Source organism: Prinia subflava, chromosome 4 (assembly GCF_021018805.1).
Source record: "Prinia subflava isolate CZ2003 ecotype Zambia chromosome 4, Cam_Psub_1.2, whole genome shotgun sequence".
Lineage (NCBI taxonomy): Eukaryota > Metazoa > Chordata > Aves > Passeriformes > Cisticolidae > Prinia > Prinia subflava.
In genome coordinates, this window is record NC_086250.1 from 10,485,516 (window position 1) to 10,536,831 (window position 51,316).

Here is a 51,316-nt window from a genome sequence, read left to right on the forward strand (position 1 = left end):
GAAAAGGCTCAGCTTCGAGATAAATTCCAATGGTGATTTTCTATTGTTAACACTCTAAGCCTGGAAAATCATCAAATGCCAGTGGCAATCAAGGACTGTGCAAAAGAAAGTCTTTTGGAGAAGGCAAAGAATCTCGAGCCATGAGGAAGGCCTCATGTTTTCCCTGCTTAATAAAGTAGTTAGTGGTATATTTCCTTTCTCAAAAGAACATTTGTGGATTATAGCAAACAACAGATCCATATGGCAAAAGTGTGAAACACCTACACATTTTCAAGTGACCTAGAGAATACACATGCATCGTTTTTAGTGGGATTGTCTTACAAACAGCTAGAGAGAGAACACATCAGCTGTGTGAAGAATGCATGAAGTACATAGCATAAGGCACAATGGGGCATGCAGAGGGCGTGTTTATTGTAACTTCTGCCTGAGGAGGTTAAAGGATGCAGAGACCTCAGCAGCTTCCAGGATCACTCAACATTCTTGTACTTTGTGAAGAGGTTGTACAGAACCCTGAGGGTAGACTTCAGGTCCAAGTTGACAACATCTGTGGGAGAAAAGGAGATGAGACATCCTTAATTTGCATTTTGTTTCCCCTCCTTTGTCCTGACAGGAACAGAAGACCCCACATCTGAGCTGATGGAATTGTGAATAAAAAACAAAAATTCACAGAGTTCTGATCTCCCCAAGCTTTTTAAGTGTCCTGCATGATGTGCTTCAAAGCAGCTTTACAATCATACAACCACAGCTAACTTCTCTCTGGGAAACAGAAGGTAATTCCCTTCCTCAGCTTAAACTGCCTACAGAGAAAGCTGCTTCTGTCAGAGACCCAGGATAAAGGCCTTGGGAAATGTTCCTGCTGACTTCCCTGGCCACAGAAGCAGTGAACAAGCAGTCACACACATCCCGAGGTACTGAACCACATCCACAGCTCTGCAGTGATACAGTCCATGAATTAACAAAGCCTGAATCCTCAGCAGTCTCAAAGCTTTTTATTATTTAATAACCCTCCTTTACCACGCTAGGCCAGGGAACAGGTCTGGAACAGCTCTCAAGAAAAAGCTTTCCTGTTAACACCTCTCCACCTCTACTACAACAAAATGCCAAGAATGCAGGGATTCTGGGGGGAGGCACAGCACAGAGCAGGCTGGAGTGGCAGAAAAAGTTTGGATATAACATGTAACAAATGAGTAGGAAGAAGCAAAAAAAAGACAGTGAGCAATATATACAGAAGCAGAAGTGAGGAAGAACAGATAATTACAACATCATCAAAACTCCTGGGAAGACATCAAACTGTTCACAGACCAAGTACAATTAATATTATATCCAAGGGAAATCTTCTCTGTCTGCTTTGAAGAATCACTGCCAGGACCTCTCCACCCTTCTTTCCCACCCCACACTTCATCTGGTACATTCAGTAATCTCTCAAACATTCTTTCTATCCTTTTTTCTTATATTATTTTACATACTTCATTTATGATTTTCAGTTCCTATTTGCAAAATAATCTTCTCCTGCCCCAAAGAAAGATCCTAATTGCTGTGAAGTCATGCACCCTGAAAAAAGAAATCTCCTATCTGGATAACTGCAATATGAAATTTCTAATTTTTCCAGGTATCATAGAATGTTGATACCCAAATTAAAACAAGCCAACCCAAATTAAAACACAAGCTTAGCATTGAATGTTTTCTGATTTTTTTTCTTTTATCCATCTTCCAGTGGTGGAAATTCCATCTCCATTCCTCCACAATGCAGACCAATAACCACTGTTGCAAAAGTCACACTGTCATTCCAGTTTGCCATTTTCCCAACTTTCAGACCTAGTTCTGTCTTTGCTGCAATAAAGAGTTCAAAGGGTGCAATGCATCCTCCCTGTGTGGGTGACTGCAATGTTCCTTACTGATCAGTGCCTAACAGGTATTTCCAAGAATAAGCATATTTTCAGCCTCCTTTTTCTTACAATAAGATAAAACATGTGCAGCCATAACATTACCAACAAGAACTAATAAAATGTTAACTGAAAGTGGCCATACACTCTAAAAGTACTTTAAAATATTCCATTAATTTAAAATTTTCACAGTCCATAACAACCTCATTAGAGGATGCTAAATTAATTCACAACAACGTAGTTCTGCTGCAATAACTCAGCACAAGGTTCTGCTGCTGGCCCAATCCACTGAATTTGGCTGGAAGAACAGAGAAGAGGAGATGACCTGTATGGTCTTATTTTTGTTTACACCTGTACACAGACACATGACAAGATTTAACAAGATCTATTGCTTGCAAGCATTGCAGAAAGCATGGGATATAGGGATAATAATGATGTTCTGCTCTAGACAACATTTTTCCTTAAATCCTACAATGAATTAAACTGGTTGGACACCCAGGCCCACCAGGCTTTGAGATCCTGTGGGCAGTTTTGAGAACCTCACATCAGAAAAGACATGGAGGGGCTGGAGCGTGTCCAGGGAAGGGAACGGAGCTGGGGAAGGGGCTGGAGCACCAGGAGGGGCTGAGGGAGCTGTGGGGGCTCAGCCTGGAGAAAAGGAGGCTCAGGGGGGACCTTGTGGCTCTGCACAGCTCCTGACAGGAGGGGACAGCTGGGGGGTCGGGCTCTGTTCCCAGGGAACAGGGACAGGATGAAAGGGAACGGCCTCAAGTTGTACCAGGGCAGGTTTTCCCAGCTGGGTATAGAGAAAAACTCTTCAGCAAAAGGGCTGTCAAGCAAAACAGGCTGCCCAGGGAAGAGGTGCAGTCCCCATCCCTGGAGGAATTTAGAATGTGCAGATGTGGCACTTGGGGATGTGGCTTAGTGGTGAACACAGTGGTCAATGGCTGAACTCAATGATCTCAGAGGTCTTTTCCGAGAGGTCTTTTAATCCTATGATTCAAATCCAAGAGGTATTTATTACCCAATTCATTCTAAAGGGCCTGGATTCACCTGAGAGGTCTCCCAGCCTATTGATGAGCAAACAATGGATCAGAGTATGGCATTAATGGAGCATAACTACACACAGATTTTTGTTGCAGAGCTTCAGATTCTCTGCCAAAATGAATGATTGTTCTGTGGAACACATACTGCAATACATGCCTGGCAAGATCTAAATGACACTACGGTGACAAGCCATCCCCAGGATGTCACTGTCCTCTCCAAGGGAGCAGTTTTTCAAGTTTCAGGCACATCAACCACACCAGCACACTCACTCCAACAGCTGGGAAATGCTGCTGGCAGTGGCCACACACAGAGAGGAGGAAGGCAAACACACCAGACATGGTACATCCTGCAGCAGCAAAAAGCAAAAAAAGGATGAGCTAATTTGGCTCTCCAGCTTATGTTAATAATTAAATTATTCATCAGTAGAACACTTAAAAGCATATTTTGGTGCTTACTGAATCTACACAAGCAAGATCTGCTATGGTCTTTTACCACTCATGATAGTGTTAGGATGTCAGAAAGCTTTATGGGAAGGTAGCCTCTTCTCGTTTTCATCATTTTCAGCATTCTTCAGGAGCAGTCCTCATCCCCCAGTTTACAACAGTGTTGACAGCACACACATGTCATTTAATACTGTCTTCTGCCTTGTTCCCCCCTCTATAACCACCTCCACTGTTTGTTAATCTATTTACTATCACCACTTTGTCTCATTTTAAGTAAGACCAAATGCTTCAGGGGAGGGTCCTCATTTTCCTTTGTTCTGCAGAAGCTTGTAACACATACATAGTCTGTAATACGAGGAATAAAAGCTGCTCATTTAGCAGTCATAAAGTTTTAATTCCTCTTTTTATCCCTAGTGGAAGGAACAATGCAGACCTCATCAATAATTAATGGTAAAGTTCAGAGACTTAAAGGGAGAACTTGGGGTTTACACATTTTAGTTCTGACTTCCACATCCATATAAATAAAAAGATCTTTTGCTACTCTTTCTCCTAAAACCAAAAAAATCCCTAAAGCCTTCCAGTCCTCTGTCACTGAAATCCAGTCTGGATCACAGGAGTCCAGACTAGCACCAGCTGTAAGAATTACAAGAATTAGACCATGAAAAGCTTTCTGCTTGGATTGTTACTGAAAACACCAGCTGAATTTATAATGTAGCACTGAACAGCTCTTGAATGACTCACTAAAGCTGCACTTGGACACCTCAGTGAATCTGCTCCAGACAAGAAGCATGGGCAGGATAAGCTCCAGGCACAGACAATGAATCCTTTGGAAAACTCTCAAGGGGCCCATTCACAGCTCCACTCTGTGGTACTACTGCTACTTTGAATGGAGTTCCACTCGAAATACACCTGCTCTGATGACTTTATACACAGTTTAAAGCCACTGTGGCACATCCATACCTTCAGGGCGAGCTTTTGGCTTCTTCAGGCCTCCGTCTTGCATCAGCTCAAAAGCAAAAGAAACATTGTGCACCTGAAAGAGGTAAAGGGTTTGGAATCTCAGAGTTATACAGGCACCAAAAATCTTTAATCAAAATTTTTAGATGCTTTATTCTCTCTGTGCTTGATAATTCTATTTAAATCAGTATTAAACATTTACACGTTTAAGCATAGCAGAACCATGAAGTGCTTGGTGACAGAAGTTCCTGGCCAGGCTCTGCACAGAACCTGCAAAACAAGCTAAGCCCACCTGCACATAAAGAGCTTCTGAACAAGCCCCCACAGATCACACAAGGAGCACAAATTCAGAAGAAAGAAAATGGACAGAAAGGGAAAGCGAAAGAAAGCAGGTGTCTTCATCTAATTTCTCCATTGAGGAACAAAAATTGCAATTTAAAGAGGTCTGCATAGCAGATTTCTTATCCATGCTTACTGAAATTTAGGCAAGGTAATCAGCATTATGAATTCCATGCAGTTTTATTACTGCACATGGCAGTTCTGGAAATACATTGCTTATTACTCAGGATTTTAATTATCTCCTTTACCTGCTGCAGTTCCTCCTCATTCATTGTGACAAAACCAATCACTTTCAACATGGTATTTTTTTTCACCCCAAAACACAGAGCCTACCTCTCTGTTCTCAATTTACAAATCCCCATTCCTCAAAGCTGAGTCTCCACCCAAAACCACTCCATGACTTCAGGAATACTGGGTAATCTTTATGAGTTTCAACCATTAATAATAAAATTGCAACCGAACAGATGCTGGCTGCAACTCAGCACCCTGCATTTCCACGAGGGCAAAAACTGAAGATAATGGGATAAAGAAGCAAGAGAAAGCTATAAAGGATGTGTGAGATGCAATAGAGAACCATCCCTCGCAGAGATGTAGCTTTGCTGAGGGGCTGAGAGCAACAATCCACATACAAGCTGTCAGGAAAACTCCATTTTAAACAGCACTCCCAAAGCATTCCATCTTTTAACTTTAGCCAGTGTTCACACTCCTGACCTAGCCCCTCTCCTGCTGCAGCTCAGCCAGCACAAACCCTGTCCTCTGCAGAATAAAAAGCAGGGGACACATGCAGGACTGCAGCAGGACCAGGCTCAGGGTGTGCTGATAAACTGAGGCCAAACACACACAGATGCATGGGCAGGTCTGGGAACAGCTGCAGACAGAGGCAAACTTCTGGTTGTGACATTAAAACACAGCCTCAACACTTTTCTCATTGCGAACACAAGGAGGGGTGCAGGGCAGTGGAGCAAGTGTGGGGCTGAGAGCAAGAGACCTACACACCAGAACACTTCAGGCAGTGCCACAATCTGAAAAATTACTCTGGTTATGCAGAGTACTCTGCAGTACAGAGCTGTGTTTATTCATCCAGGATATTCATGAGCTTTATATGTTATCTGATGCCAGGAACAGAACACCTCTCTTCCTTAACTGTGGCGAATTTACCCATTCATTTCACCATTTTTAGTGCTTTTAACCATCAAAGGCCACAGCCCCTTAGCTAGATCTCCTAAGAGAATATAGCAGGTTCTGTTTCACCTGGCACAAAGAGAAAGGATAAAACAATTGGAAAAAAACACATGATAACAATGCAGAACAAACATTGCCTGGAGTTTCTACCCACCTTTTGATCAAAACTTTCAGGTGTTAAGTAGAAGTTGTGAAGTGGAACAAAATAGTCCTCAAGGAGACCCATGAGCAAAACCAAGTAAACACCATCTGCAAACTAAAGAGAAATGTGAGGAGAAAGCATCTGCTTGTAAATCAGCATTCATAAACAAGAACAAAGGATGCTTGGCCCAAATAATGTATTTTGATTATTTTTTTTCTTTGCTTGCATAGAAGTGTGAGATGGTTCAGGAGTCTGTTCTTGCTTTCCTCATGTTCATTTAATTTGCTTGAGGAATCCTGCCAGCTTCACAGCAGTAGTTAAAAAAAAACCCCAAACTTCCTGAGAAACCTGTTTGCACATTATCTACCCCCAGTCCTACTGCTGCAGTATTGGTCATTTCAACCACAACCCCTCCTAAGCTGTGTATTAGACATGAGAATCTTTGCACTTAATCAAAACTCAAAATTAAGTCTCCCCTGTCACATGTAGGAAGTTGAGTTTCACAAAAGAATTTTTCCCCTGAGTCCAACTAGATTGTTTGTGGTTTTAGCAAACACTAAATAAAATCACACATATTTTCAGCCACTCTTTTCAGTGTTCCTTCCAGACCAGATGGCCACTGACTGGCTAAGGGGGATAATGCTATGCAGTCCTAAGACTTCCCACTTGTGATCCTGATATAGCACACGTGACATCCTCTATAAATAAATTCTTGGGTATCTCTAAGGCATGAAGCCACCATTTCTTGTGACAGATCAGATCCAGACACCCAATTATTTCAGCAAAGCTATAAAATAGCAATGAATAAATGACTGGTATTATACCAAGCCAGGCTCAAATGAATTACCCACGCTCCTGGTATGATTCTCTGGATGCTGTGCTTATCTTTTTGCCAAGACAATAAGATTACAGCTCAGTAAACTCTGCAAACAAGACCTGATTGTGCTTGACCAAGCCTACATCTGAAAATTCTACATTTACACAGATTACATCCAAGGAGACAAAGCCTCCTACCTGGGTTTCCAACTCCGTTACTTCCAAATTCAGTTTGTTCAAGTGTTTGTTCACAAAGGTGATCAGAGACTATTAAAAAAAAACCAACAGCAGAAACAGTGATGTCAGACACTACACTCCATGCTGATGTGAAAGGGTTAACATAACCTTTAAAGACATTTTTAAAAACCCAACATGCCTGTTTGCTGCCTGCTTTTGCACACATAAGCACATAGAAGTGCCAGTTTTGCTGCACCAGAGGCCAGCACTCAGCAGATGGTGCTCTTACATGCAGCCTTCCAGCACATCAAGCAAACTTTGGTGTCCTGGGAAAACGCTGTGATGACATTGGTGTCTGAAGATGAAGTGAGCAGTAGGTGTATTTACTGTCCCCACTAATTTTTTCAAGTTCTTGAAGGTGTCAGCAGCACAGGGTTGTGCACACAGCTCTGTTCCTGGAGGGATGTGTGCAGTCAGCACACAGATTACAGCCAGGATGTAGCCCAGCTCTGGGATTTCTATTCCAGATGCAAATCCTGCCATTAAAAACCAGACCTTGGATTAAAGCACAGAGATCTGTCAGCTCACTTACACCACTTCCAGAAGGGACACAGAGCAGAGTGTCAGCACTTTCATTGTGTGGAAAGAGTTAAGTTAGCTCTTTACTCACTTAAAAACACTTTTCTAGAAGACATTTCAGGCTGGAAAGATAAAAGTCTTCCTGAGACTTCAAAGCATTGTTTTAAAAGCACACATCCTTTATTTCACACAAAGGGAAGGGACAATTTACAACACTGATCTTCACATACTGCTCTCCTAATAAGCAGCTTAACAGCCAAGCTGGAACTATCTGATGGAACTACATGGAGCCTCTTCTATGTTCCCCAAAGCAGCAAGAGCTGGAGGAGAGAGATAAACAGCTGCATTACCCCTCTGCTCTGACACAAAACCATGTCAAAAATACGTGTTGTGCAATGATGCTCAGCCTTAGAGGACAAACCAAGGGACCACAGGAATAAGTGCTGAGCACCAGGACAAAAGCAGCTCTTTTGTAAAAGCTTTATATTCAGCAACTTCTTTATGGGTGAATCACATTTTGGGGTGCTGTGGAAAGCATCACCTGGCTTTGAAACAGTGATCCTTGGGCATAAACACCCTTTTCACTACTTCAGATTCCCCTTCTGTTATTTGCTGGATGTTTCTGAATATGTTTCCAAAAGCAGAGGATAAAATGCAACGTGGAAAATAAAGCTAGAGTTTTCCTTTTTACCTTTTTGACTACACTGAGCTTGTCGGGTGCGTGATCGAAAAGTGTGTCAAAGGCATCGCGCTCTGGTTTGGGGGGAAAAGTTAAAATCAGAACACTTCCAACAGCACAAGTGTGGGGCAGGTTTCCTGCCCAAAGCTTAAAGGTTTTTCTCCTTGGAAAGTCACATAACAGAGACCCAAGCTAAAAGTCAGCACCCTGTTTGGGTGTCTGGTTACATGCCCGAGCAAACTGGGAATTTTGGAGGCAACTGAATGTAAACACATTCACTAATTTCCCTTTTCTGCCACTCAAAATTGGTACACAAAATATGTGGGTGAAAGAAAAATCAAAATGAAACACAAATTCTGACTATACCCCAATCCTAGCTTAAATAGCTATGGTTTCACCCACATTCAGCATCAAATTCAGACATTAATTTGGTTAATTTAAAATTGCTGGTACTACCCCTGACATCAGTAAAGCTTAGAAAGGAGCTCAAGTGAGTTCTGATTCAGCAGTGTATGAAGAGCAAAGCCTACAGACAGTATAAAGATTTAAATTGTTTCTACCTTCAAAGCACTGTCTATCAATAGCTACTCCAATCTGTTTTCAACATAGTTTTAAACAGCTTTTCCATGATCAAATACTTTTTATTTATAGAGCACATTTTAATAGTTTTCTACTGTCAAATAAACAAACATATTCATTATCTAAATTCCTTTGGTATCTGAAGATACATTATTTAGCCCCTATAGCTCCCTGAAATTACTTATTTTCTAGTGCCTTATTAATATTTAAAGAAAATACATTGCAAGAGGAGAAATGATAGTTTTGACATATTATAATGGGCAAATAAAGAAAATAAATTACTTTTTTTCATCTTTTACAGGAGCATACATCTTTAAAATGAGAAATGACTTAATGTCACAAAAAAAAATAAATGTGAAAAGGGAAATCTCTTGACAGCAACATGAAAAGAAATGGGTGTTGTTTAGAAGATGAGACAAACAGTTAGTAAGGCCTAAACTTCAAAGTCCAGCAAATACAGAGGAGATAAGATTCTCCTTGCAAAGGAATTAGATCTGGTTCTACCCATTACCTTCCACATCTGCAAGGAGTAACTAAACCTGCCCCCACAACACATTCCAACCTTGTGGAATTGCTCAACCCATTGTCTTGATCTGCTGAAAGGAAAAATTAGCAAATTTCTGTGCCTGACACAAATCAAACAAAACCAAAAAAAATCAGAGTCAACTTTCTTACTTACCAAATCTTCCCATCATCATCCTGCAAGTCAGAGAATTCAAAAACATTAAGTTAGTTCATGAACAAGCAGTTTGGGAAGACAAGAGAAGGGCCCTAAAAGGGGTTTTCCTTCAATATACAGAGGAACAACAACTTGTGCAAACTCAGGGGGCTGAGCACATCACAGACCAGAGCTGCAGGAATGCCTCCAGCAGAGCACCAGAGATGTCAGAGAAATCCATTTGAATTTAATGGAAATGCTTCATTACATTCTACACACAATTATGACTTCTCATCCGTACCTTTTCTGATGAAGGGTGAATGACTAAATGTGCTTGAGTGTGCATTTCCACAAATACAATCTAAACCACACAGCTTACAGGAAGCAAAGCCACCTATCTCAGTTTAACCTGTAAATAAAGCTGCCCCATATGAAATACATCATAGCCAGTGACATCACCAGACACATGCAGATGTTTATCAGCTGAGAATCAGGCCCTGATTAGCACAGAGGGATTTGAAAGTATTCAGTGAATGCTGCATTCTGCTGTTCACTGCATTTTCCATAGGTGTACTTGTACCTGGATATGCAACACGTTAAGCAGTAACCTCTTAATGATGTAATTACTGTGTAATATTAATTAGCTCTATAAAATACATGCATAAACACACATGCAAATCTGCAAATGTCTTTCTTGCTAAAAAAATGTCCAAGGCCCATGTGCAGATCACATCTTGCAAACCACATCTGGAGGAGAGCACAAGCTCACTGCACTGTTCAAGGGCACAGGAGAGAGGGGAGGAATTTTGGCCCACAAAACTGAGCCAGAGCTCTGATCCTCCAAAAGCCACTGTGAGATCTTTAACGTCCACACAGAGACACTATGATCTCATTTCTGAGCACTTCCATCTGAAAGATCTTCCCCACTAAGCACCACGTGGTGCTTCATTTATCTTCAAAGCCACGGGAAGCTGAGCCAGCTCTGCAGGGAGCCAAAACCCTGAGATAAACTGAGGGGGGCTCATGTAAGCCCCTCTTAGAAAAGCTGCCCTCAGGCCACGTGAAGGAAAACCTCAGCTTTCAGCTGAAGCCAAAATGCCTGTCTAACCTTCTCCTTATAAAAAGGACTGTAAAAACGTAACACAAAGTAAGCTGGTACAAAACTGGAGAGGAAAGAGGTTTGTTTATTTATTTCTACTGGGCTCTTTTCTCCTTACTGCTTTAATTGTATCACTTCAGTTTAGAGAGTTAATGTCGAAGAATTGCCTTTTGTCAAACTAATTCTTCCCCAAAATATCTACATTAGTCCTTCACTTAATAGGCAAAGCAGATATATATAGAGCTACATCCCGTAGGCAAGGGGGAAAAAGGGCTCACAAAGTCACTTTCAGTCAAAAGCTTCTAAGACACAACAATTTCCAGAGGACACTTCTCCCTTGCAGCACATTTTCAAAGACCAGGTCATTTCCATGTAGTTCAAAAAGCACCACATGAAGGGATTTCATTAATTTAGCAAGGATGGGAGAAAGATTAAGCTTCTCTCTCATCCTTAGAAATGGTCCCACTCCCTGCACCGAAGCGTTTTGTGCTTACTCTGTTGTGGTGGTCAGCTCCTCTGAAACATGAGTGGTCTGAAGGAGGCCTTCACGTTTCTGGAAAGGAAGATGGAATTAGAAGGAAGGAGCAGCTCATCAGGGGCTCATTCAGCCTCTTTGAGAGCTCCAGAGGACAGAACTGGATGAATTCACCAAGTTTGACAGTGGCAGAGGTGAAACTAGCCGATACAGGAGGATTCATCCCAGAACAGTGGCATTGCCCAGGCTGACAGCCAAAGGATGTTTGGGAAATGTATATTTGTACCTATATTTGCAGCTAACTGCCTCACTAACAATCCTCCTCCTCAGACCACAGTTGACATCGTGCCTGGAACACAATTCAGAGTTTGTCACCCACATCTTAGATCCCTGCAGGGCAGGGTCATGTCACGATGACAACCAGCAGTTTGCCACATCTGGCAGTCTGACTCTTCTGGGGTAGAAATTCCATGGATGAGTGTTCCCAGGCTGGGCTCCAAGGGCTGGCACAGCTCTCCCAGAGCAGGCATGGCACTGGGGCCACTGCCACACCCCTGACAGGGACACATCCTCCAAGGAAACACAGGAGCACGGACAGTTCAGCTAATGATTTCACAGTGAACAGTACTTCCCTGACACCAGGTTGTCTCTCCTTGGCATGGTTTTCTGCATGAATAAGGAGTATCTACCCAAGAGAAATAGCAGGTGGTGAGACAGTTTCAAAATACCTCAGAGGGTGGAAGTGCTTTCATCTGAGTGAAAAACTTGCTTAGCATCTCCATGGGTTCCTTTCAAAACTGTGCCTGAATGGAGGAATTTCTACCCTCTCTTCTTTGTGCTCAAAAAGCTGACAGAAAGAGCTCAAATCTCAGCAGCCATCTAGGAACCAGCTCTGTCAGAATGACTTAGGGGAGGGCTAATAAAGCTTTCCAGCAGCTCAGGTAACCAGGGAAACAACCCCCTGGGCACAGGCTCTGTACACCTTTACCATCTCTATCCAAATGAACCTCAAGCAAGAACTTCTTAGGGAGAACAGCTTTGAGGAGAAACACATCCTTCCCCAGAAGCAGTCTGAGAAATGAGAATTGAAATCTAAAAACCAGCAGGAGGAACTGCTGCCCCTCCACTCCCTGCTGAAGAAATGAAGGCAGGCAGAGCTGCTGGAGGGGAGGGAGCCTGGCTGGAGCCTGGGAGCTGTTCCAGCTCCATGCTTGACAGGCCCTGGGCTTTGTGCTGCCAGGCTGGCCAGGTCTTCCCAGCCCTCACTTCCCTATCACACTCCTATCTCACCCTGCTCCCCTGAGGGAGCCCTGGGAACAGTGCCAGGAGGTTTGGGGGAAAAGCCAGCATGACAGCATGGGTGGAAAAATGAGGAGGCATCTCACAGACCAGTATTTTCCTGCACACAAAACAATGCTGTCATTATTCCATCCCATCACGTCTCTGCTTTATTAACACAGGGCTCAGAACCTTCCAGGTACTCTGAACCCCAGGCAGAATGTTGTAACCTGTGAGCAAAAGCTCAATAAGTGATGAGTAATGCCTCCAAGTGCCTGACAAGAAAAAGGAATGGATTCCAACAGTGGGTCCCCAGCCCGAGGCAAAGCAAGCTCTGCTCCCCCTCCCAGGCAGCTGAGCAGGCTGCTCTCACAGCAGACCTAGGCCTCCTACCTTGAAATCCAAAAGCAAATATCATTCCTTGACAAAAATGTTGATTCCTTCCACCACTGGCACCAGACACATTTATTCTTTGTCTTGCCTTGACTCTGACCTTTCTGTCTGCAACTCAAGACTAAAAGGGAATTACTGTAAAAACACCCCAGATCTCCCAGCAGCCACAAGGTGGGACATGCTGCAATTTTAAGAAAGAGGCTGAGGAAAGCTAAGCATAAAAGATGACAATTCCTGAGCCTTGCAAAAATAACCAACACAGTCCTTAAGGACAACTTTCACACTTAATTCTGAGAGCTTTCTTGTTTTCCTGAATTAGGGTATTCCTTCACCATGCATGCTTACATTTCGAATGGCAGGCAGCAGAGTCAGCTGGAAAATCTCAGTATTTTCATTTCTCACTGGAAGCACCACCAAAACCAACAAATTTTCTCTCCTCCCTGCCCTCACTGAGGAGGGCTGGAATGACAGGCACGTGTTGAGTGACACCAGCATTAAAGCATGTATCAGCCCCAGCTCTGAGCTCAGCACTTAGAGCAGCTGCTCACAGGATTTTAACTAGAAGGTTCACCCAAACCCTTGCTCTGCCAGGACTCCTCTTGAATAACTTGGGCATACATTGCCACGGTTACCCAATTTCCTATTTCACACAAAGAGAGCATCAAGAAAACTAATTCTGGAGGTTGATTTCAAAAAGGCTTCCAAGTTACTTCCAAGCAGCTCTTTCAGGAACTTGGCTCTTGAGAGGGGCTACGTCATGGAGGCCATTATGAAATAATAAAAACAAACGTGTTTTTCTGCTGGGTTGGTCTTGTAGTTGTTCCACGTAATATGGGAAGACAGATAGCTAAAAGCTCTTCCTGCCAAGGAAGGTAAAGCAGAAAGTCATCTCCAAAATGCTTGTGGATTTCTGAGCAAATTAACAGAGCAGGACCAAAAAAGGATAGTGCACTGTTTGACAGACCCAGATTGAGCTACAGATATTTCTCTGACTCTAAATCAATGATTTTTAATTTTTAAAAAAGTGCAGCACCTTAAAGTCTAAGTCTGTCACCTGAAGATGCTAAAGGAAGAGAAGAATTAAATGGAAGGGCAGAATCACCATGGAACTGTGGAGATCTGGATAAATACCTTCCATATAGCAGTGCTGTCATAATATTATCTCACTTTATGGATCAGGACCGTGAAAGTAAAAGAAAAAAGAGCTCACAGACCTTACACAAGCTCATAAGGTGTTCTGCATTGCTCTGGGATGGGCTGTGGAAATGCACACATCTTGGCTGAGCAGTAACTTGCTAAAGCACTTTATTTTCATGTGTAAGCACAGTCCTCAGGGATCTGCACAGTGTTAGGACAGCTCAACAAGTGGATAAAGGCAATCAAAGTCACCCATGAAAATGAGATTATGCTAGCTTTGAAAAGTTCAGTGTGGGTCTGTTCCTGCACCATACTCCCACAACACCTGGCATGGTTTTCTTGCTGCAGGGTCAGTTCTGAGAGACTGCACAGAATCCACTTAAATTTTTTATTTACCCCCTCAAATGTATATCCAAGCAAAAAGAGGCATTTAAATGAAAACCTCTCAGTTAACACCTTTGGTTAACTATGATCCAGTTTGACAGAACCCTGTTCATTACTGGGATATGTAACAAGAGATCACTTAAAAATGTTAATAGTGACAATAATCTTCTTAATGGTAGTTTTCTTATCTGGATTGAGAACAATATTCACCATTCTGTTTGTCATTAGTATAACAAAGGCTAAACAAAGTCCATTTAAAGAGATCTGTGTTACTGAACCAGCATGTATCTTTAGACTAGATTATGGATGCTGAACTACAAAAATTCAGTTTACCAAACTATAAGGCAAAAGTTCTTTTTCCAGAACAAACATGCTCTGTTTCATACTACCCCTCACTTTCCATTTAAATAAACAAAGCTGAAGAGTTGCAAGCTTTTCCTAGCAGTGGATTAGGGGCTGAGAGAAGCCTCCTCTTGCACAGAGCCAGCTGGGGCCATGCCAGGACTCCAGGCTCTAGATGCAAGAAAAAGAGCCTCCAGGATTTGACTCAACTCCCATTATACCTGACACCTTCAGGGGACCTGACTCCTTTGGGGACACAGGTGTTGCTCTCTCTCCTGCCCAGTTTCTTGCAGCCTTTATGTCCTCCTGTCCTAGTCTCAAGATCCAAGAACTCTGGTGAACCAGATGGTGTCTCCTCTATATCCCTCCAACAGGAAAGGAAGTGAAAATCTTCTCCACAGCCTTCCCTCTGCTGTAGAGGTGCATGGTTCTGAAATTTGAACTAAGAACAAGGAAAGGGAGGCTTTACCTCTCCACCTAATATTTTTTTTTCCTGCCTTAGCAGTTACAGAAGACAGTTCACTGTACTGGGCAAAAGGAGGTTTTTAGCATCAGGGTGTGAGAGAGCTGCTGACCAGCTTATATTTACATATTCCTCCTTATCTTTCCAAGACAGACAAAAGAAATTTAAAAATAAATCAGTCTCCTATTTACATTCATATTACTTCATAACTCACTGTTCTTAAATTCTGACTTTAGTTCTGTAAGAACTAAAGCAGCTCAGAATCACCTCCTGTAGATAATACACACATTTCTTGTGAACCAGGGAGCATCCATCAATTTCTCATTTACATCACACCCTGCACATCTAGAGCATCCAGGGCAGGCAACCTGGAAAACACCATTACTTAAACATAAAGCAAAATGAAACTCATCCAATCAACCATCTTGTAGGGGGATCCAGGTTTGCAAAACAGGGTGTGGGATTGCTTTATCTTCTTGATTCTTGAAAGGAAACTCACAGCTGGAAAGTAAATGGCACTTGCAGAGTGCCAGCAAACAAGCAGGCACAGCAGGAGCAGAGTGCCAGCTGGAACACATCAGCCTGGGGTTCAGCAGCTGGGAGAAAACTGGGTTTCCATGGGAAGCTTTCATTGGGATAGAAGGCAAGGAAAAAGAAGTACAGATGCTTGAAAGTAGAGTCTTTGTCAAGGGAAAGGAAATGGCTGACACCGAGCAGAGAAAGGAATAACCAGAGCAGTATCTAGGGCAGGGGGAAAGCAGTGAGGGCTCCTTAGGTCAGATCTCTTCCCCATATCTAAGGAAAGCTAACAAAAACACAAGACTGTGAAAGAAATTATGAAAATCCACCAGGCCTGCCAAGGAAAACAACAATGTCTAAGTCTGCACATGAAGTCACTGGGGAAAAACAACCATGCTAACAGGCACTCCAGACTAGGCAGATTTTATGTGCTGAAACTCCTTCCTGTCCTGTTGAGGTTTCAATGGCCTCTCTGCAAAAAATGCATGGCAAAAAAAAAAAACAACCAAAAACCTGTACTGGAGACAGAAATTACAGAAATTACAAGCTCCTTATACAAAATCCCATTGCATACTTTGAGCTTGCTATTACAACAGCAAGGGGTGGCTCCAAACCTACTAAAGATCTGCTGTTCCTGGGGTCTCATTTAAGCACCTGCAATCCAAAATTGCATTCCTGGGTCTGGGACTCGCCAAGCAGCTGGGACACACATTTTGTGAAGGGCAGGAGGTGGGAGGCAGTGGGTGGGAGCAGGGCAGCTCTGCAGAAGCCCCTCCAGGGTTGGTACTCACCCTCACAACCACCACCTGCACGGACACGTGCTCTGGCAGCCGGATGGGAGCTCGGAAATGCATGGCCAGAGCCACCAGAAGGTGCAGGATGGAAATCAAGTTCTTGCCGTGGATGGCTGCAGGGAACAAGGGAACAAGCGAGTGAAAGGATGCTGAGGTGTTATTTTAAATGAACAGCTCTGGGGGAATGAGGCAGTGAAAAATGCTTTTGGTCAAGAGAGTCTTTTTAGCCTTCTTCCTCTCTTTCCTGAATTACAGGCCTACAATGTAACTTCACAGGTAGCAAAGCCTAGATTCAGCCCTTCCTTTAAGCCTAACCTACAAGTCCAAACCCTCTCTGATCACAGACAGGCAGACCCAACCATTTGCTTCTCACTGCATTGGAGGATATTGGGGAATAGACTCTTATCAGACTTCCTAAGTGATAACACACACACACTGAGACAGAAAACATCATAAGAGTCCTTACAGTCAACATTCCACTTGATTGTCCAGCCATGGGGTCGGAGTAAATCATGGACAGCTTCCAAGACTGTCTGCAGCTTCTGCTTCTGACCAATTTCAGATTGCGTCACCTCTGCCACATTCAGTTTACGGTCAGCCAGCTTCTCTGCATTTGAAAAACAAGCAAAATCAATAAATAAAAAGCATAGACAAAACCAGATTAAACTGTGTGGAGGTAACAAGCACAGACCACTGTCTACTAGATGAGTCCACTAGAACTTTTCTAAGAGAATTATTTTCCTTGGAAGGAAAAATAGCTGGAAGTAAAGCTTTCACCAAAGTTTGTCAGTTCCAATAAAAATGTGACAAAAGTGGGAAAGTTTGGCTGAACATGCTCAGCAATCGAGTGTCAAAATATGTAACAACTTTCAGTAGACATCAAGCTAGCAGCAATATTAATTATATCTCCCAATTTCTTTCACTGCAGAAAAGCATTTGGCACAACACACCCTTCACTGCACAAGGAATCTGTACAAGTGTAAAGGACACTTTAAAGTTAGTTTAGGATAATAAATGGGAAATATTTTGTGTGAACATTTACTTCAGCTTGATAAGCTTTATTTCAGGTTAGCTGTAGGGATGAATTTGAGCCAAAGCACATTTTCCATCCTCAGATCCTCAAGATTCATATAACCCAGGATTAGCTCAGTGGAACTAATTTAGAAAGTAAGTTGGTACAATCTTGTCATGCTGTTGACATTGTTCACATCACAGTCGATTACTTCCAAAATGAAATAATGCAGGAAAATGTGTAAAATTCCATTAGCAATATTTCAGTTCTATTTATGTAATATAATTATTTGTAGCCAAAGTTGTAGACAACTCATTCTTCTCTTCCTCTGTGTTATGGCCCTTGCAAAAAGACAAGAGCTAAGATCTCTAAAAAAAGCAAAAGCAGGGAGCTGAGGAAGGTGGGGGAGAGTCCTCCAGCCACCAGAGCAATGGGAACAGCTGATCTCTGTTCTGTCTCCATACTCATGAACATTGTGGCCAAACTCACTGTGCTGATCTGTCCAGGGGCTCAGGACAGGTTGGCCACATTCCAATTATATAGTATTGCACTCTTTAAAACATAAAACATGCTTCACCAAGCTGCTTTCACAAAATGAAATTCTAAAGAATCTGAAGATTCTTCCAGAAATGTTTCAGAGTTGTCAAAAATTCCTCTTATTCCAATAATGTATATATTTCTGCTTTCAAGTTCAAGAGTATGCTTCTTCTGGATATTTTATCTAGCTGAAGATATAGATATATATAGATAGATATATAGATATATAGATACAGATATATTTTTAACTGGCAGCAGTACAAAAGTATTCTAGTAACCCAAAGAGAAAAGACTTGCAGGTTATCAACTCACAAATACTTTGAACATCTTGACTGTTTCTAGCAATCTCAAGAAGAGAATTTTTATCCATATTATTTTATCAAGATTATCAAAACAAGCAAATTAATTTTTCAGTCACATGTTAGGGCTCCTGCCTATTTTCAGCCAGCAAACCAATTTATGTCCTTTCACACCAACACCCTGTGTACCAGGCCATTTGGATTGCACAGCTTCTGCTTGGCACCATAAACACAAACATCTTCACTCCTTCTCTACCCTACATTTCACTGTCTGGACTACAGCTAGTCCATGAAACAGATACCCAGGAATCATCTGGATTTCCTCCCCTCCCAGCAGACAGCCTGAGGAGAACAGATGGAGAAGCTGAGGCAGCTTTCAGTGAAATCACCCATCTCCCTGAGATGCTGAGTTACTGCACAGTCTGCAGCTTTGGAAAAGGTTAATTTGGGGCCCTCCCAGTCCTTGGGGTCACCTCCTCCTTTGTGGACTCACCCAGCAGCTTTTGCAGCACCTGCCCATCGTAAAGGTCCTCTTCAAGCTGCTTGACAATGATTCTCTCCTCCACCAGCACATCATTAATCCAGTCAATTAGAACCTGCAGGCACAGAAAAAGGAGGCAACTGTCTAAAACCAGCTGAAATATGTTCCTTTCATTCAAGGCAGTATTCAGGACCACAAAATAGGTGAACTGCAAGCATATTTATGTATTTCCAATTTGCAGAGATAAGACCTGAATTTAAAAAAAATTAAAAATAGAATAAAAGCATCTCATTGTCCCCTATTGTTTTTAATTCAGGAATTGACAACACGACAAGGCATTTTATCCTCAGCTATTGCAGAATACAGAAGTCCAGAATTAAGATCTTGGTTAAATGGATCTGATAACAGTTTTACAATTTTAACAGTTCCCATATGCTGACTGCCATAACTACAAAAATCATTCAGTCACCTGTAAAACACAAATGAGCATAAAGAATCTTTAAAAAGAAAAGGAGCTAAGTTTCCTAGGTGCCAAAGACAACTATTTCAAATTAGTTACAGGAAAAAAGGCTTTGAAGTTTGTTTGAAGGTGGTAGCATTCTCCTCCAATTTATTATTTGGAAATTTAAATTATTTTCACAAAAATAACACAGATCTGTGGGAAGAGACACAATGTTAATTCCTGCTACTTCCTTGGTTCTATAAGAGAAGAATATTGCCAATCACAGACATGACAATTTCATTGACTAGAGCCACCTAAAAACAATAAGCTTCATTTAAAGGTCCTGTAATCCTTAATTTGCGTCATATGGAGTTGCAGATTTTTTAAATTCACTTTCTGATTAGACCCCATATTTCTGCCTCTTCTTGGCAGTTCTGATGGCTAAGAAAGTTCTGGGGTTTTAATATACAAGAGATCATGAAACAAAAGCAAATAAACAAAATACATGCAGGTTTCCAGTGGAAAACACCCACCTTGGGAATCCTAGGGAATTTAAGCACTTGAATATGTTGCTCATGAGGACATTTAAGCTTTTCCACCTGGCTACTGATGTTCATTGAACCTAAAAACCTCAGATAAATTTGGCTAGGCTTAGTGACTGTGGAAAAGTTTACAGTCCAAACATGAAATGCTTCATGCACCTCTAATCCATATCTTTAGTACTTCCAAAGCAGGCTGAGAATACACAGGGCTGAAAGTCAGCTCTAAAAATAGGGACAGGATGTAAGTGGAAGGTTTTAGCTGAGTGATGTGGCAAGTGCTCAATCCATGGAAGCAAGGATCAGCATCAGTGCTCACCTATGTAAATCACCTTTGCCCTCTAAGCTGCCCAGAGGGATTAAAACCTCAACAACAAAAATGACTCTTCCAAAGACCTGCCTTTGAAAAGAAAGGTTTTCTGATAAGTTATTCACTATACAATATCAGCAACTCGTGCCAGAAGTGGTCTTCTCTCACACAGGTACAGGAAGAGGGGAGATGCTTGAGGACACATGGATACACCAGGATGAGCTCTGAAGCAGCAGCAGCATCACCCCATTGCTCCCCTGGGACAAGTCAGCACAGGATTAGCACAGCTGGAAGCCAATGAGAAGCACAATACTATCTTTCACCTCAAAAACTTCACCAGTTATACAGAAAAGTCAGTCCTAGATAACAAGACACCATCCAGAAAGAGATTTTTCAAAGGTGACTGCCTAATTATACGAGCTTGAAACACATAGACATCCATTAAAAAAAAAAATCAACTGAAGAAATCAAAATTATAAAAGGTTTAGGTCTTCTGTGAGATTTACAGAACAGACTTTCAAAAATTCTCTGAAGCTCAGCAGAAGATATTTAATAATCAGATCCCATTACAGTCCCTATTAAGAAGAGGTTGGATTTCAAGAAGTCCCCAAAAGCTTTGTTAAAGGAAGACTGAGGATTCTAAACTATTTGAAATCATTAATAAACATTTTGTTTGTCCTGTGCTGAATGGTATTGAAGCCTGAATCTAGAAAATGTCAAGGAATTAAAAATAAAAGAATAAAATCTAAGATCCAACATCCCATTTCCAAGAGTGCAAGATACACAGGAATCACAGTACAGGGTCTCAAGGAAGGAAAATATTTACACTATGTGCTTAATATACTTAATATATACTTAATATACTTAATTATGTGCTAATTAAATGTTTCACAAAGATTCAGCACCGAAAAGCTTTAGGTAAAAAAAATACAAAAAAAGATACATATGAAACATGTCTAGCCATAATTATTTTATTATTTTAATAGTTTAGTACTCAAATCAAAGAAAAATATCCCAAAGAACATTCTAACTTCTCTACTATTCAGACTATAACTCCAGCTCCACTAGAAAAAATGAATTTGCGAAGGAAAAATAAATCCAGGTGATTTTCTTCAACAGCTGTTGAAGACTGGAAAGTACTGTAAGGAAAAAAATCCCAAGCCTTTCTTAATTTCTTGATTACGTCTTAATTAGAAATTTGGAAAAGATTTTCAGCAGAGACTTTTTTTTTTAATTTTTACAGAGGAAACAGCAGGTAGCTTAATGAAACGAGGAACTTGCAGAAATGTTTCTGAGTCTGCTCACTGAAAGTCAGCTCTCCCCAGTTCTTTGTGATTTCTCCTTCACAAAAATGCAGAAGCACAAAACATTCAGTAACCTGAATGCCTCAAAATTTTAGCAGCCTGACACAGGCAGGTTGGTGCTTGGTGGGAAGCAGGCAAGAGCTTTTCCTATGCATGAAAAGATGCTTAACCTCAATGTGTCTGGTCTCACACTCCTCTACCCATTCCTTCCTTCCTGTGCCAGCACTTCACACAACTGCAGCTCAATATTACACTTTGGGCCCATTAAAAGCTGCTTTTCTATTGCCTTCTATAAGATTTGGGGCTAGTAGTGTGGTTTTAAAAATTTAATATGATCTTCTGATGTCCTCACAACCATGCCTGACATTTCATGCATATCTGCACTCATCTAAGGCACTTTTGAACTGGGCCAAATGCTCAGGCACGTGCACTTGTAGCTGTAAAAATTCAGAGTTCAAGGGCATGAGGACCCCACAGTCGCTGCTGTACAGAGGTGGAAAAAATGCAAAACAACACAAAACACAAGAACAAATCTGGCACAATGGGAAAACAGGAAGCCCAGGCACCAGAAACAGCACAGGAAGAAAACCCTGGCTTCAATAACCCACTTCCCCTCAGCTTCTGGAGGAATTAGGGAGCAGAGATCAAAGGTATCAAACTGGCTTCAGGGCTGAGCGTGAAAATTAATAGCAAAAATTCACATTCAAGCCTCGTGGCTAAGCACAAAGCACTGGCATCCTGTAGCCAAGGGAAGGCTTCTGGTTGCCAAAAGCAGATCACAGAGCTTTCAGGGAGCTCCGTTTCCTCTGGTCACACGTGACAAACCACACGTCAAAGGACAGTGGCTTCATTTCTGTTTTCTCTTCACCTCAATAAATCTAAAAAAGCCATAAAACTAGACATGGGAAAAGCTGCTATCGTCCAGGACAGCAAATGTTTTACTCCAAATATTACTACAGTGAATGTTTACTCTTTTCAGGCCGTGTGTAGAGCAGAACTATTTAGATCTGTATTAAGTTTAGATGAGTCTTTTAGAGGCTAGAAGTTGTTGCAGTTATAAGCCAGTCTTATAGAGAGCTTTGGAGGGAGGAAAACCACCCTACAACTGTGGCATGCTGCTTGTGGCCAAGGTGCTTTCAGACAGGACTCAATTCTTGCAAGCTGATGTTCTAAAATTCTGCATTCAAGTAGCAGAAGCTCTTTTTTGCATTTTTTTTCTACTGAAATAGAGAAAATGAGCAAATATTGGACAACAAGTAAGAGAAGCTTACATGTTTCAGACACTAGAAATGGAGCATTTTGTGAATACAATATTTATACACACATAAATAAAACTAGTGACTCATCTCCCTTTCCCTGATCTGAATTTTCAGCTTTAGGTCTCCTCAGCCATGTACCAAATTTTCAATACACACAGGGCAAATGGAGTGACTTTAAAAAAGCTGCTGGCCAGAGAGGGAACTTTGCTGAACACCTCACACTGACAAATTGTGACTATTTCTAGAAAACTGCCCATGGTGATAACAAACAACACTTCCAGGCATAATGTTTGTCATATGTGCAAGACTTGACACAGTTATTTTCATATCCCCAACTAAGCAGCCTTCAATGAGGAGATTCTCTGTATATTTGCTTTACTAAGAGAGAGGAATGAGGCTTTTTGCTGTGTTTTCCATCTGCTGGTCTCTGCATTACCACAATGCTGTGCAGCCTGTCCCTCTGGAGTTACAAAGGCTCTGTCAAAAATCACTTCCAAATGCCCAACCCACAATGCATATAATTCCCATGGCATGAGGTTAGCAGAAACTAAACCAACATTTGGTGGAGACAAAGAGGTACAAAAGCAGCAGCATCAGCAGCAGACAGCTCTGCTGCTGCTGTGCTCTGAGATCCATTCACCCCACTGCATGTGACTGGCAGGACAGAAACACCCAGCAGCAGTGATGGCAAACTTTGGCACATCTAACTCTGGGCTGGCCCCAATGAAATTGGGTCCCACTGCCAGCTTTGAAAAGGCACGAGGATCTGCTGCTGCTATTGGCACATTCCTCTCTGAGGGAAAGAGAGAGAAGGAACCATTTGGAGCTATAAAAACCTCCACCTATTCAAGTTTCCACTCCTCACTAGTCCGTGGAGAGCTTTCCTTTCAGGCTCTGTGGGGCAGACACTTTTCTGCTGGCTGGGTTTCTAAAGCACAGCAATTCTCATCCAGCACTGGGGCTTTGGAAAATGCCTTTAACAGCTAAGAAACAGAAAATGAGGAATAAATTACACTTTTTTCCTCCCCCCCACCTCTCCCCGCCATTATCCAAACTTTGTAGTAGTATACAGTAAGTCTTCCAGCAAATTCAAACCTCTCCCTGGCTTACAAATTCATACCAACACAGTGTGAATTCACACCAATGCTGTTGAATCTCTGTAAAAAGTCCAACTGCTGAAAGGTATGCAAGTTTTTAGCAATTACCCAAATTACACAGGCACTCTACAGAACACATCTCTCCTTTAAGGATGATCCCAAGGAAACAATCTCCAGTTCCAGGCTGCTCCCTGCACCAGGAGATCCCATTCGACTGGAACCTCTCTCTTGTGCAAGTGTGAACTGGCCTAGTGACCCTGAACCTCATTCTGCAATGCACTCAAAAATTATCCTCAAGTGCTGTTCTAGCTCTGGTTTGATTCCTCCTGGAGGTTTCCAGGTATTTAATCTGAAAAAATATAACTTTGCTGGACTACAGCATCTGGGGAAGACTCAGGAACTTGCATTAAACTCAGCAGGAAAATTCCCAGTTTAAAGGCAATTGCGGTCTCTGTATCAAGTCTCCTGAATCACAGAGTGCTCGTGGCCCCTGCACTGCCATGACTCGTGTTCAGCTGACAATATCCCTGCTCCACTGGCACAGAAACCACACTGCATTCTGAGAGGGTGATGCAAGACCACTGCACCTCTGAGAGAATTAATGGATTTAGGTGCCAACAAAGAAAGAATGTGCAGTCACTTAATTCGAAACCACAATGTGCTCCCGGTGAATTGGGATAACAGAAATCTGAGCACAGCTCCTTGCTAAACTCACTCTGATGTGGTTTTGTGATGCTAAACACATTACTGCAGTGGTAATAACAGATCACTGGGTTTGTTTGAAAGATGTACCAGGTGAGCAGTTTTCTGAAGCAGTTTACTCTGGGGAAGCAGACAGGGTGTGTGCAGCCAGGGTGCATCAGGTTTCCAGCAGGGAATATGCCCAGGCTCAGCCCCCTCTCAGGAAATGTGTATGCACCATCCAAAGTTTTCATAGCCACACAGATATAGCTGTATCGTCATTTCCAACAAAAAATATTTTTATAATTATTTTAAAGAAATGAAGGGAAAGTGTAGTGGGAAGTGTAACACCAGCACAAATACCTTTTGGAAAGAGATCACACTTGCTCAGGCTCACCATCCCTCCTCCTCATGCTCAAGCTGGCACTGTGTTAACCCAAACAACAAAAGCCTTTCCTTGTCCCTCTCACTGTTGCTTTCAGCCTCACCTTGTTGTTGATCTCATCTCAGGTTCCACAGCTACATTCCAGTAACAAGTTGCCATTCCTCACTTGTGTTCTTGGGTGACCAGCTTCCAAATTACTCCAGCTCACTAGTTAAAGGTTAGAAAGACAAAACACTGATTGCCTACCTTGATCAGTTCCTTGAACTTGGGGTCTTCTTTTGAGTTAGGATCGATCATAGTGCGTTCCTCATTCTCCTCTGTTCAAGTAAGAGGGGAAACCTTGGTGAGATCCACTTCAAACTGCAACAACCCCACACCACCAATGGGCTGCTCAGCTGATTGAGAAATGGCAGTGCCTACTCATCCCCTCAGCCAGGGGACATCCCGTGACCAAGTGTCAGGCAATTTTAGGGACACGCAGAGAGATGGCACAGCCCCACTTCCCTAAACCAGGACTGTCTCCCCTGACCTTCCCCTGCTCTAGCCCTGCCCTGTGCAGAGTGCTTCAGGAACATCCCTATCCCCATGTGGGGACATTCATAGTAACACACCAAGAACCACAGAACGACTTTTCTCCTTCTCCTCAGTTTGAATTTCACTTCCAATTGAAAACAGCTGTCCCAAATTGCAGCACCTGGAAGAACACAGCGAGCTCAGTGCACCACACTCAGTGCAGCTGCTGAGATTGGGGCTGACATTTGTGCCTCCAGCCTCTGGCTCCCCAAAACTTGGTCACACATGTGCTCCTGAGTGCAGGAACGCCTCAACCTTTGATTAAGCTTACGAAATAAAATTACCCCACTTTGTTCAGCTGTGCTGGTGCAAGGGGAAGAACATGAAACAGATTTCACAGGTGTAAAATGCTGATGATTCTGCTGATGAGATGTGTGAGAAGTGCCAGAAGGCAAGCCATATGCAATCCTATTTGCCTATTGATTTTTCAGTTCTTTCTTTCTTTCTGTCAGGACAACAGAGGAGGGGTTTTGATGTCACTGTTGCTCAGGCCATTGTCACACTGCTCAGTGGAACCCTTTAAAACCTGGCAGTGCCAGCCTGCAGTGACTTCCCACTGCAGAGCCAGACTTCCCTGCAGTCAGATGGGAAGCATGACACATCCTGGACATGAGACTGACCACACAGTATGGAGTCACCAGTGTCTCACTGGATGCCCTAGACCTCACCCACACATTTGGGGTCAGTATTTTCCAGGGCTCTTTATTTTTATTAAAAGAATAAGACTGTGCTACCTATACACACTTGAAAAACTTCCACAAACCAATGAAAAAACCATGAATTCTTCTGCTGCCTTTTTCCCCCTGTTCCTTTACTTCCTCATTACTGCCTAGGCTGAGTCAGGCAGTCCATCCTAAGGAAGTGACACCCACAACACACCCAAACCACCAACCCTGAACAGGACTTGACCCATAACAGAAAATGATTTACCACAGAACTTGGTTTAACATTCACTGGTGATCATGTTTTTGCAGGACAGGCCTTCAGCAGCAGTCCTAAGGACATACCCAGCTTTAGTGGTATCCAAAAGAAATCACTGGAGACACTCCTGGTCCAGACATATCAACTCAGAGCAACCAACACTTTGCCCACATCTTAGGAAAAAAACCACTTTGCATTTCCTACCACTCTCCTAATCAGAAAATGCAAATGACTAACACTTTCTAGTTTTAATTTACTATTTTATTATTTGTCCTTGTGTTTGGTTTACTGTTTTATAACTAGCTTACTTCAACTATTCTGTAGATTAAGAGGCATGTGGCCAGAAATGACAAAAGGGGCTTATTTCAACAGGTTTCAACACTTTTTGCTATTTAATGATGTTGTTTCTCTTGTAGGGACTCAGAGTGAGGGAATGGGGTTGGACATGGGAGAGAGTCCATAAAGTACCTCACCTGGCACTGCTCTTCAAACTCCATTTAGCCTCTTTAATTTCTAGTCTACATGTAACATGCAACCTTTTTCAATTTTCACTTCCAACCCTCTCAGATCCAGCTGGGCAATCCACACTCAGCAGTGAAGAAATGCTGTGGGGCCAGAGTGGCCCCCTTCACAGACCATCTCTGCAGCACCAAAACTTTACCTAAGAGTGTGTCTTCTGGATGGATGTCCACAGCGCTTGGGTTCATTGGTGCATTGATGGCATTTTTACCTTCTTCTTGGAGGTCACTCACTGCACAGAAGGAAAAAAAAACAGAAAATGTGTAATAAATGCAAAGTTGGTGTGTATGTAGGGGTTGGGGAGGGTGTTCATAACAACAGACAACATCTGGTAGATCCACTTCAGAACAGAACCACAGTTTATGGCATGAAGAACTGCAGCCACAGTGGAAAATAAAATTGAAGTGACATCCTTTTATAGCTTCCTATTAAACAGAGCTACCACAGAAGTGGCTGGAACCTTCTAGCAAAAGACCCAATTCTGTGGTAAGAATAAGCACAGAGTGCTTCTCCAGAAGGAAGGGGTGTGAGCTTTGCCTGCAGGATGGCCCAAACCCAGAGCAGACATCAAACTGTGAAAAGAAACCCCTTTTCTGACCACATTAATCGCCACCCTTTCCAGCTGCAGAACATGCAACTTGCATATTAAATGCTCAGAGAATCCCAGGGAGATCTACCAAATAAAGATGAGAATGTATTTAATTCCAGTGCTGCCACTTGATAAAATAGATGTGCCATGATCTGGTGAACACAAATCTGAATTTTTTCACTTCAAGCTGCCTTAAACTTACAACTCTCATTGGGAAGCTCAGTAACGCATGCTCCATAAATAAAATGGATGTTAAAATACTTCCCTACATCCTGCCATTAGGAAGGATCTAAACTTGAGGACAAACATTGAACAGTTCTTCAGTATTTTCACAGAGCACAGAGTAAGAAAAGTATCAGCACCGCTGTAACACTTTCCCACTCTCCAAGGCACATCTCCCCTTAAACTCAGATGACATTGATTTACAAGGCATGAAACCACAACAGCCCCTTATTTTCAGTAACAGTTCTGTGCAAGCAGGAGCTAAAATGACTTGTGGCAGCATTTGTTGTAGTGCAGTCTCAGTTGGGAGGGGTCCCACAGTCTTCTCAGGGAAAAGCAAGGACTGCCAAATAACTAAGGTTTGCTAGGAAAAGTTTTCTTAGGAAAGAAAAGGAGGAACATTAAATAATGGTCACAGTATTGCTGCAAGCTCTCCCCTTCAGGAGCAGCCATTATTCCCCTTTCCCACTGGAAAAACATAGCACAGGCTTGACATGAGCATGCATTCTATGTAGAATATTCTATTATGTAGAATATTCTATATTCTACAAAACCCTGCATCAGGATTTGCTGTTTTCCTGCCTCACAGAGGTGGAAAAGAGAGATCCTCCTGCCACAGAGGAGGGGACAGGGAAGAACACACTGCAATCCCCACTCCTTCCCTCACAGAAAAATGAAACAGGTGCTTAAAACGAAGTTCTCACATTTCTTAATTGCAGTTCCAAGAGGTTACTTAATTCTGGTTCACAGCATGAAGTGATCACCACTAAAATCCTCGTTATGGAGCACAAGCAACAAACCCCAGTCTCGTATTTTGAGACCTGATGGTTTATGCCCCAAGGTTCCTGACTGCAAACAGAACAATGTCCTCGGGCTGAGATCTGACCTCCTGGATAAAGATGCTGGTAAAGAAATTCTTAAGTTCCCCTTTTCAGCATTCCTTCTCATTTTCTTGAAAAAGTCCACAAACAAAAAAGTCAGGGAGCAAGAAGGCCTCATAGAGCAGACCAAACCAGCTCTATCAATGTGCCTGCCCCAGCCCTGTTTGCATCATTCCCAACTAAAGCTTTCTCACCCCAACAACTCCTACACTGTGATGCCACCAGGAGGCACAAGACAATTCATGTGGAAACTGAAGTTTGACTTTTAAAACCCTGCTAGGAGTATAAATGCCTAAACTTCAATTAAGTCAGACTTATTTAGGAACTACCAGCATTATTTCTAGATGGAGCACTCTTCATTATCACAGCAGTGCTGTCATTCTGGGAATGCCAGGTGTTCAATATGTTCAGGGCATCACTGTTCCCAGTGCTCTGCAAATGCAGAGGAGAGCTGCTAAGCTCCTCTGGGCAGTGGATGCATGGCACAGTGTATGTAGGTGAAAAAAATGATGCACACATTTCAAGCCAGAATACTTGTGCAGCTAAACTAGATTTATTTCCAAAAGTTCAAATATGGTGATGCACTTACTCTATTTTGATATAAAAATTATCTCTACTCTTCCTAACAAAAACATCTTGTTTCTGAGCAATTTACTAAAATGGAAGAAATCATTAATGCCAGTTTGTGAATTAAGCCCCCATCCCTCATGACACAAAGAACCACATGAAACCTTCGTGCTTGACCACGTGCAGCCGTGCCAGATCCCATGGGACCAAACCATCCTCTCCCACCTCTGCCAGCAAAGCAGGGCTCTGCCAGCAGAAAGCTCCCCAAAGCTGCCTCCCAGGGAGAGCCCAGCACACCAGGTCCTTGTGAAGAGGTTCCTGCCACAAAGGAAGCATTTCCTACCTCCTTTTCTGCGCCTCCTGCACAGCAGCCCAGCCATCCCAGCCCCAGCAGCAAGGACAGGGCGCACACAAAGCCCTTGGGGTGTCTGAGTGCTGACAGAGTGGCAGCAACTGGATAAGCACTGCCACCTCCAGACTGCCCAGCCCCTAATTTGGGCACGGTGACACCGGAGCAGGCACTGAGCTCAGCTCCCAGCTGCCAGGACGGGGACAGGAGGGAGGACACAGCGCTTGGCCGTGGTGCAGACAGGAATTCCTGCCTGTCCCCAGAGAGCCCAGCCCTGCCTGGGCCCACCCTAAGGACAGGCACCTCAGGGACGGTGTTTGCTGTGCTCAGAGCTCCCCAGGAAAGTCCCCTGCACCTTCTGGGGAAGGCACAGCTGGGTTTGCACAGCCTGCCCCAGGGGACACGCAGGGTCACAGAGGCAGCACGCAGGCAGGCACCTGCACTCGGGAACACGAATTTTCCAGGGTATTCCCCACACCTGCAGCACTCCAGAAACCTTCCATGCTGCTCTAGAACAATTCTGAGGGCTTTTTCCCTGCTCACTGCCCCCAGTATTCATTTACCACTGCTGAGCAAAGAAACAGAAGCAGGAACAGGAAACGGAGCCACAGTGCTGGAAAGAAAAGAGAACCCACAAATGAGCAAGCAGAGGCAGTTAATAATCAGGATGGAGCAACAGGTACATTCCTGAGAACCCAACAGGTATCTCAGTGCAAATTTACAACAAAGAATGGCTGTCAACCCAAAGGTCCTGTAATAATTATGGATATTAAAAGACTGGCAAGTGCCAGCCTCCTCAGCTTTGTACCAGCAGCAGTGGCTTTGCTGTGAAGTTTGTGCCAGAGCCTCCATGCAAGAGGCATAGACTGGCAGAGCAGAGCTGTGCTTGCACAAATTATAGGCATGATAGGTCCCACGTGAGGTATTACTGCTCCTTGCCTGCCCAGTCACAGGGCTCCTTCTTTTTCCCTTCCCCACAGGGAACAGCTTCCCCTTCTTTCCACTCCAGAGCCCAGCCACAGCAAACCTGCAGCAGGGTAAAGCAGGAAGGAGTAGGACATTGAAAACAGGCTGAAGGAGCATGGCTTAGTCCAGGCTGGCTTTCAGCAAAAACCCTTATTTTCCCCTAAACTAGAAATTTAAATTCACATGTAAAAGGTCACTTCTCTACCAGTCCCCAGGAAAGCAGCAAGGGCTCCTGGCAGCCCTGCAATATTTTGACAATCTCCTGGCACTGTCAGCAGTCAGCATGATGAAGTCACTTTGGAAGCTGTGCTGGCCTTTCAAATTAATAGAACGAGCAGATCACACACTCAGGGAATACAGCACTACATCTGTAAGCCAGGCAGGCTGTCTCAGACATGGGATTACAGGGAAACTGCACACAGCACAAGCAATTAGCTGCAGAAAGCTGGGAGTGCCACTAGAGCTGTCAGGGATTTCTCAAAAGCCAGGAGGTGGCCTTTAAAGTCAGCAGGAGCACTATAAAAAGATGTCCCAGCTTTCTCCTTTTTATAAGAAAGAGTAAACTGATGTCAACAGTTTTCTACCTTCACTCTTTAGTGTAATTTTAAAATGTATCAGCAATAGCACAGGTCACTTCAGTCTGTCCATTCACAGCCTTGTTATTAAAAAACTGACCACAAGCCTCTGCATCTTATAAAAACAGATGGAAAATGCTACTTAATTTTAGCTCTGGTTATTTCTGACTGCAGGCTGAATCCCACCCCACAGAAAGCAGCAGCTGTTGTGACACTGATCCGGGGGTTCCTGTGCTTTCCTTTGCATTCAGCCCAGCTGGCTCAGCAGTGTTGCCTGACCACAACTTTTACATGCTGCACTTCCATCTCGTGATTCAATCCTAACTTTGGAAGCTCTCAGGCTGCCTTGATGTCCTTGGCTCCACTGCAGATGATCCTTTCAGGTAGCTTTGTCCTCCTCTCTGCAGGGAGCAGCACACAGACAGCAAACGTGCAACGCCCAGATAACTTGAACTGAACGGGAAGATCCTTTCCTGCCCCCAGATTCTTACTGCTTCCCAAGTTCCCTTCTTCTCACCAGAGACAAGGCTGTGACCAGCTGCACGTTTTCATACAGTGTCTCACCTTCCTCCATTCATATCCTCATAGTCCAGATCAGCACAGGAAAACAGAAAGCCCATACTCCAGACCATTCTCAGCCCTTCCAGAGCAGTGACACAGCCCCTGTTCACTCACATCTCAGAATGTGGATACAGGGCAGATCCCCCTGGTTAAGCAGCAAACTCTTGTATAAAAGACCAGGTATGAGCTGGAGCTCCTGCTGTCCATGGGAGAGGTCAGGCTGGAAGGTGACAAGTCCCTGAAGACTCTGCAGTGCCAACACTTTAACTTGCTCCTCTGCCCATCACAAACACAGGCAGCAATGCCCACAGCTGAATTTCCACCTGACAGCTAAAACTCTTGCAACAAGTTGTCTTCAAAACCACAAGCTTTCTAGGCCCATTTAACAAAAGGCAGTTTTGCTAAATCTCTCATTTTCTAAGAAAAACTGATCAACTGAAAGGTTTCAGAACAGACCCAAACATGCTGCTGCGCTGCACTCTATTCAAACCACACAGAGCTCAGATTACTGATCACTGCACATTTACAAAAGGCCCTGAGATCTTTTCATAGAGACTGCAGGAGAAAGACAAAGTGGCTATTATTTATAACACAGAATTAATAATCCCAGGCAGATCAAAGGCAAAGACTTGACCAAATCCACATAAAGGCACTGTATCAAGGGACCGCATTCAAAGCAGAACTGTGGTGAAAAAGCAAATTATTTATATGCCTCAGCAGGCAAGGCACTCACAACAGCCAGACTCTGGTACATAAAGAAATGGAAAGATGTAAAACAAAAGGGAAAAGCAAAGCCAAAGGCAACTTTTAGGAAAGGGCTGCAATAACACTTTTGGTTTAGTTGCAAAGATCAGGCCACACTTGCTTAAACAGATGTGTTAAAATTTACACAGGTAAGTGACTGTCACTCTGTGACTACCAGAATAAAGATCTCCCCTTTATTTTTTGCCAAAGGAAAAACATGTATCTAGAATGGTGACAGCAAATTCAACCCTTGAGCCAGCTGGAAACATTTATAAGAAGTTTGGGTTTTGTTTTGTTTGTGAGGGTGAAATACTGCTCTTGTGTTTTCACAAATAAGGATGTTCTCATCCTTCTAGGGACTTGTTTGGGGGATGTCTGTGAATAGAACGTTTCCATTTTTTGGTGGTTTTATGTTGTTGTCTTCATCAGGCAGGAATCCATTATGGCAAAGAGGCACTCAAGACTTCATCTTGAGCCCCACCTGCCACTCACTCCTTCCTTTTGCAGGCACTACTGGTTCCAGAAGCCACATTATGTCACAGGGTAGGGAAACTGTGTGTCTGAAAACCAGCCAGATAAGCAAGGGAAAAAAAACAAAGTTAATTTTCACTGCGCAGACATATGAACATTAATGCTGGGCAAAATTAATCAAAAGAGCCAGCCAAAAAAACCCCAAACAAATAAAGAAAAACCAACACTCCACCCTCTGACAGGAGAAATACCAGTGTGGAAAAGAATGGTGTTTTAAAGTATCTGTAAAGTTACACTTAAAAAGATAATAAATGGAGACCCTAAAGGATACAGAGCATAGCTTCTATACTCCAGGCCATGCCCTTGCTTTGTCCTGAATAGACTGATTCAATCCCAAAGTTTTTTTGACTGGGAAAAGCCAGGCAAGAACTGAAACTTAAGACAACCCTAAAAGCAGCCAGGGAAAGCTACACTCCTCCCCAAGCACACAAGTTCTACTTGAAAATGAGATAAATGTATACTTCAAGCCTCCCTCAGGTATAATTCCCTCCCCACACAGAAAGGGTCATTTCTCCCCATGAAGTGAGGGTGGACACTGCGTGAGCACCAGAACAACTTTCAGTGGAAAGGGGGATGTGGAATCAAATCTGACACATGACAGCAGAGGGAAAGACAAAGTCTGGTAAGAAAAGGAAAGGACTGAAGAAGATTTTGGGCTTGTGTCCACTCCCAGTAGAAAACTGTCAAGGCATTTTCAGTTTACTGCCATCCATTCTCCATGAAATGCTGTGCTCTCCTAGGAAGAAGGAGAAGTCCTTAGGGCTCTCTCAGGCTTTGGTGTAGTCCTACAACCAAAGCTGATGGGCACAAGCAGCCAAAGGAACAGCAACTTCATATCTAGGAACTCAGCCCAAGATCCCAAATGAAGCAGGTTGATTTCCACAAGATGCCAAGCACCAACAAGGCTCCGTTAGCCAAAAGCAACTTCAGAAACCAGAATCAACTCACTGCTAAAGGTATCTGTATTTAATGGGTGCAGTGAAAGCAAAGCACCAAGGGAGAGACAGCAGAAGCTGTCAGAAGCAGAGCTAACAGCACTACTCTGGAATAGAGACACCCAACCCATGAATTAAACTCTTGTCTTGTGCACCATGAAGAAATCTGGGAGAAAACAGCACTTCAATTTACAGCCTCCTACAAGCTCTACCTCTGGCTCCCACGTACACATCTCACCCTGCAAAATTCATCAAGCAGAGCACTCAGCTTCAAGGGAAGTCACAGCTGCAGCTCAGGCTAGCACATTTTACTCATGACCAGCTTTCCATTCCCCCACCAACTTTATTCCACCTCCTCCACATGGTCTGGCACTCCATTTGTAGGTAGGTACGTGGATGAACACCCCTTAGTTATCCACCAAGCCAGTTTCATCTGCCTCAGCTCCCTGCCCTCCCCATGCCCCTTGCACGGAGGGATGAAAAAGGTCACCACCACAATCAGAAGTAATCTACTTTGTAAACATGAGAACATTTTATGGTTCTTCTGGGCATGTCAAGAGATGTACAGAGTAACAGACTCACTTCTGAAGGCACTGATGGCAGGTGAGCAGCAGCAGCAAGGCTCTGTCTTCCACAGCTGACAGCACAGGGCTCCACAGCCAGACTCCAGGGGAATGGGAAGGAGGCTACAGATATGGCTTGCATTTCAAAAAAAAAGCAACTATTTTGCTCGTGCAGCATCATTCTACAGGAAGAACAAGCCAAGATAAATGGTTCTGCAAACCACAGAAAGTACACATGCCCCATTGCTGCGGTTGCCCAAATGTCACCCAGAAAGACAAAGAAACCCTGAAAAACACTTATATGCTTATATGCAGCAAGTCTACTCGCAACACACACATTGAGAGCTTGCTAGTAAATAGCAGAGGAGCAGTGGAGGGACAGGCCATGCTCCAAACTAGAAGCTTTACCCTGAACACTCAACACAGAGTTTTCAGTGTACCATACCCCAAAGTTGCTCATGCCCAGCTCTACCTTTCCTGTGTCCTAACTGCACTCAGGGCAGTAAAGCAGTGTATTAAAACTGAGATGAAAGATCTGTGTAAGGAAATGCTACAAAATATAAGGGAGTTTTCTCAGAGGTCTCCAGACATGTCCTATGGGGGAGATTATTTTACTTGTTGCTTTGAGCACCAGAGGAGCCTGTCAAGACAAGCACTTCAGTGAAAAGCGCTACAGACCTCACAGTAAAAGCCTGGAACTCAGAGCCTACAGCCAGACAAAAGCCAGTCCGTGAAGGGAAGGTGGAGATGGTGGCTGCCATGAAAACACCTAGAGGTTTAACTCTGCTGGGTTTAAGTAAGAAATAGCCCAAGCATTTCCTGATGGAGCTGTTGAAGACTACATAGAAAGAGTGGAGCCCTTCAGCTGGCTTTCCACTCCAGTCTCCCAAGCACAAGGATATCAAAATGCAATCATGGAACAAGAACCAGCCAAAGAACCAAATCAAAACAAGTCCAAGCACAAGAAAACATCACATTTCACAAAGCATCAAAAAGACCTGCTGCTGTTTTTATTCATTCACTTGGCACACCAAAGCCTCACAGGATTTGCAGTCCTAGCTTTCTGTGGCCCCTTTCAAAGCCTTTGCACTGGGAATACCAGGCCCTGAGCTAGAAAAGGTGGTGCTGGACATCTGAAAGACTTTTAAGCTCAGTTACAGGTCAGTCCCAAACCAGGGAACAGGACACATCCCTAGACATGAGACAGAGCTCACACAACACAGGTGCAGCCAGCAGGATGCTTTCCCTCCTCTTCCTGCATCTATTCTCACTCTGTCCATGATTGCAATGGATATGGAATCTTTCACATTCCCCAAACAGAATCATCTGGCCAGCTGTGCTGCAACATCCTAAACCACCCAAACCCCCTGAAACAACCGTGCCCATCTCCTGGGCATTCAGCACAAGAGTGCAATTCCCCAGCTCAGACAGGTTCAAATTGTGTATGCAGTCTTGGAGAAACTCTTACCAGCCTCTGGATCAATGGCAAATGAAGGACTCCACTGAGGATGCCTTCCACCAAGATTCTGGGTAGCATGGCACCTGTACCTAATGCCATTCACAGGAAGAAAAGTCCCTCACTAAGAGTTACAATTTCTTTTACCAGATGGAAACAAATATATAACTTCCTCCTTCAACCATACAACAGAGAGCAGACACTAAGGCCAGCCCCTCTCAGCTTCCCATTACCATCTGTTTCTTTCCCTGACAAGGGATTCTCAAAAAACTCAAGAGTGAAACCCATTTCTGAGAGAACATAATCAGAGAAACCTTCCTTGGAAGGACCTAAAAGATTCAGGTTGAAGCTGAATTCAGCCTGTTGGTGAATTAGGTTAGGTCAGGCACAACTGCTTCTTCCCTCCCACATGCAAAAATAAGACCCAAGCACAGTTTGTGTGGTAGGCAGCATCAGATCTGCCTTACAGGCAGCACATCTGCTTTGCTCCTGGCACGGCAGGGCCATTTTGCAGCATGACATCCTGGATGCAATTAAAATCCAGTTTCCCAATGATAAGTCCCCATTACACAAGCTTATTTAATTACCTCATTTGATTACCTATCCTTCCAGTTGCAGAGAATGCTGAGGGAAACAGCAGGAAAAGCCAGGAGATCAATACCTGGCTCCAAGTCTGGTTAGGGTCTTGAATTTTGGGCTTTTTTTGAGCATGGATCAGTTTGCATGACACAAAGCCCTGTGGCAACAGATGGGACACATCTGTCTCAAAGGGGGATGGAGTCTCTTGGGAGGCAGCTCTGAAGGGCAAAGGGGTCCAGGAGGGCTGGACATTGTTCAGAAAAAGAGTTTATCACCTTGGAAGGAGGGCAGGCAGCTCAGGAGGACTACAAGGATGGCATGAGGTTATGCAGGGAAAAAAATCAAGGGGGTCAAAGCCCAACTAGAACTTATTCTGATTACTGCTATAAAGGACAGTAAAAAATGTTTCTACGAATGCATCTGCAGCAAAAGGAGTGCTAAAGAAAATCTCCACCTTTTATTGGATGCAATGGGGACACATAAGATGAAAAAGGCTGAGGCAAAGGCAAAGGTACTTAATGCCTGCTCTGCCTCAGCCTGTAACAGTCAGACTGGGTGTTCTCCTTGTACCCAGCCTCTGAAATGGAAGACAGGGACAGGGAGCAGATCAAATCCTGGAATCAGTTTTCCCCTCACGGCAGAAAAGACACTGAGTGTGTCCAGAGAAGAGAAAGGAGCTGGAGAGGGTCTCAAACACCAGGAGCAGCTGTGGGGGCTCAGCCTGGAGAAAAGGAGGCTCAGGGGGGACCTTGAGGCTCTGCACAACTCCTGACAGGAGGGAACAGCCAAGTGGGGGGTCAGGCTCTGCTCCCAGGGAAAAAATGATGAAACAAAGAAGAAATGGCCTCAGGTTGTGCCAGAGGAGGTTCAGGTTGGATAAGAGGAAAAAATGTCTTCACTGAAAGGGCTGTCAAGTACTGGAACAGGCTCCCCAGGGAACTGTTGGGGTCACCATTGCTGGAGGTACCAACAAGACTTGTGGCACTTGGGGACACAATTTAGGGATGGACTGGGCAGTGCTGGGGGAACAATTAGACTCAATGATCTTCTTTTGCAACTTCAAAATTCTAAAGTAGAGCATCAAGATTCCTATCAGACCAAATCCTGTAGTGTTGCCTAAATGCCTACATTTCCAGTGGAACCAGTTCACTGTAACCATACTGGGAGCCATACACGGGGAAGAAGGCAAACAGCAATCCCCAGGTACAATTTCATAACCCTTTTCCTGGGGGAGAATGTGAAGGGGAAAGTGCAAGCAGTTACTTTTTCCTATCGTTTTTGAAGAAAATCCTGATAATTTTGCAAAGCCTCCAGATCCATCTGCTGGACTGGGCGAGCCAGAGAGTAAACAACACTATTCTATTTTAAAATGACAGAAGTGTCTGCATCTGTTTAATGCATGCATCTGCCAAACAGACCTAGTGGAACAACACTTTGTGAGGATTACACATTCTTCTATTTAAAGACACTAAAAAAGACACGACGCCATGCCTCTATACAGACATCTCCTCATCCTGTTCTCAGTCTCCTTCCTTACTCCAAATAAACTGTGTATGCAACCATCCCACAGCTAATTAAAAATTAGCAGTAAGGCCATATGGCAGCTATAATGGAAAATACACTATTTCTTTTTTCAGTGGATTTCATTATGATTCAACCACACAATGAAAGAAGTACTAAAGTAGGAACTGGGATTCCAGGAGCCAGAACAGTTTGCTTGTTTTATAACCAACATGCAGCATACATTGAAAAGAGGTTTTATAGAAATGTGTATCTGACTGCCAGACAGGTCTTGGGGATTCTAAAGAAACTTTTTCTGACCTGGAGAAACAATCATTGAGAGGCAGAATTGAATTCCCAGTTTGCTCACCACCAGAAAAGCCAAAACCAGAATCTCATCTCATGGCCTCCCCTCTCAGCCTAAGGTCTCTGGAGAGAGAGGGGTCTGCAGAGAGTACAAGGAAACAAATCAGTGTACAGGGTTTATAATTAGGAACCCCATTGTTCCTCCAGGAGGAAGTGACAGTGATTTAAGGGCCCAAAGCATACAGAGCCACGCTCCCAGTACTGCTGCCAGGTGTGCATGTTCTCTCCACATGTGGTTTTCAGAGCAAGACTTCACCGGATTCAGATTACAAAAGGCTGACCCCACGTGTTTTCCATCATCCTCTTCCAGCCAAACTAGACATAACACAACAGAAGTCACGAATTTCAGGTTGCAGCTTTCTACTTGGCCAACAGAAGAGCACAAATTCAGAAATCTATATCTGAGCACAATATGCTTCACCCTGGGGAGATCACTTGGCCACTGGCCTGTTAGCTGTGAAACACAGACGGTTCTCTTCCCATCAGTGCTGTGCCCACTCCCAAAGGCAAATGGGTTTGCTCACACTGCTGCTGGTTTAGCCCCTTGCCCACAGCCCGTGCTGAGCAGACCTCCAGCATGCAGGTCCAGGAGCTCCTCCTGAAGGCAGCCTGGCAGAACCCTTGGCAGGCAGTGCTGTCCCACTGACCACAGCCCATCATTCTCTTCCTCCTCAGTCCTCCTCACAGCCACTCACCTCCCTCAGCAGGGCAGAAGGGCTGATGCAGCCTGTGACACCAGCCAGGGACAGGTCTGCTACAGCCACCACAGAACATCCTGAGCTGGAAGGGACCCACAAAGCACAAAGTCAAACCTGGCCCTACACAGACACCCCAACAATCCCACCCTGGGCATCCCTGAGAGCTCTGTCCAAACTCTCCTGGAGCTCTGGCAGCCTTGGGGCTGTGACCATTCCCTGGGGAGCCTGGGCAGTGCCCCACACCCTCTGGGGGAAGAACCTTTTTTGATATCCACCCTAACCCTCCCCTGACACAGCTCCAGCCATTCCCTGGGTCCTGTCCCTGCTCACACAGAGCAGAGCTCAGGGCCTGTCCCCCTGCTGCCCCTAAGGAGGAGCTGCAGCCCCTGGTGAGCTCTGACCTCAGTCTCTTCCAGCTGAACACACCAAATCTCCTCAGCTGCTCCTCATGATGCTTCCCACACACCCTACAGGTCCCAGGGAAAGCCTGCCCCGGGGCACATCCCTTGAAGGTGAGAGTAAACAACTCAGTTGGCTGGGCTGTGCCCTGAGAAGGAAAGCTGAGCTTCATCAGTGACAGTGCATGTCCACAACACATCCCACAGAGCAGGGAGAGGGTGTACAGGGGTGGGGACAAGCAACCACCAAGGTCACCATGCTCAGGGCTGTGCAGAGTAAGGCACATGGATGTTGTGAGAGCTGAGCAGAACAGAGCCCGTGCCATCAGCCTCCTCCTGACACTGGCACAGGCCAGATCATTCTCTGGAGCCACCTCAATGACCTTCAGGTAGTTGGCTTCTCAAACAAAATACCCAGGTCCTGTTAGTGCAGAGAACCTGGAGGTGTGCTGAAGGTATGAATGTGCTAATGATCAGAGGTCAGCACAAGGAGGAGCCTTTGGGAAAGGTCTATTTCCCTTCCTTCCTCCTTGCCAGCCTCCAGGTCTCCTGAAACAACTGAGAGGCACTGGAGGGCTGAAAAGAGAACAAGACTCCAGGGTTGAGAAGGCACACACAGCTCCTCCTGCACTGCAGGAGTGACAAGGATCACAAACCGATGATGTTACAGGTGAGGCAGAAAACTCCTTCTCCTTGTGATACATGTCAGTGTCTCTGCATGGTCACATTCCCCTTTGAGACATCATATCCCAGGAACCCTGACAGAAACAACCTCAGCAATCTTGCAGGCTGAGATTTCTAGTGATGCCTGAGAGATTTGTACGCTTGACTGGCTGCATTTGAAAGCTGACAGAATTTGGCACCCAAATCTCACACGGACAAGTCTAAAGTAGCAGCTCTGCTGGACTTCCACAGCTACAAACCTGAATCTCCTCAGCTGTGACCACAAAACTTGTGTGCACAAGGTACACACCCCGAAGTTCCTTCCAGCTGAACAGCAAGCTGTGGCTGCTGGAACACCAATTCCTGCAACCAGCAGACTCTGCCTTGCCCTGGGTTTGCCTCAGACCACATAAGCCTGGATCCCTTAGCAGCAAGTTGTTCTGACATGCTTTTGCAAAGAAAAAGGCTTGCCAGCTAATCTCCCCAATCTCCTAACATCAAAGAACAATGCAAAGCTCAGAGCAGTGCATTGGAAGACTCCACCAGCTCTGTGTGTTTCCAGATCCACTGGCCTGTTCTTGAAGTCCACAGTTCCTGAAGTCCATAAAAAGGCATTTAGCACTCTCATGCATAACTATACTCTCTCTTCTGGACTGCCCTACTGGCAATGTGCAAATCAGCTGGATGTATGTCTATTAATAATGTGATCTAAACATCCCAACTCTTACAAACACGAGCCCATAAGCAGTAGGATTAATGTATTTATGATAATACACTGCAGAAGACAGGCTGATATCCCTTCACAGATTCACCAGTGAGATCAAGAGTCCCTCCTTCACAGAGACTTTCTCTGAGTTGTGGCTTTGCGGCTCCCCCATTCCCATCAAGTCCATGTGCAGCTCTCCAAAATATCAGTGTCTCAACAGGGCTCATCCACACTCCTTGGAACAGACACAGCCAGATGCCTCCTTCTAAAAATCTCTTTCCTGCTGTCATAATTAATAAATCCTTTAGAAGAAATTAAAACAGGTATCACTGAACAACTGCTCTGAGATAAGGGTAGACTTCAGGGAGAAGGGGTTGGAATTCTGGTTTTGGAAAACTGGAAGTGTTGATAAGCACCCTGCTAAAAGGTTTTAAGATGAAGCTTACACAATATTCTTACAATGAATCTTATTTTAAAGACTGCAACTCTGGACATAAAATTACTTTTAAACGTCGTTTTTCTTAAAGGAAGGCAAGGCATTCCTTCAACACTAGTTAAGAGCTACAGAGCTATTTTGTGTGCCTTGCTGAATCCTGTCTGGAAGTAAACTTGGAGCTGTAATTCCAAACTCTCTGGTCTCACCAGGAGACAGTGCCTAAAGCTGCACTGGGCCAACCACCCTAGCCTAAGTGCAGCTACAGGAGGAAAATGTGGGGGGTTTGATACTGTTAAACACAGGATTCTTGTTCATGTAAAGTTCATTTCAGTTGACACAAAACATATTCCCAGCACAGCTTTTGCCAGAGTACAACAGAGAACCCAAACCAGCACTGCCCTACCAAGACTGCATCCAGACCTGGTCAGGCCTGAGCCCTACAGGAGAAACAGTAACAAGACTGCAGAGGTTCCAACTGGAAATTTAGGTCTGTTTAAATCAGTGCTAGAAAGGATCATAAATTGAGGTTGAAATATGATTCTGTGTGTGTTTGCACAGACTTTCTATATATACACACATATCTGGAACAGTATGTAGCTTCAATATAACTACTATTACTGCAGAAAGGAACTGCAAATTCCTTTCTTAAAGAACAAGTAATTCCACTTAAGCAGCACTCATCTCATCATCTTTGGGGCTATTTCAGCAGCAGAAGCACACCACAATGCTCAGACACACTTCTTCAGCCAAGCATCCTCTTGGTCTCCACACAGTTTGCATTTGTCTCTCTATCTGCCTAAAAATTCACTGCCACAGGAGTGGCAGGAATTGGAAGTAGTATGGAAAGTAAATTAGAAATTAAATTAGCCAGGAGTATGGAAAGTAAATTAAGAAGGGGGTGAGACACCCATCAGGACATCTCACTGTAACACCAAGACAGGGATCCCAAGAACAGCACTTCAGCCTCCCTTGATATGCACAAAACTTTCCCCCTTTTCAGCTCCTGTTGCAATAATCCTGCTCTCTGCAGTGCTAGCCTCTCTTTTCCACTCCCCTCTCCTACTGATTTCATCAGGCCCAAATAAGTGGCACTTTCCCAGGACAGTTTCCTTTACCCCTGTACCCACCCTCAATCATGTCACTGGGACACAGCACCAAGCAATTGATTGTTTTATTTCTCTCACTGACTCCCCCATATCGGCTGTACACACACAGATACAATAATAAAAGGCTTATTTAGCCAAACACCTGCTGCCCAGATCGTCCACACAGTGTTGTTGTGAGGAAAAGAAAACCAACCTTTCAAGGAGGCTGGGAATGAAGCCTTCAGCAAATCCCCTCATTTATTTCGGTACAGCAACATCGCTCTGGCAAACAGGAAAGGGCAGATTTTTTCAATTTCCTTTTGCAGATGAAGTTGAAATACAGCACTACCTGAAACAGTATCTTTTACAAAATCTGAGAAGATGCTAAGGAATCACCTGGCTTAAAAACCATGTCCTCTCTGGGCCCTGCCAGCATCCCAACAGTTTTGTAAGGTATTTAAAGCAGATTTTGTAACACAGCTTGGAAGACCAAAGTCACAGAATCATGGAATGGTTTGGGTTGGAAGGGACCTTGAAGGTCATCTCATTCCAATCCCTGCCATGGGCAGGGTCACCTTCCACTAGCCCAGGTTGCTCAGAGTTCATCCAGCCTGGCCTGGAACACTTCCAGGGATGGGACAGCCACAGCTGCTCTGGGCACCCTGTGCCAGGGCCTCAGCACCCTCACAGGGAACAATTTCTTCCTGGTATCTAATGTAAACCTCAGATACGCCAAGACAGAGCCATGGAACAGTAACATCAGGCAAACTTCGATATTTGCAGATTTCCACGTGGCTTAAATGGGGGACAGGGAGAGAAGTAAAAACCAAAGTGGTCACAGAGCACTGGAACTGACACATCCCACTTTTCTACATGCATCATGCCTGATTATTGTAAGATTAGGAACACACAAGCTATCCCATGGCCTTTCCTGTCCTTTCTCTGGCCAAGTCCCTCCCCTGTGGCTCTCCAGTACCAGCATGGTGGTGCTGAGCTCATGTGCTGGTGTTCCTGCTGCAGAGCTCCACTAAACTGCTCCTATACTCACTGATGAGCCATTTTGACATAGCCTGCAGGCATTAATAATCAGCAAGACTTCTCTCCCTGAGGCATTTTTACCCAAACTAGGGGTTAAAAATATTCCTGGGAAGGAAAAGGAAGGGAGGAGCCAAACAGACAGTGAGATCACTCACCGCCTTTCCATAGGAAACCAGGGTAAAAACGGCTTTCCCCACGAGCTGCTCTTTCTCTCCAGTCAAGGCTGCCTAAAAACCCTCTCCAAAAATGCATTGCAGCAAGTTACTAAGTAATTAGCAAAAAAAAAAAAACCAAACTATAAAATTCAATTTAGGTGCTCATGGTTAGCAGCTGCACATCATGGTTATTTATGACCTGTGATTAAAGAAATGAAAACTTTTTCAGCATCGTTACAGGGAGCTTTGAGCTGCGTGGCTCAGAGGTTGAGCACAAAAAGGAAAAGGATTGAAATGAGTGGATTTTAGTTCTCACACAGACCTGTTAAAGGTCACTGTATGAGCACAGCTGGGACAGTGACAGCTGCAATGCAAAGACAGGCACTGAGAGCAAGCAGAAGGTAAAAAGAGCCTTTGGGCTGGAGCTTTTGGTGCTGATGGAGGCACAGGAGGCAAGGATGATTTCAGGCTGTGACAAATGAGCAGCCAGCACTCTCATTTGCCGTGGAGAGGGCAGGGTTTACTTTGGGAAGATCGTTCTGACCTCTGCTGGTCCCCTCAGGCAAACCCAGCAGAAACCTGGAGGGAGGCCAGGAATTCCCAAGGGCTGAGCACATGGGGAAACGCTGACCACATCTGCTCCTACCAACTCATTCAAGGAACACCACTCAGATCCCTTCCAGTTCACTTCTGCTCCACACTCACATTAAAAAAATTCAGTTTCTAGCCCTGAAATTTGCTCCTGCCCAGGCCCTACCACAAGCCATGTTCCAGCCTCTCTCCCCCTTGTGCAGATCTCCCCCAGTTTGTCACTCTTGGCCCCCTCCCGTTGCACAGCCGTGGCTGGGACAGAGCTGCTCCACACAGAGAAAAAAGCCATTTATTTCCCTTCCCAGCAAAGGGGCTGCAGCACAGGGAATGTCACACCCATCTCCTCAGGCTCGCAGACAGTCGCATTTCAGACTGGAAGGAACACTCACACGAAAAGCTCCCTCCCCATCACACCAACAGGGGCAGGGCTGTGAGGCTTTGATGTGGTTCCCCACTAAGTACCAGGCACAGAGACCAAAAGAGGCCCTTCCATTGCCACACAAGGAGGTAAAACCACAGCAGGCAAACTCAGTGAAACCAGCACGTGGCCCCTGCTGAAAGTGAACACCTCAGGAACACGGCGTAGTGATGTTGAAGTGCCTGAGAAGGGGAGCTGCCAACCTGCTTCAGCTTAGAAGCCACCTTTGACATGCACTTTTTTTTGAGCACATGCTCAGCCTCCCTGCCAGAGATGAGTTTTTTTCCAACATCTTCCTTCGGAAGTAAATGAGATCATCTCAGGAAGGCACAACTGCTTCTGCTGCTCCTCAGCAGAACCACGTCAGGGAAACTCGATTAAAAATAGATAATAAAGGAAACGCCAATAAGCCACACCAAAACAGGCAGCAGAAGGAACGGGAAACAATCTCCTTAGCCCAGGTTTCAAGGCCTAATGTTGCGTGTTTAAATATTAAAAAGCTGTCTTCTGAATGTTGCTGGCAATTCATAGACTCAGTATGGGCAAAACGTGCTCAAGAGCCAGCTGAAAGGAGGCTGAAACTCGAATTACATCCCTGCCCTACACACAGCAGACACTAAGACAAAACCAAGGCCAGTTTTAACCTGCCTTCAAGTCACAATTGTGTTAAGCCATAGAGTGAGGACACCCAGATTTCCTGCTAGCAGATACCAGGAGTCTGGGGATAACACAGAGGCAGCTTCTCCACAGAATCCAGCACTGGTGAGTGGGGGAAGCTGAAGAGAACAGCACTCACCATACCCGGAGGACACTGCACTCAGAGGAAGGGCACACTTGGAGCATTCGGGACGGGGCCAGCTTTATCAAGTCTAGCAATGAGACACCTCCCTTTCCACAGCAGCACAACGCTGCTATCAGCACACAGCCCCTGGCGAGGGCCGCGGCTCCAGGGATGTCTCAGATGGGCTCATGCCCAGCTCAGGGTGTGCAACAGGGGCTGAGCCCCCTGTGGGTGCCGGTCCACTGGGCTGGGGAGCTGCTCCAGGCCCCGCTCCTGTGACATCCCACACGGACACACTCGTACAGCCTGGGGTGTGTGTGCCCATGAGGAATTCTTCAGAGCCAGCTGGGTGGGATGGAGGTGTCGGCACAGTACCCACGCCAACACAACGCCTATGGATGAAACAGACCTGGAATGAAATGCGGGAGGACTCAACCATTCCCTCGTGCCTTCCTCAACTCTCAGGCGACAAGGAAACGACAGCCACAGTCTCGTTGGTCACCAGGAATTTATTTTTTAGCACAAAACGGGTTCTGGGCTTACCTCCCCGGACAAGCGACATGGGCTGATGTCGCACCCCCATCACTTCAGTCTCCCCCACTGCAGCCAGCCTCCCCCCGCTGCTATCAGCCGCTCCCCATCGCTGCCATCCATCTCCCACCGCTCCAGTCTGGCCCATCCCCGGCAGCAGCTCCCCATGGCTCCAGCCTCCCCCCTTGGCTCCAGCCGCCCCCCATGGCTCCAGCCTTTCCCCATCGCTCCAGCCGCCCGTCCCCAGCCGTGTTGTGGCTCTCGGGGACGGAGGGCGGGCACGGCCCCGAACAAAGCGCGGCTCGGGGGCTCCGCCGCTGCTCCCGCGGAGGAGCGGGACGGGACGAGCCGGGGCGGGACGGCGGAGCTGCCGCAAGCCACGCCGGCCCCGAGCACGCTCCTTGCTTCCCTCCGCGCCGGCGAACTCACCCTCCTTGGCTTTCTTCTTCCTGGCCAGGGTCCCGCCGAGCTTGCCCAGGAACGACTCCTCTTTCTTCATCCTGTGCGGCCGCAGCGTGGGGGAGCGGACGGGCGCGGCGGACATGGGCTCTGCCGGGGCTCTGCCGGGGCAGCCCGCCCGGCGGCTGCGGGGCCCGCGGAGCCGAACCGAGCCCGGGACCGGGAACCACCGGTCCGAGCGAGCGGGGCCAGCCCCGGTGTGCGCTCGCAGCGCTGAGGGCGGGCTGGGAGCCGCCGCGGCCACAGCGCCCTGCCACGGCCGGGAAGTCCGCGGGAGGCGGGGGCGGGACGAGGCTCGGACACCCCCGGGGGCGGCACCGAGCCCACCCGAGCATCACCTGCGGCCGGGCGGGCGCGCCTCTGCTCCAGGGCACCGGACCCACGCGGGTGCCGGGGAAAGTGAGAGCAAACATCGCGGCGAAACAACACCCCCGTCCCGCCACAGCCGGACCAGGGTGGTGTTAGGCTTGAAGGTGCACAAAGAGCAAACTTGAAATGACATCCTTTCTTAAGAGCAGTTTTGTATATTCCACAGTTTGCAACAATTGGACACGGCTGGGGCCAAGCGCTCAGCAGTGCCATGTGTCAGGGCACCGCAATACCTCGCTGGCTCCATTCAGGTGCGCCTCCTAATTCCGCAGCGATGAGCCCCTTCTGTCAGACCAGCCCGCCCTCTCCTCCTGGCATGCTGCCGGTCAGGTCCCACATCTCCGTGGGAAGATGGAGCAGGGGGCCGCAGGCAGAGTGTTTGCCAAGCCACCGCCCCCCAGCAGCATTGCTGCTGCCATCAGCACGGGGTGTGCACAGAAGTGCCCCAAATCAGACACTCGGTTGTGATCCCACAGGGAGAACTTATTCCGTATTGTTTCACAGCAGTCAAGAGCATGATAAGGGGGAATAACGTGTTGAATACACTTTAAAAACAGGTCCTGAGGAGTGTATAGTGTTAGGGTCTGACCCTGTTTAAGCCCCTGAAGTGGTCCCACTGATTTTAACAGGACTGCTGGGTCCCCAGAGCCCCCCTTTGTGCTCCTGTGAGAAGTGTCCCTGGCAGCAGCCCTTGCCCCAACAAAGGACCGCATTCAAACCAACAGAGCTTGGCTCAGGAGCTGCACACCCAGCTTATATGGGACAGATTTGCAGGCTTGACCTGACACAGAAGCAACACTGCAGGACATCCAGAGCAGAATGCAGCAGAGATCAATTTCTGAGTTAGTTACACTCGAGATTTAACCCGAGCTACTCCCCTCTGTCCCCAGACCCACTCTTGTCCCTCACCTCCAGCTGCTTTTCTACAGTAACATTGGCAACTAAAAGAAAAACCCAACCCTACAAACAAAACCCCAAATCACCCAGCCCAAGCTTTCCAGTGTGACTGAGCCAGAGGTCACCCAAGGGCAAGTGCCAGCAGAAGGGAAGTGGAGGGCACACATGACCAGGCTGGAAAGACTCTTTCCAATGGCAGTGCAGACTTCTGTGAACTTTATTGAAACTGCTTTTTTGGAAGAACAAATACATTTCATTTCCTGCAACAACAGTGTGTTGCCCATAGCAGAGGCTTTTAGACTGCAAATGAGGATTTACCAGGGGTGGGATCATTACCAGTTACAAAACCACTTTGCAAAATTAAATAATTAGCAAGGACATCAACTGCATTCTCCTGGCATAGGCCACGTGAGAGCTTTTACAAGTGCAAACTCCATTTTCAGTTCATCAATAACCTGAATTCATACAAAACCCACACATTAATGCTGATCTGCAAGAGGACTAGCAGAGTGGATATTTTCATTTCATAAAATGTGTACTGAAACCTTAGATTGCATTTAGCTTTAAGGCAGTGTGGAAAAAACACTTTATCCAACCTCTGGAGGGAAAAGCCCCATAAAAATTGATCAGTTCTCATACCAGATTTTTTAAAATGAAATTGCAATCAGAAAATGCTTGAGTACAAACTTCGAGCAAGAAATCAAACAAACTGGTTAATTTACACACATGGAACAAATGGTAAATAAAACTTCACTGACTCCAGCACTCAAGATGCAACCACTTAAAAGAAAGTGTCTTTTAATAATTGAAATAAAGCCACTCAGATAGATCCATTCACCTTTGATGTCCTATCTATTTATAAAATGATCCAATGTGTAGCGAAGTAGAAAAAGCATTCAGTCTATTGCGAAAAAAAAAAAAAAGGAGGCGGGGTTGTTTGAGACAAGAGAGAGCCCATGGCAACAGAAAGTCAAATTACACTCCAGAAACACCAAAACAAAACCTGGATCCTTTTTAAGACTCATCAAACAAACAGGACTCTCCTAAACAGGAAATGAGGAGCTTCCAGCGCTACTTTGATCAGTGTTAGAGTGCAGTGATTTGGCTGGCCAATGGCCACTAACAAGGACACAGCTGCTGCTGCACCAGCTCAGTGGCCCAAAGCTCAGAGCAAGCCCAGCTTCACAGTTTAAAGCCTCCATAGTGAAGGAGATACCAACCCCTGCAGCCAGAAAATTCTCTCTGGTACCTTTCTCTCATTAGGGATGGGATTCCTATGTATTTCTGTGGGAATATATTCAATATTCCAATAATGAGTGTATACTCATTAAAAAAACTGCCAGAGCATAAACATGTCATTTTAGAGAATTAGACTGAAAATACTAAGCCTTGTTTAAAATGTTTTTATTTTCAGTACTGAACTGCTACTTTAATATTTAGCTGAACATTTAAAAGTCTGAATCCACATTTGCTCATTTTAACATTGCTCACCTTTTTGATAGAGGTGTTGCTTCCTTTGTTTTAACCTCATAGCCCTTTTGTGATGCTTTCCCAATTTTAGACTACCTGAGGTTACTGTAACTAGATGTACCACAAAATAACAGTGACATTGAATATATGGTCTCTCTTCCCCAGATATTGAAGCAAAGCCACCCACTTCTTAAACCAGCAAATCATTGCAGTCTTGTTCGATTATAACAGCACCTGTACTAACTTTGGATAGAAACTTTAAACAGTTGACTTTTCTTCCTGGTCTGCCAGATAAACGAAAATGTGTTGGGGGTGTGACTGCTGGTGCTCAGGTTTGAGTTGTTCTTTGGGTTTTTTTTGGGGGGCGGGATGGCAGGATTAATAATGTTATTTATTAAATACTGAGGTAGGAATGTACCACCTAACTGATGCCACCAACTTGCTTTAGAGTGCCTTCTATTTTGTGTTCTATTTAACTGGAAAGCTTGTACAAAGTCCATTTATTCCTTGCAGATGTTGGCTCTGGGTTGCCATTTTGTGCTTAACAAGAGAAGAAAGCACAGGGTACACTCAACACTAAGTCTCATCCTAACCACAGTAAAATCACCCAGCAGCATTGCAGTTGCTAACAGGATTCAGCACTGCTCTCACAAAACATACATCCACTATTCTCAACAAGTTTGCCATGGTTGAGAAGCTGTGCAAACATTTTCCTAAAGAAGACTCCTGCTGAAGCTGTGGCTGCAGGCTCCAGCCCTCTTGAAAACAAGACAAGAACAGCAGAACAAATTGTACTGCACACCCAAATTCTGTAATTTTGGGATTATTTTCTTATGCTCTCCCATACAAAATTTAGGATCATCTTCCAGACATCTGACCAACTCCTTAATAGTCCCACAAAGGACTCATAGTGGTTTTTTGCCCCATAACACCACAGTAAAAATTGACTTTTCATATGAGTGCTCACCCAGCCCAGAGAAGGGAGAGCCAACCTGACCTCCCCTCACTTTTCCATGTTTGATCACACATGGTAAAGACTTGGAACACTTCCCTCAAAGGGCACAACAGGGACAGTTGTTTCTGCACGGATGCCTGACAAAACCAGCAGGTATTTTGTAAAGGTAGGAAGTACTGAGCCTTAGTTGCTACACCTCTGCAAAGACTGGCAGCAAGATCTGTGTGAAAAAAGGCACAGAGTGACAGCAGAGGTACTTACGTTGAAGCACGCCTCTGTATTATTGAGGTCAGCATTGTAACTTATTTCTAAAGCTTACATTTTCAAATCAAATACAGTTATGGCCTTAATATGGCAGCAAACCTCCCCCTTGCATTCTAACAACCTCCCAGTGTCCTCTTCCTTCCACCTTCATCTAAGCCCCCTAGAAACTTAACAGCACCTGAAAACACCAGATCTTCCAAATATAAAGAGCAATTTCAACTTTTTTTATATAAGCAGAACAGCTGGAAACCACCCATGGTCTTAGAAGGGGTGATGGAAATATCTGCCATACTTCTGACATGTTACTGCCATCTTCTCACAGGCTCGTGGGTGCCCTGACATCACTGAGACACTTCAAACCTTGTCCCAAAACCGTCCTCTCCTTCCCAGGCTCCCCCAGCCCCCAGAAAGGGCTGCAAGCAGTGAATTAAAACTGCAGCTGAAGGGGCTCTGTGAGCCTGGTGGGACCTACAGCCTCAGCACTGCCCATGTGAAGGCAGGAGGCCACGAGCACCTTCCAGGTGTGCTCTTTGGGGCCACTCCTTGCCACCTTGCTGGCCCTAACAGTGGCATGCCCGAAAAGCAGGAGCATCTTCACTGCTCCACAGGTAAACTGACACCCAAAACTGTCCATTTAAACAAACACCAAGCTTCTGAATCAGTTCTGACTGCAGGCCTCACTCCTTTTATCCTTTCAACTCTGGCCACAAACACAACCACTAAGACAATGGACTCAGATCTGCCCAAAGCTGTTCTCCCACTGAGCACTATGGCAGCTTCCACTGGAATTCTGATTTCTGCCTTATACAGTTTAAGTATCTGGGCCTCTGCAGCAAAATTTAAATGGATATATATTAATCATACCATTATGCCATAGAAGCAACCACATACTCCAGATGCCTCTTCCAGAGGAATTCAGACATACTTTCTGTACTGGATAGCTTTTGTGCACTTGTGGTATGCTGTAAGAAAATGTTACTTTTCAACCTAGATCAAGAGTAGGAAAACAGTGACCAGGCTTAGCCTCATGGAACATGATTTTGGTCTCTTTATCCAACTGGACAATTCTCTCGAGAGTGGCACAGTGAGGTCTGTCAGAAGATGTGCTCAAAAGGTCTCTTCAGCCTTCAGCAGTTTCTTCCGTTCCTCCCTTGATTCTCAGAGTTCTCAAAGACATTTTAATGTGACTTTAATGTGGCCTGGCTGCTGTGGGGTGTGCACACTGAATCTGGGGCTCCTCCCCTAGGCCTGCTCCACTCAGAACATTGCCAAGCCCACTCAAGGAACCAGCTGA

The 51,316-nt window shown here is 44.9% G+C and overlaps 1 protein-coding gene across 1 annotated transcript; it reads right to left on the reverse strand.

Moving 5' to 3' along the window:
* Positions 1-389: 389 nt before the first annotated feature.
* Positions 390-46,356, reverse strand: PARVB (parvin beta). Its single transcript, XM_063395406.1, has 13 exons — positions 46,038-46,356; positions 26,867-26,956; positions 24,958-25,028; positions 18,707-18,809; positions 16,832-16,972; positions 16,363-16,478; positions 11,075-11,133; positions 9,503-9,522; positions 8,257-8,318; positions 7,008-7,076; positions 6,006-6,107; positions 4,334-4,406; positions 390-544 (listed from the first exon to the last, which is right to left on the reverse strand). Exons 1-13 carry the CDS (start codon positions 46,150-46,152, stop codon positions 468-470), a joined length of 1,098 nt encoding a protein of 365 aa, XP_063251476.1. The 5' UTR covers positions 46,153-46,356; the 3' UTR covers positions 390-467.
* Positions 46,357-51,316: the final 4,960 nt, after the last annotated feature.

Bases quoted from the DNA above. Each gene is read 5' to 3' on its own strand.
- PARVB (XM_063395406.1), bottom strand. From the start codon at position 46,152: ATGTCCGCCGCGCCCGTCCGCTCCCCCACGCTGCGGCCGCACAGGATG. The intron at 16,973-18,706 runs GTGAGTCCACAA...TTTCAAATGCAG, and splicing joins GGTGCTGCAAAAGCTGCTGG to AGAAGCTGGCTGACCGTAAA. The intron at 7,077-8,256 runs GTAAAAAGGAAA...TTTTTTTAATAG, and splicing joins AGCTCAGTGTAGTCAAAAAG to TCTCTGATCACCTTTGTGAA.